Source organism: Lacerta agilis, chromosome 4 (assembly GCF_009819535.1).
Source record: "Lacerta agilis isolate rLacAgi1 chromosome 4, rLacAgi1.pri, whole genome shotgun sequence".
In the NCBI taxonomy this organism is placed as follows: Eukaryota; Metazoa; Chordata; class Lepidosauria; order Squamata; family Lacertidae; genus Lacerta; species Lacerta agilis.
This window is the reverse complement of record NC_046315.1, coordinates 31,564,409-31,636,497: the sequence shown is the minus strand read 5'-3', so window position 1 is coordinate 31,636,497 and position 72,089 is coordinate 31,564,409. Positions and strand designations below refer to the sequence as shown.

The following is a 72,089-nucleotide window of genomic DNA, read 5'->3' as shown; positions in this document are numbered from 1 at the left end:
CTTTTTCTCCTACAGGACTCAAAAGTGGCTTACAAATAAAAACAAGAATTACAGAAAACATAGGAAAAATCATTTAAAAACAACCAAACATCAATAGAATTAACTCTCTCTCTCTCTCTCTCTCTCTCTCTCTCTCTCTCTCTCTCTCTCTCTCTCTCATCTGTTTACAATATACAAATAATTACAATAAACCTTTTAAAAACAACATTATGAAATATAAAGCAGTAAAAACAAACTGTTCAAAAGCAATCATCAAAATGCGCCAGAATGCATTTAGAACGAGCAGTTAAAATACAGTTCACCCTGACAGCAGCTCACTGATCAGCACTGCCTGTGCCTTCGTCGCCAAAGGCCTGCCTGAACAGGATGCTCTTAGCCTGTCAGCAGAAGAATAAAGCAGGAGACATTCTGCCTTGGGAACACTTCCCACAACAACTTGTGTGCCCAGCAAACCCAACATGTCTGCCATGCGGCGGCAGAAGCAGTGGGGCGGGCGAAGCCTCTTGCTCTCCTGCCACCGACCCACTCCTTGTATGACCCACCTCCTGGGTAGACCAGCCCCGTAGGCAGTGCAGGGGGCTACAGGGAGAAAAGGGAACAAGGGAATGTCGCTTTTGCCACCTACCCAACCACATCTCGCACTTCAGTTTGCAGAAGCACCGGAACTTGTGAGCTTCTGTGAAGAACTGCTTTTGCAAAGGGAAGGGCTACTTTGGATCCAACCACAGCATTACAGTATTTTGCTTCTTTCCCTCGTTAGATTTGACTTGTCAGTTCGAGGTATATAAGCAAATGATAAACACCAGCAGCCCAGATTTCAAAACGTAATGTTGGATCTTTCTGGATCCAGGCAAATGTATTTGCTTCCCGTTGCGTCTTGACAAGTAAAATCTCCACCCGCCCCTCCCTGCTTCTTCCCGATCCACCCAGCCACAGGGCAATTACATAGGCTCATGTCTTTGTCCAAGCCTCTCGTAGAAAATTCATTCTTTCATAACAAGAAGTAGTTAAGCTTTGAACTTTTCATTTTTTGGAAAAGAAAGAATGGAAAAAATGTTTTCATGGGAGAAGAGTGTGCATTTTGGATCTGTCAACTGCTTTTCGCTTATTTCGGGCGGGGGAGGGGGACCCAACTAGAATATTAGCTGCAGTCCAGTCTGGTGTCTGATAAACTGCACACACTAACTTTGAATTAAGCAGATGAAATACTACTACTTTCATTCATCTCCAACACTCATTCATATTGTGGAATAGTTTCTCAGAGTTTTGGTCCATTATAACAAGCATATACCGGTAACTGCTGCAGAAATGCAACAGGTAAATAATAATAATAATAATAATAATAATAATAATAATAATAATTAATATTTACACCCTACCCATATGACTGGGTTTCCCCAGCCACTCTGGGCAGCTTACAGCACATAAATAGGCATATCTGTTTTATGAACTTGCATTGATTGTATACAGTACTGGCTTGTCCATTTTGACTTCCCCCAAAGAATACTGGGAACTAGTTTGGGGAAGCTGCTGGTAACTCTGTTAAGGGTTGTTAATCTCCTCATAGACTTCAAAGTCCCCAGAATAGAGGGAATACTTATTCACCAGTTTGCCTCTGTGGTATATTTATGACACATGAAAGAATCCGGCATCCTTTGACAGAAGTTGCAGGATACAGGAAGCAAGAAAGTTGTCCAGGGAATATTGAACTGTGGAGACTTGAGGGGTTTGTATATAAATTTTATGAAATAAATAAAATTTAAAATGTCAACATAATGGTCACAACCACCATAAAAGCAAGTATTCATAACCCAAAAGAGCACATTCTGCTTTCCTGTGCTGGCTTCATATTAATTTTATTCCTGCATTGCAGGGGGTTGGAATAAATGACTCCTTGGGTCCCTTCCAACTCCACAATTCTGCGATTCTAATATCAAGACTTTACCCAAGCCTCCTGCCACCAACATATCCCAAATATCTGAATAATGTTTGGCTAAAAGGGAATGCTGGCAGTAGGATCAAAACTTCCATATACCCAGGATTCACATTTGTCTGAACATTATCCAGATTGAATAATCATTGGGACTGTCCTCTTATATGACCAATACATTAGAGCAGGAATGAGGAACTTCAGGCTCAAGGCCCAACCGTGGCCCTTCATTTCTCTATCTGGCTCTTAGGACTTCCCCAGGCCACACTCCACATTGGCCTTGCTCCACACCTTTCTGCACAAGTGCTCTTGACCAGCTGGAATGTGTCCTTAAACTGTACTAATGCTTCTTGCTTGGTTTGTTGGATAGGGTGGAAAGATGTGTGTGTAGAAACCTCAGACCTTTGCATGACTGGAGTGTGGTCTATTCTGCAAAGGTAAGAGCCACATCCATTCTTCCACACACTTTTGGCTCTGGCCCCAACCCACTTCTGGCATGTGACCCCAAGAATGTTTCCTACAAAGGAATGTGGCCCTCAGGAGCCCATACCAAAGCATTAAAGTTTCTTTTTCACTTAGTGCACAGAGGCATTTTTGCTGGCTTCTTTAGAATTGCAGAACTTCCTGTCCCAGGAGATCTGTTAAAGAACAGTAGGTGGCCATTTTTTGTTAGAGTTTCACAGACTCATAGATAAATGGTGATAGAATCAGAATTGTAGAATCATAGAGTTGGAAGTGACCCCAAGGCTCATCTAGTCCAACCCCCTGCAATGCAGGAATCCCATCTAAAGTATCCATGACAGGTGGTCATCCAATCTATGCTTAAAAACTTTCAATGAAGGAGAGTCCACCACCTCCCAAGGGAGTCAGCTCTACAGTCAAACAGCTCTTACTGTCAGAAAATTATTCCTGTTGTTAGTCGGAATATCCTTTCTTGAAACTTGAAGCCATTGGTTCAAGTCCTACCCTCCACAGCAGGAAAAAAACAAGCTTTCTCCATCTTACATGTGACAGCCTTTTAAATACTTGAAGATGGTTATCATACCTCCTCTCAGCCTCCTCTTTTCCAAGCTAAACATACCTAGCTCCTTCAACCGTTCCTCATAAGGCTTGGTTTCCTGATCCTTGATCATCTTGGTTTCCCTCCACTGCACACATTCCAGCTTGTTAATATCCTTCTTCAATTATCTTGATTAATAGCTTAGATGTATCTTGTCTGGAATAGCTGAGCTTTCAGTTCTTCATTTCTGACTCCCCTTGAAGCATACAAACACATACATTCAATATGGATGCACATGCGTGTAGTGATCATCAAACTGCAGCCTTGACGTGATTGCAGTTAAATCCACAAACAGATCTTTTCATGGTCGTGTGTGGCATTTTAGCACTGCGATGGAGAACATGGGCACCTCAGTAAAAATAAAGAATTTTGATGCAATCGTACGTTGGTCACATCAGAATTGCATTTTGCAGTCTTTGATTGATGGTGGAAACCTGCATTTGTGGCCAGACTGATGGTGGTGGTGAGATGTCAACAAGTGGTAGGAACTGAGAGCTGATGAAAACTCTGCATGCTCGAGTTCCAGCTTGAATTCCTTATTAAAAGCACAACCCACAAGGCGTGGAACGCAGGGCAGAGCAAACTCTCTGAGCAGTCACAGAATGGAATGGGGAAGCTGGCTCATCCTGAATCACTTGCCAGTTAAAGATTTGGCATAATCTCTGAGATGGTCTGAAAAACGGTTTTTAAGCAAACATGACTCGTAGGTTTCCCCCTCCTTTTTTATTCTCTTCCAGGGCTTAATATAATTTCCTTAATTTCTCAAACTTTTTCCTGTCTGCTTTACATACCATTCTTTCAACCATGAGGAGATGAATTGGTCCAAAGTCAGCCCTTGGCTCTTCTGTACTTTCCATTCAGAATGTGTCGTGTTACATTCTGTGTTCCTATCTGAATGTTACATTGGAGGGTTTTCTTTCTTCCTGAGCTCAAATGCATACTATGTTGTGTGGGCAGTAAAAATAAAAAAGTGTGGGGGGGGAGAGAGCACACTGTTCATCTTGACTTTCTCAAACTAGGTTGAATCAAAGGTTTTAAGAGTAATTGAAAACATATTTTTACAACCATAAAGAGACGGTTAGGCGTGGAAGCCATAGAAATATATTCAGAGGCACATTCTTTTCTCAACGTTTATTTCTTAACAAAGTGTAATCTTGCACCTAAGAAACCCTTTAAAATGTTCATTGTGCTGGATCAGCTGGAGAGCAAAGCCTTGAATGGCACATAATGAAGATTGGTGCAAATTAGATGAAGGGTTCCAATACAGTATGCTAAGCCTTTAATCAAGTGGGACTGGAAATGTTTAGAAACTCCTGACACACATTAGATGCCTTGTATGCCTCTACACAGGTGGTATCAATCTATAAAAAAAACCCAAAAAACCAGGGCTTCCAGTTTTAGGAGCAAGGGGGAAAAAATAAACACACATGCATGTATTTAGGTGCCTATACTGAATATGGCCAAAGCTCATTTTTTCCATTAGTCAAGGGGACACTCAAAACAGCTGGATTTTTCAAAACATGAATTAATTGCAAATTTCATTCAGTTAGACCAAAATAGAGCTGGTGAAGGGGTCAGTAACGACTCTGGGAGGGGTGTGCCCTGCAGTTGCACTGCAACCCTGTGGGTACCAACTGTATCCTTCAAGGAAGCAACTTCAGTGAAGAGAGCGGGGGAACTGATGGCTGGGTGCACCTGTGCTTGGCTGCAGGCTTAATGGCCCCGAGGAGGGGAAATTCAAGTGTGCCCATGTAACATGCAGTAAGAACTCATGCAGTTGAGCCAGTGGGGATGTAAAGGATGTACGGAGCAGGGTAAGAACAGGGCAACTTCTAAAATAGCATCCCAGCAGCCATACAGCATGTTCTGGGAGAATGTGGTTTCCCCATGGCAACAGCACTTCATTGAAGAGACTGTCTGAACTAGGGATGGCTGAGTCACACTGTTTTCTGTGCATGTCAATTTCAGACATATTACCGGTAATTGGCATGCCTGCTCTGTTCCTTTTCTGTGATTTTTTTTACTGGTAATTGAACAAAAATTTATATTTTATCACAAAATGCACATTAATTGCATAATTCATCTCCAATTATTTTATTCCAAAATAGGCAAAATAGACATTTTAAATGCATGTTTGTGTGTTTTTAGCCCAGACAGGCCTGTATTGCAAGACTTGGAGAAATGCAAAATCCGATTGAATGCTATGTTTTGATCTGCCCATTTTTCCTGGGATATGTAAACCAGGTCAGTTCATGTTGCAATTCACAAATCAAATTCCTTGGGTATCCCTACTCTGGGGGCTCCCCCCTTTCATTATAAATCCAGGGGGGTAGCACACACGTTAAATAAGGTAATCTATTATACCTGAAAAGAGTTGGGAGGAAGAACTCTGCAGGAAGAGTAACAGGATTGAAATGTGTTGGATGATTTTCTAAAACTAAAACCCATCTTCCACGGCACTGTTGTATGCCTTCTTTCCATTAATTGGTGCAGATCAATTAATTTAGAATAAACACAGAAACCAGGCTAATGTCAAGGTTTCAAAGCCTGTCAAAACCCACACCCCAACAGGGGTCTGACTGCCAACCCACAGAGCCCGGGCCAGCTACAGGCTTTGATAGGGGCTTTGGTGTATAGCCTTAATAATCTCACTTCTTGCTGCAGTGCTTGTGTTCTTCCAGCCAGTGGTACTGGGTGGTCACCATTTACATTTCCCACAATGCCCTTGAGTAACAACACTAAGGAATTTAAATGGTGGCTACTTGGCCACCCGACACTGAACACCATGAGAAATTTAGAGGGAGGGAGCTGCCTAGTGATTCTGCAAGGCGATGTTGGGTTTGGCCAGAGCCCTTTGGCGTTTCTCTTCCTCCTTGCCCTTGCTGCCTAATCACCTGCTATCACTGAATATAAGCGGCAAACCATGCCTACCCAAAATACATAATAAAAACATAAACGAGAACAACCCAATAATCTCCCCCTCCTCAACATGTTTTAAAGGAACATTGGATGTCAATCAGCCCAAGGCTTGGTTAAAGAGGAACGTTTTTGCCTGGTGCCTAAAGGTGTATAATGAAGGCACTAGCTGAACCTTCGTAGGGAGAGCATTCCACAAATGGGGAGCCACTGCAGAGAAGGCCCATTCTTGTGTTGCTACTCTCCAGACCTCTCGTGGAGGAGGCACACGAAGAAGGGCCTTAGAAGATTATCTCAGGGTCCAGGTAGGTTCATATGGAGAGAGGCGGACATTGAGGTATTGCGGTCCTGAACGCTTGACATCATATGGCTGCAAAGGAACAATCACAATCTCAGAGTGAGTCCACAGTTGTTCCTTGGCTGTACACTGGCTGTGAGTGGCTGTCTGTGGTTTCAGATGAGGTTTTCCCCTTGGTCCTACCTAGGGATGCTGAGAACTGAAGCTGGGACCATTTTCATGCAAAGCATGCACTCCACATCAGTAGCAACCAGTGTGGTGATACGTGTTTTTATATTGAGCTACTGCAACTATGTGGTGGCTGATGGGAAGGCAGGCCCAGTCAACTTGGCACAGGTGCTACATGAAGTACCTTTGGGCCTCTGCAAAGCAGTACATATACTGGGTGAACCAGGCCCAACCCCATATTGTTACATGCCTGGGTCCTTCTCTCTCGGCCACTGATCTGAGTACTGCTGCCTGCAGCTTGGGAGCCTTTGTATATCGTGCAGGGAGGTAGTTTCTATCCTGAAAATAGGAAGTTCATTCAAAGCCAGGCTCACGCTTTCCTCAGTCAGTTTAACTCCGCACAGGGTTCACAGAAATTTAATCCAGGAGGAATATACAATCAGAAGACGGGATGTTTCTTTTCAAAAGAAACAGAGTGTATCCACAGAGCCGGCACTTGTGCTGCGACTCTCCTGGCTAGTCCTCTGGCATTATAGAACATTATAATTAACACCAGGTGACTTGGCAGAGTTTGATGAACAGCAAGACATTGGGGGCGGGGCTCCTGTACAGCCACCTGTAAATCATCAGAACCTTTCCCTTAATAAACTTAGTTAAGGCTGTGATAGAGAAATTCTATCTCTTTTCATTCTCATCAGTGGTGCTGGAAAGTCTGTGTGTGTGTGTGTGTGTGTGTGTGTGTGTTGGTAAAAAAAAAATGAGGAGCTAGTACTCATATCTTTATAAAAGTGCCATATGTGCCAGAACAAATTAGCTGTCATGTGTGTGCGCAAGGGGGAGAGATGAGGATTCTCCATACGTACCATCACAGAAAAGCCACAGACGTATATGAAAATGAGATATCGGCACACACCAGAGGAGTTTCCTGTCTCCAGTTATTCAGAGTTACAAACTGGCAGCTCGGACATCATGAGATGGCCTTGGAAATTTCTAAAAGATTGCTTTTGTCTTCTGGGGCTTGAGAATAAATACACAACCCTCTTGTTTTCCTTTGAAACCATAGGGACTGGAAACAAAAACAAGCCACATGAAAAGAATGGAGCTAATATGCTGGGGATTCTGAGGCATAGCTGTCAACCTTTCCCTTTTTTGCAGGAAATTCCCTTATTATAGCATTGGGAAACATCAGGGAGGGTTGACAGCTATGTTCTGAGGAGAGGCTTCAGGAAGGTTCTTGAGAAGCTGTTTGAGCTCATTCTCCTCATTCTTACTCCAAAGAGCTCAGGGTACCATGTTCCCCTTCCCCTGTTTTATTCTTACAACAACCTGTGAAGTAGATTAGACTGAGAGGGACAGCGACTGCTCCACGGTCCTCCAAGGAGCTTCATGGCTGGTTAGTTATTTGAATCTGGATCTTCCTTGTCCTTATTCAACTCACTCACACTTTCCCCTGCCTCTTCTCTGCCCTAAAAAGTGATGTAATGGCTTTGCTCCTATCCAGCTCTTAATATAATCAACTTGCAGAACTATTGAGACATGACATTTGCTAACTGTCTTGTTCCTACTTTTAAGGATGAGAGCAGAAGTCCAGCAGACTAAACTATGAAATTATTGTGATGAGGCAGTCTAATTTCTTGAATAAGACATAGTAGAAATAAGTAACGACAACAACAATTTGCTATTATTAATTGAAGCTTTCCAAAGAACTTGGGTTTCTTTATACTTCAATTGAAACTATATGCCAAGTAGGCTTTGCTTTTTGGATATAAGAAAATTACTGTCACTATTCCATTTCTCATGACAAATGATCTTTATAAAAGAGACCAAGAGGGCTGTGTTTATTTTATTATATTCTATTTATATCCCATCTTTCTTCCATTATGGAATCCAAGATGGCATGTGTGTAGTTCCCAGGAATAGGAACATGGGAAGCTGCCTTATATTAGGCCAGAACATTGATCCATCCAGCTTAGTATTGTCTACACTGACTAGCAGTGGCACTCCAGGGTTTCAGGCAGCCCTACCAGGAGGTGCTGGAGATTGGATCTGGGACCTTCTGCATTCAAAACAGATGTCCTACTAATCAGTTATGACCTTTCTTACTTTGCAATAACATATTGATAATGTGTGGTCTGAGACAACTCCTATTCAAATTGTTGGAGATTTAGTCAGAAGAATCCTTCTTTAAAACGCATGTTTTTACAATGCCCTACACTTACTAAGTTTTGGGAGAAAATAGTGGATTACATAAATATGACTGTGCAGAAAAATATTAAGTTTTCATAGGAAAATATTATTTTGAGCTACATACCTACTATGTGGAATGTGACATCTGGACAACGTAAATGGGTATTTCGTTCCCCCTTTGTGACCAAAATACTGATACTGATGCATTGGAAAGATGAGTGCACAGGTCCATTTAATCAGTGGATTAAAGATATGACTACACTTGCAAATTATGAATGGACTGCTTATAGATGTAGACTTTGCATGGACAAATATACAGTAGTGTTATCTGGAACGAATTTATAAAAAATATAGTAGGTTTCTTATATATGGATAATGATACTACTTGTACATTAGATAAATATATAGGGAATTGTAATAGTTAACTTTTATAATGATGTACCTTTTTAATTATGTTCAATTAAAGTGTTCCTTAATTTTAAAAATAATAATATGTTAGTCCTCCCAACTTTAGATTGGAGAACTGTGTGTGCTAGGAATGAAATGAAAGATCAATAAAAGATTTTTGTGGAGATAGTGGGGGAGTGAAATTGGACCCCTGAAGAATGTTCTGAAGGCAGTGACTTCAGGGAACATGGTTAGTTTTAGCAGTGGTGGGCTACCTTAAGACTGTGGCAGCAGCAAAGCTTTCAGATTTTTACCTCTCAGAATGGCCCCAAACAGCATTGTTCCAGGGGAAATGGTAGATAGGCTGCAGAGCCTACCACAGATACCCCCCACCCCAAATTTCTCCACCCCACACACAAAAAATACCCCCTCTTTAATGTATGGGCTGCAGAATTTAGGCCATTTGTAGTATGTGTGCACACACACATTCCCAACCCTTGCACCCCTTGCTTAGTAGAACACTTGTTAGTTTGTCAAACCAAAGTTTCCTGTGAGGTTCAGACCAGGAAACTGTGGTTAGAGTGATCCACTCAAATACAGGTTGCATACCAGGATCAACCTGTGGTTTGTAATCCTGGTTCAGAGGGTTTACTCAAACGACAATTTGACAAGCTAGGATGCGTTCTTTTACACCAGGTGCACGAAGAGAGGAAGGAGCATGCATTCATAGGATTTGTTTGGTTTTCCAAACCATAGCTTGGAGGATTAGAGAACACAATGTCAGAATGGAGCCACTAAACTTTACCAAATAGATAAGTTTCATTTCTTTCTGTCAACAAATCCATTTGTGAGATTGATTTCTTTTCTTCACCTTTTCAGGGTTTACCTGTCATGCATTTACCTTCCTTTTAAAAAAGAAAAAGAAATCACAAATAAAAATGATGTGCCTATACAATAAAGCCTAGAAGTCCAAGAAGGGTTCTAATCTTACTATAATTAGTTTTTATTGAAAAGGCCTGCTTCTTTTTGTAGCTGAAAGCTTCCAGCTCCTGCTTTAAAAATCCACCCTTGGTATAGAATATCAATTTTTTGGTCTCATTGTTCATGTTCTTGGTTTGGCATGGAAGCATACAGTGAGAGGATTTGGAGATGTCCCTGGAAAAAAGTTACCTTCCCCCTTTCAGCCAGAACCAAAGAGCCAGCTCTACTGCTTTCTGAGTCTCAAAATTCCTACAGTTGACCTTGTAACTGAGTAGAAAGGCCACAACCTCCTGTGCCTACTTTCCTCCCAGACAGGTGATTTCCCTCTGATAGTGCTTATCATCTGCTCAGGTGGAGTCACCCTTGAGTGCAGAAGTGGATTGCTGTGCTTCAACAGTGCTGAATGGGGCGTCACCGAGGCCATGGGCTTCTCTCCTAAAATGAGATTGGAACTCAAGACACCCTGCATGTCACAGCTCACCAAACCACTGAGTCATTGCATCAGCAAAAAAAAAAAAAAAAAATGCAGACTCCCATTTTTTTGGAACTGCCCACAGATCATTTCAGCAATCTCACTTACTCAGAGGTTTATAACACAGCATGTGCACACATAAAAATAATTTCCCTACTTTCCCTCTTCCTTCCATCTTCAAAGAGCAAGCACTGCATGACCAGATTTTTTTTTAAAAGGACATCCAGAACCTCAACACTTGACCCTCATTTGTCTAGTTAAAAGAGATAATTGCTCTGAAAAAATAATGATGATGTGTTCTTGAAATCGGGCTCTAAAACAGACAGTGAGACTCTAGTCATAGATTTCCACTCCAGAGTTGAAATTTAAGTTAGCTTGCCATTGACGTGTGACATGTCTAAGCTTAGTTGTGTTATTCGACCTGTCACACAGCTTATAGCACCACTGTGCATATTTAGTCAGAAGTCTGCTCTATGGAGTTCAATAGGACTTACTCCTACATCAGTTTGTATGACCGTGGTTTCCTGCAGGTGGTGGCTTGGAGAATCCCAGTGCGCCACTATGAAATTGACATTTGAAAATTTAGCAGCTATATTGGATGCCTCCACCACTCTATGCTCTATGGAACCAGAAGTCTTCAAGCAAAACTAACCTGTCCCCACTTCTCAGTAAGGACCCAATCCATGCCAGAGCCAATGTGAGCAACTTTGGCAAGCTTCTGGAGGACTTTCAGCTAAGTAATCTAGGAGGCTCTCCCAACTATTTCTGGGGAAAAAACTGCAGATGAAGTTTTCATCCATCCCTAGAATTGAAATATATATCTAGCATATGATTTATATATATTTTTTCAAATTTAAACAGTTCCAAAACACATTAGTACATGCTGGACATCCAAAATTACGTCATATGTTGAAAAACCCCATTGTTTTATTTAAGACACAATAACAGCATACTGGTCAAAATCTCTAAAGAGGTTCCTTTTATTCAACCAAAAATAAACACAAGGCATGTTAAGGCTCATTATACTGATCTTAAGGGTTTTTGTTTTTGTTGTGGTCAGACTAATCCATTTTATTTTCAGTATATGATTCTATTCTCTTTCTTTCATGTGTAAAGTGATGTGGAGAACCCTCCCACCACTACTGCTTTATTGTTTATTTCTAATCGTAATGTATTAATCTTGTACTTTAGTTTGTTTTTCCATAGCTGCAACCTGTCATTGATTATTCTTAAGTTTTTGTCAGCACTGCCACCATGTATCATTATTTCTTCCTCCATCTACCCACCAGCACCTATGTTTAAGTGTGGGACAAAACAGCAGAGATTCAAATATGAAGTAAAAACAAAAAACATAACATTTTATTTAAAACACTTATTCATATGAAGACACGTGGCGAGATTTGTGTGCAAATCTCTATATGTTTCCTGTCACTTTAAACGATATAGAAAACACAATACAGAGTTTCTGTCGCTATAAGAGCTTAGTTATTTAAGCCTTTGTCCCCTTCCCCCATTAGGAACTGCAACCAACAATGCTATATCACTCCTCCCCAGTTAACAGTGTGAGTGCCTGGAGGCGGTTGGAGGATGGATGGTGGCTAACAGATTGAGGTTGAATCCTGACAAGACAGAAGTACTGTTCTTGGGGGACAGGAGGCAGGCAGGTGTGGAGGACTCCCTGGTCCTGAATGGGGTAACACAGTGCCCCTAAAGGAGCAGGTGCGCAGCCTGGGAGTCATTCTGGACGCACAGCTGTCCATGGAGGCGCAGGTTAATTCTGTGTCCAGGGCGGCTGTCTACCAGCTCCATCTGGTACGCAGGCTGAGACCCTACCTGCCCGCAGACTGTCTCACCAGAGTGGTGCATGCTCTAGTTATCTCTTGCTTGGATTACTGCAATGCACTCTATGTGGGGCTACCTTTGAAGGTGACCTGGAAACTACAACTAATCCAGAATGCGGCAGCTAGACTGGTGACTGGGAGTGGCCGCCGAGACCACATAACACTGGTCTTGAAAGACCTACATTGGCTCCCAGTACGTTTCCGAGCACAATTCAAAGTGTTGGTGCTGACCTTTAAAGCCCTAAACAGCCTCGGTCCAGTATTCCTGAAGGAGCATCTCCACCCCCATCGTTCTGCCTGGACACTGAGGTCCAGTGCCGAGGGCCTTCTGGTGGTTCACTCGCTGCGAGAAGCCAAGTTACAGGGAACCAGGCAGAGGGCCTTCTCGGTAGTGGCACCCGCCCTGTGGAACACCCACCAGATGTCAAAGAGAAAAACAACTACCGGTACCAGACTTTTAGGAGACACCTGAAAGCAGCCCTGTTTAGGGAAGCTTTTAATGTTTAATAGATTATTGTATTTTAACATTCTGTTGGAAGCCGCCCAGAGTGGCTGGGGAAACTCAGCCAGATGGGCAGGGTATAAATAATTTATTATTATTATTATTATTATTATTATTATTATTATTATTATTATTATTATTATTATTACAGTCATCAACCAGGCACTGAGGACGGCACTTGCAGTCTTCCATCAGGTCCATAACCACTTCCCATTGGAGTCTGTTCCCCTCTGCCTCCCAACATTTAGCCCTAAATGTTGCCCAGGCTCTGATAAAGCAGAATGACATCATCATCATCATATCATCATTATCATTTTAATTTGTATACCGTCTTTCTACCTTACAATACTCAAGGTGGTTTACAAGCTGAAGAAACAAAAAATGTAAAATGTACATCTTACAACAATCCAATGCAATACAAAAATGTGATAATAAAACATAACTTTAAAATAGGTAACCTATATCAAAAAAGTAACATTCAACAATGATTAGAATAGTATTAAATAATAATAACATATAAAAGTTAAACAGAAATCCACTCAGCAGTTACAATAAATAATTTCTAAACTATAATCAATAAAACAATGGCAAGCCACAGTACATAAAATAATACAATACAAACTGAGAAGCAGAGACTAGAGGGTGGAGCAAGGCAGGTAGAAGGAGGCCTTGCCTGATGGAGTCTCTCCCCTCACAGTTCTTCCTCCAGGACCAGCTCCCTTATGAGGACTCCTAGGGCCGAAGGGTGGGGCAAGGCAGGTGGAAAGAGGCCTTGCCTGACGGAGTCTCTCCCCTCACCAATGGTTTCCCCATCCCGTTCCTGCTCTCTTCCCCCTCTCAGTTCCTTGGCAACATACAGCAGCGGAAGCCCTCCCCACCCACATAGCAGGACCCTTAGAAAAAGGTCATAATAATTCTCTCCAAGCGTTCTCATGGAAATCTGCTTTCAGACATAGTTTTGACAAATTCCTGTTTTTATCTTTGAAATCTTGTCTACGAGGAGCTGCTAGTAGGGTCAGATTGTTCATGGCCTGTGCAGTTCTAAGGATGGAAAAGGCATATTAGATCATCCTGCCTCCCTGCCAGAACGGCATTGTTCCTCACAGTACGTTTTCAAGTGCTTATTTTTATGGGTCCCCAGGGAAAGGAGAGATTCTCTCACTTCCTTTGGAAGACTATTCCACAGCCTAACCTAGCCAGGGACTTTCCCTGGTATTTGCTCTTCGTTATCTCTGCTGGTCCCCCTCTAGTGGTGTCCGTTAATGAACGACACTCCCTTTCAACCAGTCAAACATCCATATTTTCATCTCTCACTCAACGTTAGGGATCGAGGAGGAAATTCAATCCAGTTTGAATTTAAACCATCCTAATATGCAGTTTACAAAACAAGAGCAATCCTTTGAAACTTTCATGTTTATGAATTTTCACGGTATACATATACTAGGGTAAATTGGGTATTAAAATGTACATATTAGGAAAAATACATTATTTTAGGGAAAATTGCACTGCAAAAATCATGAAGACTGTTTCTACATGTGCTGTAGAGGGAAATGAGGGGCAGATGGGGTTTGTCAACTTGGGATGGTATCCCATCTAAGAGAAGGAAAACTCTGATCCTGAACTTTCACTGCCTGGCAGCTATACTCATTCATGAGGTTTTGGGAGTAAACCCCGAAGAAAAATCTGTACCCACTGCCTTGCCTGACATCACTGGGAGAAGAAAAGGTTATTGAGTAAAGGTAAAGGGACCCCTGACCATTAGGTCCAGTCACGGACGACTCTAGGGTTGCAGCGCTCATCTTGCTTTACTGGCCGAGGGAGCTGGCGTACAGCTTCTGGGTCATGTGGCCAGCTCTGGCCAGCTCTGGCAAACCAGAGCAGTGCACGGAAACGCCATTTACCTTCCCACCAGAGCGGTACCTATTTATCTACTTGCACTTTGATGTGCTTTCGAACTGCTAGGTTGGCAGGAGCTGGGACTGAACAACGGGAGCTCACCCCATCACGGGGATTCGAACCTCCGACCTTCTGATCGGCAAGCCCTAGGCTCTGTGGTTTAACCCACAGTGCCACCCACGTCCCACTAATGAGTAAACCCTACACAAATCCGGAGTGGAGTCCTTAGGACGGTTGGATGGCATCTTGTACTCCTCCTTCCAGCAACTCCTGCTGCCAAGTTGGTGCCAAATGTATCTCTCTGATTTCCTTTGGACCACATCAGCGAAGGCAAGAGGAGGCCCAGTCTGCCTATTGACCATTCTATCATGGATGTGATGTGCTGAAATCAGCATTTTAACCAGTGCAGGGAAAGGTATGAGCTGATGAGCTGGTTCTGGGAAATACACGCTTGAGAAGTTGGAACACAGCATTAGTTGAATGATAGCCAGGAGGAAATGTTTTGTGCGGCAACAGCTGCTCCTGGCAAGGTTGTGGAATGCACAGAAAGATTTGGTTGGTTTGTCTAATGCGAGCCTCCTCACCCTCAAGGTGCAATGCATCCCCTAGAACATGCTACCATGTGGTTCCTGGCATTAGTATTGACTGACATACATGTATTGGAAGCAATCAGGCCATCACATGTTACTTTTCCACTAATTAGAATGAGGGACCATTCTGCAATCTGATTATGGTAAAGCCCTCTAAAAAATCAGCATAATCAGTGCTTTTTTATGGCAGAACATGCCAGAACACAATTCCAGTATCTTTTTTTTTTTTTCTGTCAAATCCGCTCACCTTCTCTGGTGGGTGCATCTATCTCCTCAAGCAAAACCCTCTTCTCAGGGTAAGAGCAAATGGTTTGCATGCAAAAAGTCCCATGTTAATTCCCTGACATTTCCCCATACATAGGGCCAATAATCCTGTGTATGTCCCCTGTCTAGAATCCTGGACTGCTGTTGTCTGTCAGTTTAGACAAAACTGACTTAGATGGACCAAGATTACTCAATATAAGGCAGCTTCTTATGTTCGTAGATCTCCCCCCTGCCATTCACTTTGGCAAACCACTCAATCTCAGCCCGTCATCTTCAGTGTGTAGATTAGAATGCAACCTTATGGGTTTGTTGTAAGGCTCGCAGGAGATAATGTATGAGGTGCTCATTTTTGAATGCTAAAAAACGCTATACAAAGTGCTCTGCTTCTCTGGATTTGATAGGGTGTTGTTTCTTATTAGGAATGTGTACAGTGACACGTTTCCATTGTCTGAGCTCCAAGGGAAGCCTTGCAACGAATTTGTCCCTCGAGTACTTTGGGCCCAGGATGCAGGAAACCTGGCAACAAATGGCAATTGCAGAAAAGATGTTGGCAAGTGGATTTTGCAACCTACTGTTTGTGTAAAAACCCAGTTTATTAAAAACAATAAACACACAGCCCAGTGTTATGCCAATTTAATTATACAATTTTAGAGATTTAGTGCTCCCACTGATTTTTTTTTAAATGGTTTAAGCATTATGAGTAAGATCCAGACAGATTCTGTTTCTAGTTTGGACTTGATGATAAAAATGAAGTAATAAAAGGAATTCAAATGAATCACATCTTGGAGAAAGAGAAAATAAGTTACTGAATTCTACAGAAGTTAGATAGGAAGGGGTAGTGTTTCTTTAAACACTTTAATTAACAAGCATCCTGATTCCTTCCGAATAGTGTAGGTCAGTGATGGCCAAACTTGGCCCTCCAGCTGTTTTGGGACTACAACTCCCATCAACTCTAGCTAACAGGACCAGTGGTAAGGGATGGTGGGAATTGCAGTCCCAAAACAGCTGGAGGGCCAAGTTTGGCCATCACTGATGTAGGTCTTTCCACATCATAATATAAGGGAAAATATTCCATATATTAATAGCAAACTCATTATCTGAGTGTGGATGCTTACGTATGTAACCAGAATGGCACCAGCCAGGCTCAAGAGGGAGGGATCAGCAAATTTGGAGAAGCTTAAAGGTTTGCAGAAGAACAAAAGATTTGTAGGGGGGAAAGCCCCAGGGGTGGTCCTTACTCCTCCCCAAAACAGTACAGTGAAGACAATTTTGGTGTGTATATATGAATTTAAAACAGACTTTTATTTAAAGCAGCCCTTTCATTGTAGATAACTAAGGTGAAAAACATTCATAGCAAGAGTCAGTGTTATGATGGTGGTCAAATAGCCAAAAAGAAAGGAACCTGCTCGGCAGTCCATTTTCAATGAATTCCTCCCAGACACTTAAGCCCAGGTAAATTTAAGCATCATAGAAATCCCTTTCACAGGTGGGACCTGGTTGTATGGAAGCCTACATGATAGCAACTGCATACTCACAAGCTTCTTCCGTGTAATGTCCAGAAATGTGGCCATGTGTCCTCTCCTGTTATACAGAGCATAGTCCTCTTTATGAAGGGCTGTCCAAATCTGGTTTCAAAATAAAAGAGAGAAGAGGTATTGATGTTGCCATCAACAATTAGCACTAGGATAGCAGACAGATCATGCACTAACAGGTCACCTAGTTAGTTTTCTCTGCAGTGGTGAGATTATATTTCTATTTAAATTATAGTAATGATTTCAAAAATTACACACACACACACACACACACACACATGCAAATCTTATGGTGATTATTTTATGCATCCTTTATGAAATTCATGCATGCAACTTAGTTGGTCTCTAAGGTGCTACTGGAAGGATTTTTTATTTTTTATTTTGTTTTGACTATGGCAGACCAACACGGATACCTACCTGTAACTTATTCTAACATGCATGCAATTTTGCCTAATATACACATTTTTTCAAAGAAAAAAAAAATTTAAATGCATTTTTTTGTACTTTATGTCCACTGGTATATGCATGTTTATGAACCCTTTACTCCATTATATACATTTTGGTACCCATTACTCAGCCAGAGACCTGCCCTGCAAAATTCAGAGAAGTGTGACTTCTCAAAGCATGGCTGTGTTTCGTTGCTCCTATGGTTTCAGAATGTGTGGATTAGGTCGGTTCACATTTGATGGCAATCTGAATGGAATGTCTTCATCATCCTTGCTGCCAAGTAAATGATCCTAGGGCTGCAGTCCGAGTGCGCTTAAGCCCCTTCCAACTTTGAGTCACTGTAGCCATTTGAGGCATGTGAATGGGTGTGGGGCCCCTACTGCCCCAGAATGGATTCAGGTGTTGAAACAAGTATGTGTGGTTTGGGAGTGGGCATTGCCACTGTGATACTTGCCCACTCCCAGATGTGTTTCATTCTACTTGGATCGAACTTTTGAAATGGGCCTATGAGTTGGGCACCCTGCCTTGTGAATGTTCCCACACACTTCAGGGCTTATTGCCTCTTTCAGATATGTTGGGGGCATTTGCAAGGCAGTCAATCGCAGCAAAAGGGGTGGGGGTGAGGGGAAAGAAAACCAACTTGTAACAGCTTGACATCTGAAACCGCTGGGATCAGGATCATTTTGGATGCACTCCCTTTGCGACCAAACCTTACAGTGAAAACAGTAGCAGAAGCTCCCGTGTTATGAGCCTCAGCAACAGATCCCTGAAGTATCAGCAAAAGAGGTGCTATTATTAAAACTAATCCACGGCATGGTGAGGGGGAGGGGAGAGTCATTTTAGGACATCCTGTTTGCACCGTTCCATCTGGAATTCTTTCCTACACTGTAGGAAATGAACAAGAAATGTTAGTAGTAGGGGTGTGTCCTCTGCTAAAGCAGCACATTCTTTGAAATACTGCCGCCGCAATCCAAGAATCTGGAAGCAGTCAAATAATCACCATCCTCTTCCAGCCAGAACCTGGAAGAAGAAGGAGAAGGAGAAGGAGAAGGAGGAGGAGGAGAAGAAGAAGACCTTCAGGATGCTGTGCATAGCATGGCTTCTTGTCACACATACACAGTTCCCCTCAGACTTGTGTTAAATTCTCTGCTGACTTACAGTCAGCATTCATAACTCCCTGAAAACCAAGGATTTCTGAAAAGGTTCAGGATGTAGCCTTTTCACAGCTATGCATTAACCAGTTTAGAGAGGGAGGGAGGGAGTCACAGGACATCCCAGTGATAACTATGTTCTCAAAGGCAAATCAACACTTTAAATGGAATCTTTGTGTTAGAGTTTAGTAGAAATTAATGCACTCCTACTCTCGGTGTCACTCCTGTGTTGGGTCACATCCATACCATCCATTTAAAGCACTCTTATACCACTTTAAGAGTCATGGTTCCCCCTCACATACACACAGAGAGAGAATCCTGGGAACTGAAGTTTGTTAAGTATGCTGAGAGTTGGTAGGAGACTCCTTAATAAACTACAATTCCCAGGATTCCGTGAGGGAGAGCCATGACTCTTAAGGTGGTATAAGTTTGTTTTATATGTGTGGTGAGGTTGAGTGCTTGGTCTTCAGCACATTATGCATAGACACATGCGAAACTGACATGGACCAGATACTGTAGCAACAGTGTATTGTGTTGTGTAGGCTCCTATGATGTAAGTGATGGGCTCCACCTGCTAGCCTGCTCCCTAAAATATCACTTGTTTGCTCATTTCTATATCAATTACTTTGCTAAAATATATATTTTGTTATGTGCAAATGGCTTTAGATACCTATTAGGTCCATAAATTACCATATAGCATATATTCAACACAAAAAACAGTGACAATTTGTTATTGAGAAAGGACAGCTGGACATATAAAGGGCCCCATTACCTCCAGTAGCTTAGGACCTCATCAAACCTAAATCCGGCCCTGGGTGGGGTGAGGGTCTCTTCCTCTCTGCACAACTTGTTCTCTGGCAATCTGATGAAAGAGACACTGTCTGCTTCACAGGAACATATTTATTTCTTCTCCTTGCATATTTGCAAATAAAGCAAATATCACCAGTGTTCTCTCATCCAAAGAACATGAAACCCTGTAGCCCTGGGCCTGGAACTTCTCACAGTTTGGAGAAGTGAGGTGAGGGTAAAACGGTATGTTCTGTAGACAGTTCTGGGTCATTGCAGCCTGGAGTACAAGGGCATCATACTGTGCAAGTTCATTGGTCTGGGCACTCAACGGAAAGGTGAGTAAGATTTATAGTTACAAGAGCCTCAGAGACTAGCAGAAATATTAAGGAGAGTTTCTGAGCCATGTTCAAGGCAGACTCATACACAATGTGTTGAAATAGATCAAATGGATGGGGGCAAATAGTTCCTCATGCAATGGGCTGAGTTGTGTGAGCAATATAGAACATTAAAGAAGTATATTCTGGGCCAGGTGGTTCATTTGGAAGGGTGAGCCTGTCTGGTGTAGCGGTTAAAGTGCTGAGACAGCAGGGTTCAAACCCCCCACTCAGCCATGAAGCTTACTGGTTGACCTTGGGCCAGTCTCCCTCTCTCCCATCCTAACTTACCTCATACGACTGTTGTGATGTTAAAATGGGGAGATGGGACCCATGAACACCACCTTGAGGTCCTTGAAGGAAAGATGGAATATACATGGAAGAATTAAATAATAGATTAGATTAGATTAGATTAGATTAGATAAGATAGAGTTATCCACTTGGAGAACAGATCAACCAATGACTTTGAGAAGAGAGCAGATATCCATAAGGATAAAACAAAATAAGAGGGGCATAATAATTTAATAACAATTTTATTATCTGTACCCTGCCTCTGTACCTCTGACTAGTTTGCCTCAGGCACTCTGGGCGGCTTACAACATATATAAAAACAAAAACATAGGATGACTGACCATCACAAGGGTGTTTGGCTTGCAAGTAACCACCAGACGACCACCAGTAACAACCAGCCACTCGCCCACCCAACACTGGCATCACTGTGTCTTAACTGGATGGGGATGGGGCAGGCCATAATAACAGCAAGAGCAGGGATGAGCAGACACACTGGTGGGAATGCCCCATCTCATCCAGGTAATCTGCATCAATGCCACTGCTGAGAGGGCAGCACCCCACCACCACACTGGCTGCTACTGGGGACCCCATCCATCCCTGGAAGTTACTCTGTTAGGAAAAATGAGGCATGGCCCCACCACTTTCAGCCTGCCCTCAGGCAGCCACCACCTTGCCTGTCTTCTTTTTAGCAACAAGCCCAGGGGGTTGGCACTGCTTGTCAGTTTCCTCCTCCTTAGTCTCAGTGTTGCCCTCAGCAGCAGGGAGGAGGATGGGGGCAAAACTAGAATTAGCCGGCTCCACCTGCCATTGGCTACTGTTTGTCTGCCTGCCTACCAGTCCCAATGGGCACCAGCCACCACTGGCATCTATGCCCCCAAATGTTAACTAGTGTTGAAAATGAATCAAGGCTAAGACATTAGTATCAAGTTATGGAGATTTGGCCGGGGGGGGGGGTAACTGAGCACATTTGTTTATCTCTTACTGTCATTTGCATTGGATAATGACAGTTTTAAACTGAGCCTATAAGGTGATGTGTTTATGAAAAACACATATTTCTCCCATAAAGTTTTGCACTTGACAAAGAAAACGTAAGTATCCTTATTTATACTGCATGAACAAAAGGATCGTGATATGGCAATGAGCAAATGTAAATGAGGCAGATCCATGACCCTGCCAGAGAATTTTTAAAAGATTAACTTGAAATGATACATTTCCCAACAGTTTAGAAAGCACAGTGGTAGATTTTTATTTTTATTATTTGCTGTTGTCACACAATATTCCCTTCCAAGTATTTAACATTTGCGGGATTTCACATTTCAATGTGCACAGACCATAAATAAGTTGCAAAATGTCATGTCCGCCAAAGAGACTAGCTGTGGGGCTATTCTGTGATGTGGGAAAATAAGCCACTCTGAGACCCATAAAAGGGTTGTCCCTACATTACACTGAGCACAGGTCCAAGCTCTTGTGCAAGTGCTTGTGTGAAGGAATGTACACTTTTTCATTTGTATAGCTCAGCTGTTGCGTACACAGCTTTCAGATAGTACACTTGTTGAATGTAACACATGAACACATGTGCCTTAAAGCGGGGGGAGACGGTGGGTAGCAAAGTTGTCAAAAATGAAAGACTGGCTAAAACAGGGTAAAGTGTGGCAACAAATACAGGTGCCACACTTTATGGATGGTCTCTCGCATAAGCTAAAAGGTCTTCTGAAGGTATGTGATGCAGCAACCTTGCTGAAGCTATCCAGCTTTGAGTCTGGTCAGTGCCTGAATGAGGCCTGCCTTGGAGCCTACATCCTCTGCCCAATGGCCCATCTAGTCCAGCATCCTGTTCTCACAGTGGCCAACCAGCTGCCTGTGGGAAGCCCTTTAGCCCCATGATGGAAGACAGGTGGTATATAAATATTGTTGTAGATTTGGGGGAGACCCCCCTAAACCCTAGAGATTAATAAATGGTAGGGTTTTGATTAATTGGGGTATGGATCAAAGTACAAGCTGGAGAACTGTGCCAGGCAAGGAAGCCCTGGGCTGGCTTATGCAAACCAGACTGGCTGGCCTAGTGAAGAACAAATCTGTTAGCATGACAAAAGGTGTTGATGGCCCATCTGAGAGGAATCCTTTGGCCTGGGGAGATAGAGGTTGCCAAGGTGATGTGTGTGTGTGTGTGTGTGTGTGTGTGTGTGTGTGTGTTTGAGGTAACAGGAAAAGGGAGTCTTGAGCAAGGGATGCTGGGAAGAACAACGATGGAGAGAAAAGAGTGGGATCCATCTTGAGAAAGCTGGCTGGCAGAGATGCTTTGCACTGTTGTGAGGAACAAGCCCCTCTTGAAATGACCACGCTGTAAGAACTGGACTCCCTTCATTCTGACTGAAAGTGTAAATAGGTGACAAAATCATATTTCTTAAAGCTATGACAGTCTCCGCCATGTCTCAATTCTCCAAGGGAACACAGGTGAGTGCCTGGAACTTCATGGGCTCTTGCCGCCACTCAGCAGAGAAAGGGGGAGGGACCTAACTTTTCTAAAAATATAATAAATAAAAGATTCATGTCTAAGACCTGACATTAGAAATAGATTCTGGATCAAAGCCTTGATGATCTCTGGCATGGGTTTATTTTTGTAGTTGAAGCTGTTAAATGTTTGGGTTTGAAAAAATAATAATAAATAGATATAGCCCTGTCCATGGCACATTGCAATCAGGTAAAGCGGGGAAAGGCATATGTCCCTGTCCCAAGGAGCTTACAGTCTGACATTTGAGGATAGGTTGGGGTGGAAAAGACAAAGATAATGAACTTAGATTACCTTTGTGGCTGGGCAAGTAGACTGAAGGGCTAAGTCAAGCCCTGCTTCCAGCAAAGCAGTTCAGGATGGCAGCTTAAGTAGATAGATGCCGAAGATCAGATCTTGCTAAGAGCTTTTTCATTAGCTAGGGTGTTTTCAAAGTTTTCCACAAGGCAGCAGTGGGTGGGTCTCCAAATGGGAGCCAAGCATGAAAATGGCATGTGTTTTATTTTATGTAAAGCTCTTCCAAGTACAGAGAGGTAAAGGGAGCCAGCTAAGTAAGTCTGTGTTGACATGTAAAAAAAAAGGTCAGACAGGAATAAGTGGCCTCAGAGATGTTATGCGATTGAAACAAACTTCACATTCTGAAGTCCGAAGGACAGGGAAATGAAAGGGAGCCCAAACAAGCTCCCCACATCATCCGTGTAATGGAGCGGCTGTAGTCACCGTCCCTTTGGCTCAGGATTTCTGCTGCGTTCCAGTAGACAGAAAGCACCTGGGAACACTCTGCCGAAAGGGCTTGATTCCTTGACAGCTCTGGATGATGGCCTACATAAGCGAGGAGGGAAGAAAGGGGGGCATTGTCTTCCTCTCTGCTACGGTGCTGCTTAATAGATCACCTCCAGAAGCTAACATTTATTACACTTGTAGAACTCTCCGCCCCCCCCCCCACTTTTCTCTAGACAGTCAATGTAAGAAACTTGTTTTAAAAAACATGTTTTGGGATTCTGAGCGCTTGCTGCTCCAGGATAAACTCACTGCACATGTTGAGGGGTTTGCATCAGTTAATTTTGGGAAAGCTTGGTGCAGGCATTAGTTTCAGAACATGTGCGTGGGAAGCCACGTCCACAGGTACATTCCTATGTCTTGCAGCCCCATCTGTTAATCCCCTGATGGACACGACTTTCTTCTGCTTTTTGGAAATCTTTCAGGCTGATGAATGTTAGATGGCTTGGAGGGGGGGTTCTTTCTTGATTGACATTCAGGGCCTTTTTGAATCAAGAAAGAACCCTGGATTTTGATTTCCCCTCCATAGTGCAATACTTAAACCCAGTGCTTTTTCGGGGAGGGGGCGCAGGGGTACGCATATCCCTAAACATTTTGTGAATCTAATGGGAGAAGAAACTTTTAAAAAATTAAAAATTAAGTTTCTTTTCTGGCACGATGAATTGTCAGCTCTGTTGCTACCCCCTATGGTGATCTCATTTCTTGCCACGGTGTTTCCTGAGTCTCAGACGGAAGCAAGCGTTTAATGTGTGAAGTAGGAGTTGGAATCTAGCACAGTGATTGGTCAGTTTCATTGTTACCACCTCCAATGGCGGCTTCCTTTCCTTTCCTGGTGATTTTCTTGAGTCAAAATGAGAGTACCCCTAAACATTTTTTTTAAAGAAAAAAGCACTGCTTACACTACTCTTGATACATCTGCCTCCTTAGTAACAGAGGAAAGATGTGTTGACTAGCACTGAAAGCAGAGGGTCCATATACTTCGCAAAAACATCATAGGCTGCTGCATACATACTATACATTCAAAGCACATTTAAAAACCCTCTCTGCTAGCCCACTGCCCTTGAGTGCAGTGAAGGATGCTAGCCTGTTACTACTGTTGAAGTAAGATTGAATTACCAGTCCGGTTGGCGTCTCTAAGGCTACATACACACCATAACTTTATAGCACATTCAAATAACATCAGGGATTGAGGTGGATTGAGGCAGCCGCCTTGGGTGGTGGAATCCCAAGGGGTGGCACTCCTGTGGGGCCCCTGCCCACCCCTCCTGCCACTCCTGGAGAAGTGGCTTCTGGTGAGATCTTGCAGAGCTGTCACAAGATCTCACTGCAGCTGCCATTTTCCCTTGCTTATCTTGTGGTGTTGGGGTGCCCACCCCACATGGCTGCAGCTTCTGGGTTCCAATGAGATCTAATGGAACTCTTGCAAGATCTCATCAGAAGCCGCATAGCCCCAGTAAGCAAGGCAGGGCAGGGCAGGGGGCCTGTGGTTCCCTGGATTCTTTGGAGGTGGGTAGAAATGTGTTTTAAAGGTATGGTGTGTATGGAATGAGGGGGTATTTTGTCCTTTACCAGGGAACATAGAAGCTGCCTTACAGCAAGTCAGAGACCATTGGTCCTTTTAGCTCAGTATTGTTTGCACTGACCAGCTGTGGCTCTCCAGGATTTCAGGCAGGAGCCTTTCTTACCCAACCTGAGATGCTAGGGATTGAGCCTAAAACAGACTACATGTAAAGTGGATGTTTTATCAATGAGCTTCATTCTTTCCCAGAATGTCTTTGACGCGCCTTCAGTGCTGTACCTGGAGCATTGTGGGAAGTTAAAGTGACATCTAGATTTAAAGAGGTGTGTGGCACGTATCCATAGTGAGTCCTGCCATCATCCTGGGTCTCTGGCTCTGAGGGTTCCGGGTGCTGACACCAACCCTGGTGTGAATGCCACAAAAGCCAAGCCAGTAAGAAGCCTGAAATCCTACATGAAGGAGGAAGAATTTTAACAAGGCAAAGTCCAGTAGGCAATGCTACAAGAAGGAATGCTAAAATGCCCCCATTTTCTGTTTCCGAAAGTAAATATACTATTTTAAAAAACTCCCAGGATGCTTGTTATGCACATCTGTGAAGCTATTGTCAGTTCCAGGTTCCCAATCTGGTCATGAACAAAACTGGCCTGAACTTTCCTAGCAAGGGGCTTAGCCTTGCCAAACCAACTGTGGTGACCTCATATTCATGAGATTTCATAAAAAGCAGAAATGACACATTTATTCACTTTCAGCACAGTATTTAAACTCTGAGGGTGTGTGTGCTATTTTAGGCCTTTAGAGGTCCCCAATAGGTCTTACAGTGTGAGGCTGTCTAGATTACTGCCTTCAGAGTTCTGGAGCCCTATGGATGATGTTGGGTATGTTTGTTAAAGCAGAGCAATGTAGTGTTGTTGTTGTTTAAACTTAAATGAAGCTTTTTTCTTTAAAAATCCTCCGCTGGTGTGCTTTAATAATAATAATAATCCAGAGCTTTTCAATGTTCCAGAGGCAACATTTTGGACTGCATTTTGAAATACTGTGCAGAAACAGAGCAACAAAATGACATGAGTACTAGAGAGTCCCAGGTCTGATTTGGGGGCGGGGTGGTGGTGGGTGGGTGGGTATTGACAATGAGTTTTGACCCAGGAAGGGGGAAAACCCCTGATTCACTCCAATTCACTTCACTGTTTGGTATATACAGAGAGCCAATGTACACACCTGGCAATGGTGTCATCACACAGAAATATAATTGCTTGTGAGCTGTTTTATGCAATGAACACAATTTTTAAAAAGCACATTGGAGCAACCATTTTCATTCTTGTGTCCCCAGTATGCAGAGTTAAGGGTCTACTTTCAACTGTTCATAATTTTATAAGTAAGCAAATGTTACAGAGATAGCTAGAAACTTTGTCAACCTGAGGGCTGTATTGCCTTCTGGGCAATCTTCTGCATACGCACAGATGAATATATAGAAATGTTTACTTTCCCCGCCACTTAGTTTTAATGTATCTATGAAGGTTTTTTGTTTGGTTAGTTGTTAAGTTGCTCTGGGTTGCCTTGGGCAAGATAAAGCAACTAACAGAGTCAAGAAACAAAATAATAACAATAATAACAATGTAAATAGAGTGATCTTTCCCATCGTGGGGAAAAGCTGTGACCGAATCAATTGCATGCCTTTTCAACTTGCTGTCCTGCTGCTGATGGGCAACTTCCTGCTCTCCCTTCTTAAGGTTCTTTTCTTTAGAGCTGAACTGGCCACTCCTTCAAATAGAGGACACCTTGAAATAGAGAACTGTCCTCTGTTAACAAAATAGAGGACACCTTGAAATAGAGAACTGTCCTCTGTTAACCTACTATATGTGTAGGTACTATGTATACATGTAGGCACCATAGCTGTCAACTTTTCCCCTTTTTTAAGGGAAATTCCCTTATTCCGAATAGGATTCCTTGCAAGAAAAGGGAAAAGTTGACAGCTATGGAGGTACTATAATGTACTGTAAGCAACAGCTCAGTTGTTAAAGCGGACCAGTAGCAAGGCACAGGCAATATGCTGCAGTTTTAGACCTCATTAACTGTCATGGCTTCCTGCAAGAATCCTGGGAATTGTAGTTTGGAGAGGTGTTGAGCGCAACCCTACATCTCCACCTCCAGTGAACTTCAGTTTCCCTATTTTCTTGAGAAAAGGGAATGGCTGTTAAACCAGTTTACATTTGTATTCTGGAACCAGCCTTGCAGTTCTGTTTCCCCGGCTTCTAACTGACAAAATCCCTTTATTATGTCTCCTTGTAAGCCTTATATGACCTTTATATACCCAGCACACATTCAGATATTTGAGTAGGTTGTCCAGTACTTTCCTAACTCATAATGAAATTCCTTGGAGTTCTAACAAATGACTTCAGTGGAAAAGAGAGGTTGGCCAATCAGACAGGCAGACTCTTTGTAAATCCAGCAATTAATATTTCAGCAACTTCATTTATTTTTATTTCTCTTTTCTCGTATCCAGGTTTGCTTCAACAGTACATGCGTAACATTTGTCTCACAAGAATATCCAAGGGAAGATTGTTGACAGGCAAATGGTGGCTAATACATTATATACGTTATGAATTAAGCAACTTTTAGTTGGCCCATAGAAATTTCTCACTGAATGCCATTACAAATTGCATTCATTGTACGTTTCCATTTCCACTGGTTCTAAGGGATTTTATTTCTTACTAGTGGTTTAAGCCCATTAAAATAATGGGCGCTAGAACATATGTGGTAAACATGCATGCTTACTCAGGACTTAATGGGACTTAACTGCAGGTAAGCATACATGGGATTTTGGGAAGCCTGCATAGGAGCAGACTGCAGCGCTATGAAATTTTGTATTTAATTACCAGCTGAGCAATATGCCTCCCTTGAGGGCGCAGCGACCCACCCAACCACCTTTGAGTGCATATGCCTTTCAGTTCGAGAACTACAGCCCCCACAACCCCTTGCGCCAGTTTTTCCCCCCCAGGCTTTTCAGGGTGGGGAGAACGGAAAGAGGCTGCTGTCTCTATGCTGCTTCCTTAAGAGTTTTAGCAGTCTGCCTTTTAGAGGAAGAGAAAGAGGGGAGGGGGCTGTGGATTGCTGCCGAGGCTGAGTTCCATACTCGCTCGGCGATTGGCCAAGGAGGCACGTGAGGGAAGCAGCTCGGAGTGGTGAGCGTGTCCTCTGCCACCCCCCCCAAGACAGCGTTTTTTTTGTTCCATTTGTTTTTATTTTTTTAAAAAAAACTCGGGCTGCCTAACGACTGGGCGCGCGCCCTGCAGCCTCTCCTCTCCGTTGCTAACAAACTCCGCGGCCCTAGCAACAGAAGGCCGCTCTCTCCACCGGCCCCGGCTTTTCAGTTTTTTTTTCAGGCTTTTCAGGGTAGGAAGAAGGGAAAGAGGCTGCTGTCTCTATGCTGCTTCCTTAAGAGTTTTAGCAGTCTGCCTTTTAGAGGAAGAGAAAGACTAACTCCGTGGCCCTAGCAACAGAAGGCCGCTCCCCCCACTGGCCCCGGCTTTTCAGCTTTTTCCCCCAGGCTTTTCAGCCTGCCTTTCGGAGGAGGCGGCGCGGGGGGGGGGCTGGGGATTGCGGCGGCCTCGGCCTCGGCCTCGGCCTCCTAACATTCCTCTCACCTTTGTAGTGAGTTGTTCTGTGAGAGGCTAAAGTAAATGAAGTTGTACTTCAGGCTCCAGGAGCGTGGCAGTGGCGTCTCCTGCTCTTCCACGTCGGTGCTCCACGGACGGGCTGCTCTGTGCTGTTCCTGGGCCGCTAGCCTTCGAGGCTCGGCTTTCAGTGGCGACAGCAGCAGCGTGGCCTCCCTCTTCAGCCTCCCCTCGTCCTCTGCAGCCCCAACGTTCCGATTCAACCGCCCCGCTTAAACTGCCGACGCTGCTCGTGACCCGATCTCTCTCCATCCAATCCCTGTGTCCCTGGGGCACATGCTCAGTTGCGCAAACCCAGAGACACACGGACTGGACGCAGAGACACTTGCATTTTATATATATAGATTGAAATGTCAGCTCTGTGATGACTTCTGGTCAGACATTTGCTTGCAATCCTGTACAATCATTGAGCTCAGTGGGGGTTACTTCTCAGCAAGGGGTCCACTGCAACTTGTTTACTACTGAGAAGTAGCCCGAGTTTAGAATGCAAAACCACTATAATTGGTGAATGGTACATGCCAGTAGAGACAAAAGTGGGCAGAATATTGAATATGACTCTTACCCTCAATCCAGCCATGCAGAAGTCAAAGATCTCTCTCTCTCTCTCTCTATCTCTATCTATCTCTCCCTCCCTCCCTCCCTCCACACACACACACACACACACACACACTCCATCCTTCATTCATCCAAGCAAGCAAGACACACTTGCACAGTTCAAAGACACATTCCAGCCAGCAGAATTTTTCTAGTATCACTTCCAAGCAGGGATAGGTGAATTGTTTGGGGTCCTCGTTCACTTTACTACATTTTCACATCGGTTTGAAAATACTTTCTTCTTTTTTAAAAGGTTCTCATGGACATTCATCAGCATTTTCATGTGAATTCCTAATAGACACATTTTTTGCAAGCCATTTGACACTATATAATGTATATTTAATGTTATTTTTGCTCATATTACATTGTGTATGTGCACTTTACTTAGGATATACATTTTTCCATACAATAATTGGCCGGAGAATTTTTTTTGGGGGGGGGGGGTTGAAGGATTTCTGTGTTTCTGTTCTCATATTGTGTTAATAATAATAATAATAATAATAATAATAATAATAATAATAATAATAATAATAAATTGTTGTTGTTGTTGTTGTTGTTGTTGTTTGTTGTTGTTGTTTGTTGTTGTTATGCCACCCATCTGAATGGGTTCCCCTGGCCACTCTGGGCGGCTTCCAATAAATTAAAACACAGTATACAACATTAATTCACTTTTAAATGTGAAGCGGCCTGAATTTCCTTCTCCATCCCCACTTTCCAATCCAGTTGCTGTTGTGCTGTTTTCTTCGAATTGCTCACATATATCAGGTGTCGCAGAAGGAAATGCTTTCTGCTTGCATGTTCCAAACATTCTTTTGGTCATTGATCCTAAGTTCCATACAACCCTTTCAGAGTTAAGCACCCTGGCAGACTGCTCCTGCTAGGAATGGCTTAATTCCCCCACCAAAGAGGAGGTGTTGTTGTTTAAATAAAGTAGCTACTGTAACAGATTTGCTGATGTGTTAAGAGCATTACAGGATCTAGAGTTGGCTTTGGGAAGCAAATCTCATGAAACACCGACAGAAATTAAACAGTGAATTACTGGAAATGCAGAAGACATTGTAAAACAAGGTGACCTGACTTGTACCAGATAAGAATGGGAACAAAATGGCTGGCAGAAGAAGATGCACTAGAAGACGGTATGAAAATATTCTATCACTTGTTTATTGAGCCTTCATATGTTCATGCAGTGGTTACACGACATTGCCAACTAGTGATTGTTATCCCATATTCTTCTCTTCACTTTTTGGACTTTTTGCATTAGACAGTGGACAACCTAATTGTGCTATAAAGTGCCGACTAGCAACTATCCTTTAAGCCAGGCATGTCCAAAATCCGTTTTGGGGTCCTAATCTGGCCCACCGGTTGATTTAATCTGGCCCCTATGGCAGTATATGTCCTAGGGGGAAATCCTGAAAAAAGTTGCAACAAGTTTGGGGTAAAATTGTAAATTTGGTCGTCCCTCACGCATGTTCACTTCATCAAATCTGGCCCTCTTTGAAAAAAGTTTGGGCACCCCTGTTTTAAGTGAAGAAAACAATTCGTCTGGAAGCACGCAGAGACTGCATTCAGATGGTCACTCACAGGGCCGGATTTAGGTTTGATGAGGCCCTAAGCTACTGAAGGTAATGGGGCGCTTTATATGTCCAGCTGTCCTTTGACAACAACAAATTGTCGCTGTTTTTGTGTTGAATATATGGTATATGGTAATTTATGGTACCTAAAGCCATTTGCGCATGTTGCCATGCAACCGGTCCATGCAGAATGTAGGCACCCTATATATAGAAATGAGCAAACCAGTGATATTTTAGGGAGCAGGCTAGCAGGCGGTGCCCATTACTTACATCATAGGAGCCTACACAACACAAAACACTTGCTGTATGTAGGTTTTATTTAATTTATTTTTTATCTTATATTTTGGAAATGTACATCCAGTTTTTTTCCTTTAATTTTTTTGGAGGGTCCCCCAAGAGAGTGGGGCCCTAAGCTATAGCTTGTTTAGCTTAGATGTAAATCCAGCACTGGTCACTCACTACACAGTCAATAAGAGTAGCAAAATGTACACAATCCATTGGGTGCAGTATCATAAAACACCCACATGTAATTTGAACTAGCCTTCAGGAGGCAGCTGCTTCTCTGCTTCTTAGCTTCCATATGTAAACAGACCACCGCATTTCTTGGCTGCAGTCATTTGTGTAACCAATATGCTGTTAAGGGTGGGATCTATCCAGAGGCCCTCATAGGTCAGTGATGTGAAATTAAGAGCACTTCAGTTTCCCATTCCTTACCTGTAGGCAAGTTGACGGATGCATTCTTGGCATGGACCTCATAACATCTATCCTTGAAGGCTAGCACTCATAAAAGCAAGGCATCGGTTTTACGGATATGTTTCACTCTCTCCAAAGAATCAAATTCAAAGGAATTCCACCCCCATCGTTAAGCTCAAAGGGCCTTCTGGCGGTTCCCTCACTGCGAGAAGTGAGATTACAGGGAACCAGGCAGAGGGCCTTCTCGGTGGTGGCACCTGCCGTGTGGAATGCCCTCCCATGGAAATAAAAAACTATCTGACTTTTAGAAGACACCTGAAGGCAGCCCTGTTTAGGGAAGTTTTTAATGTTTGATGTTTTGTTGTGTTTTTAATATTCTGTTTGGAACTGCCCAGAGTGGCTGAGGAAACCCAGCCAGATGGGTGGGGTGTTATTATTATTTTTAATAATAATAATAATATGATGATTATGATGCTGCTGCTGCACATCCATAGATCATAGAGGACGCCATTGCGGACGGTCGAGGGTCGTTTCGGCGACCCTGGCCTTCCCGGGGGTAGGAGCTCCGCTACCGCACTGCGGGTTCCGCCAAACCGCAGGTTGAGCATCCCACGGCACGGGCTCTCCAGCTGGCCCCATATTGCACTGAACCCTTCTCCCGTGCCCCTTGTAAAAGGGGCGCAGGAGTGAAGGGACAACGGTGCGGGGCTGTGGAGGCTATGCCCCAGCCGGGTAGGCGAAGTGGCGGCTGCCGTCTGCAATGAGCGTGTCTTTCTTACCTAATTTGAAGAAAAAGAAGAAGAACCCCGTAAGCCGTAAGTACGGAGGTTAATTGGACTTAAAATTCTTAATTGGCTTTCCGGGAGGAACGTTAAAAGGGAGCCCGTTCCTCTCCCTGCTAAATGGAAGAAAATAACAATGTTTCTAGCTGCTGCTGCATTAGCGGATACATTGTCTCTACGGAGCTTTTTGACAAGTACGATCGGTTGAATCCCCGTCAGGGGAACTAAGATGTTGGAAGTATTTCTTCTTTAAAGTTGTTGGATTACAATCTTTTCACCCTGATTTGGGGGGAAATGGCGGCTGAAACTTGTGGTTAAAGATGGAAAAGTACTGAAACTTGATATCCCCTGCCTACTTCTACCATGCTCGGTTTCGTTTTTAAACTGGCTCTAGATCCGGGTATGACCCATGGACAAAGGACAATACTTTTGAAGTTAGAATTGTTAAACCAGAAATTAGAATCGTTGAAGCAGAATGTTGATGGAAATTTTTTTGTAACGGGAAAGACTCTAGAGAACTTTGCTAAACTGGAAGAAAACCTTGCTAGGGAACTTGAGGGAATATTTGAGGAACAATATACAGAGACTACGCAACTCCAAGAAGAGGGAAAATCCTGTTGGTGTGAAGCCTAGGGTTGAAAGACAGATTATATCCGATTTCTGGGGTGAGAGCCCAGAAATGAAGGGAAAACAACTTTGGAAACTACAATTAGAAGATGACTGGAAGTCTGAAATGGAGATGCTGGAAGGTGATGTTTTGTGCCACCTGGAGTTCTCTGCAAGGATGTTTGTGGACTGTGTTTTGACCTTTGGTTATAAAGAAAAAGAGGACATTCTGGACAATGACGTTGGAAGGAGGTGGAGAGAAGTCTGGTGGGTGATCCCGAGATGGCGAAGGAAAATGGTTAGAAGAGGGATAGGGTGAAATTTTTTAAAATGTAATTAGGACGGCTCATCATGGCACCCCGAAGTCAGTGTGTTAAGAATTTTTGATTTGAATTAGTGAAGAGATACATGAATTGATTATTAGCAGTAGTTTAAGTAAAACAAGATGTTAAGATTTGATTTAAGAAGTAATTTCTGTATTATGAAGTTAAAGTATATATAAAGAAGTTATATTTGGATATTTCGATGGTAATGGATTTAAATTTCAGAGATGAGAAGTTATTAAAGTAAATTAGAATTGGAAGCAAAGGAGAGAAAACGGGGGAAGTCCCCCAAGTAATTTCGAAACAAGATTTTTAATTAGTGAAAGGAATGTTGGTATTCCAGCGTAGGTTTGTATCTTTGTTATTTCTGTTTTGTTTGTAGTATTTGTTGTTGTTGTATTTGTTTTATTGTATTTGCATTTATTTTTGTGGAAAACCAATAAAATCTTTCTAGTAGCACCTTAGAGACCAACTGAGTTTGTTCCTGGTATGAGCTTTCGTGTGCATGCACACGAAAGCTCATACCAGGAACAAACTCAGTTGGTCTCTAAGGTGCTACTAGAAAGAATTTTCGATTTTGTTTCAATAAAATCTTTGTAAAAAAAGAAAAAAGGAATGCCCTCCCATCAGATGTCATGGAAATAAAAAACTATCTGACTTTTAGAAGACACCTGAAGGCAGCCCTGTTTAGGGAAGTTTTTAATGTTTGATGTTTTGTTGTGTTTTTAATATTCTGTTTGGAACTGCCCAATAATAATATGATGATGATGATGATGATGATGCACATCCATAGATCAGGTCCTCTCCTTAATTCTATGTCTCAGGACAATGCAGCATTAAGAAAGGATGGTTCAAAACAGTGGCAGTCATACTAAATTAGATATAATTAAAATAAGGAACTATTTTTGCTTGGTGGAATTCCCCTCTGAACAACATATATTGTTTTATTGTAGAATGACAGCTTGTGGCTGTAGATGCAAAGTTCAGGCCAAATAATTTATGTGCCAAATACACTTAGAGCTCTTAAGCCAGTCATGCCATCAGATTGTCTGCTACTTCAAAAGCTGTACAACTGGAAACACAAGACTCAGCTGTGCTCTTACAACTTGTGAAATATCCTATGTGAGGTCAGCATCTTGAATTAAAACCTAGGGGATTTTCTGGGAAATGTTCCCTGCCCCGCTTCCCCTCACCTCCTGCAGCTTCAATACAGACAGAGATTGCTACAAATTTTTCAAAACTTCATTGTCTCCCTGTGAACATTAAGAACATTTCTCAACAATCTTGGCTGCTGTTCATATATTTAAAGGGTTTTTTTGTTTTTGTTTTTAAAAGCTGATTTTCTTAAAGCTACCAGATTTTCAGCTCATGTGGAATTAAATTATGGAGGTGAACACAATTCAATAAGCTAGTTGGCTTTATTTTTTAAAACTTATATCTGATTTACAGTTTTAATGGAAAGATGTGACAGATTTTTTAATTCATGATAAACTCCCTGTGTGTGTGTGTGTGTGTGTGTGTGTATGACTCATGAGTCATGAAATAAAACTTTCTGTTTTTATTCTGAAATTATCTTTTCTGCATTTCTGAAATCACACCATTAATGTGAAACCTATATATAAACAGGAATGTGTTCTGACAGCTGATATCAATTTGGTATTGCATGTATATGTAACCAAGTACTGTATTAGAAGTTTTAATTCATTGATGTATTTTGTATTTGTTTTATAAATGCAATTTTACTGTTGATCTTATGCTTTTCACTACCAGGATAATTTTTCTTAATATTGGCGGTATTGTTGTTGTTGTTATTGGTGGTGTGTATGTGTGTGTCCTTTGCAAATTAGTAAAGGAATCTTACATAGAAATGCCTTCTCTGGGTAATTTTTTATATATCATAAAGGTAAAGGTAAAGGGACCCCTGACCATCAGGTCCAGTCGTGTCCGACTCTGGGGTTGCGGCGCTCATCTCGCTTTATAGGCCGAGGGAGCCGGCGTTAGTCTGCAGACAGCTTCCAGGTCATGTGGCCAGCATGACAAAGCCGCTTCTGGCGAACCAGAGCAGCGCACGGAAACGCCGTTCACCTTCCCGCTGGAGCGGTCCCTATTTATCTACTTGCACTTTGACGTGCTTTTGAACTGCTAGGTGGGCAGGAGCTGGGACCGAGCAACGGGAGCTCACCCCGTGGCAGGGATTCGAACTGCCGACCTTCTGATCAGCAAGCCCTAGACTCTGTGGTTTAACCCACAGCGCCACCTGGGTCCCTTTATATATCATAATTGACTTTAAATGCTACCTGAATAAATTATATTATATGATTTTTTCTAAGCTGTTAACCAAGAGGAGATAGAAGCTGTTAATATACACTTGCTATATCTGTAGATCTTAAGACAAGGGTGAACCTTCAGATGTTGCTGGACTCCAACTCCAGCCACAACCAACATGGTCAGGCATTACCGTAATTGTCAAGAGTAGTAGGAGCTGGAGTCAAAAGCATCTGGAAGACCACAGGTTCCTCATCCCTGTCTGAAGGATTGTTTAAAAACACTTTTAAGATTGATGTTCAAAATCTTCTTGTTTACAACATATTCGGTCATTTCTCTTGAGAGCTAGTGGTAGCAGGTCTTTTTTAGAATGATCTGTCAAGCCCGGCTGCTAACTCTTTATTGCCTGAATGCCTTCCAAACCTGACAGTTCGTTGTGATCCCATCCCATGCAAACATACTTTCTGTCTGTGCAAGTTCAAGTGAGACAAAGAACGTATTGTCCTCTGCCGTGTAAGAGCTGAGACTCTCTGGATAAATATTTGGGAAATCCTTCAATGCTTCACTTGTAGACGTTTGCTAACATCCTCTGCTTTGCCAGACCATTTTATTAATTGTTTATTTGACCAATGGAATCTGTATAGTTTGTTACTAAGCTACAATGAATATCACTGTCTACAATACATGTAATTGCAAAAAGACCTTTGTTGTCCCCCACTGTGTTAAATGGGTCTTAGTCCTTAACTTGATCCCACTGAAATTATAGAAGGAAAACTGGTTAGGTCATATGTCTTCAGAACAAATGCAATTTTGAAAGAATTGGGAATTTAGTGCAATGATATTGTTGCGGGTGGCGCTGTAGGTTAATCCACTGAGCCTAGGGCTTGCTGATCAGAAGGTCGGCGGTTCGAATCTCCACGATGGGGTGAGCTCCTGTTGCTCGGTTCCAGCTCCTGCCCACCTAGCAGTTCGAAAGCACGTCAAAGTGCAAGTAGATAAATAGGTATCGCTCCAGCAGGAAGGTACTATTGTGCTCAGTGATGCAGGTGGCGCTGTGGGTTAAACCACAGAGCCTAGGGCTTTCCGATCAGAAGGTCGGCAGTTCAAATCCCCACAACGGGGTGAACTCCCATTGCTCACTCCCTGCTCCTGCCAACCTAGCAGTTCAAAAACACACAGTGCAAGTAGATAAATAGGTATTGCTCCTGCAGGAAGGTAAATGGCATTTCCGTGTGCTGCTCTGGTTCACCAGAAGTGGCTTAGTCATGCTGGCCACATGGCCCAGAAGCTGTACGCCGGCTTCCTCGGCCAATAACACAAGATGTGCACCGCAACCCCAGAGTCAGACACGACTGGACCTAATGGTCAGGGGTCCCTTTACTTTACCTATTTTTTATAATCTTCATAATCTTCATCATTGTATTTTACAACTGCAGTCATAACTAATAGGCAAAGTAATAATAAAAAAACATTTTGCAGGTTAAGTTTTGCTGGTAAAGCCAATGGGCAGACTGGCAAAAAGTGCCACCAGTGGGATTCCCACTGGGAGCACTAGCAGAAGATCCAAGAAAGGGGTGTTCCAGGGCAATGCTATTTTTCTAGAAAAACAGGAGCCTGAACTCACCATGAACGCCTCCCTTGTTCTCTTATAATGGCAATGGCACCTACCTGAGAGGTGCTAGAACTGAGTTCCGGTGAGTTCCAGCTAGAAAAGGCCCCATTCTGGGGGCATGGAATAGAAGGGGCTAAGGCAGCCTGAGGGCCATGTCATCACAAGCCAGTTTCAGTGCCACTATGCAGCAAAATCGCCCCTGACCTGGCCCTAATCACTGAACCAGCTGCAGACTAAAGCAATCTTCCTACCCCCTGCCACATTTGGTCCTGGCCATGTGCTGCAGCAGTGTTGGTGTGGTAGTGCCCTCACCTCTCCATGCACCCCTGCTGATCAGCATCCGAGAGCCAGTGTAGTGTAGTGGTTAAAAGTGGTAGACTCATAATCTGGTGAACCAGGTTCGCGTCCCCACTCCTCCACATGCAGCTGCTGGGTGACCTTGGGCTAGTCACACTTCTTTGAAGTCTCTCAGCCCCACTCAACTCACAGAGTGTTTGTTGTGGGAAAGGAAGGGAAAGGAGAATGTTAGCTGCTTTGAGACTCCTTCGGGTAGTGATAAAGCGGGATATCAAATCCTGAAGGTCTTCTTCTTCTTCTTCTTCTTCTTCTTCTTCTTCTTCTTCTTCTTCTTCTTCTTCTTCTTCTTCTTGGATTTAGAGTGCACTCTCTGTATGGAACCAGCTCAATATGACTTCTGAAACTGTACTGCGCATATACCTGTTCTTCTTTAAAATCCCAAAGCCATAGTAAGTGATTGTTGACAGCGGTTGGGAATTAACTGGAACATATACTGTATTAACAGCATTACTGAGGCTCTTATAAATACTTTTGTGTTACACACACACACACACACACACACACACACTAAAGGTAATTATTTTTCTTTTAAAATAGCAATAAAAACAGAGGGTTAAAAAACAAAGAATGTCTTCAGATGCTGCTGTGGTACATGCTTACTATTGACTGACATATTTCTTCAGTCAAATATTTGGGAAGGCAGCCAGAGGCCATTGTTATGAAAGAATAGCTTGTGATACCTCTGCTTATTTCACAAACTTTGTGAAATCTCTTAAAATCAGTCTAGGTGACTTGCTAGCCTTAGGACTGGTATGTATTTATGACTTATTTGCTCCTGCCTGCCACAGAGAGGGAGACCTGCCAAGTCCTGTGGCTCCTGGGACACCTTCCCATTGACCATAGAATTGCGCTCTTAGTCTTTGAGGAGCATTCTATAGTCACTGGTTTACATTTACTGATTTTCTTTATTGTACTTTCATGCTGCTTGCATTTTGTACATTACCTTGAATGTTGTTATTTTTCAGAAATGTAATTAAAACATTTATATATAATAAGCAGTACTGTTTTTTCCAGAAAAAGAGGGGCCAGAACTCACCACATATACCTCCCTTGTTCTCTTATAATGGCAATGGCGCCCACCTAAGAGGTGCCGGAATTGAGCTCTGGTGAGTTCCTACTGGAAATAAAGCCCTGATAATAAGCGACACTGATAATATTGAATACAAGTATTCTAGAACCTGAACTGGAACCTAGTTTCATTCTGAAATGCTGAGACATTGCCTGGTTTTCAGTGGATACTTAACTCAGTAGTTACTGATGTTGCACACTTTGTACAGACAGAGCTGTCCTGGGGGTTTTGCTGTTTAAAATTAAAATGTTACTGTCCCCACACCAACCCTGTGCCTTAGCAAGCACCAAGCTGCAAAACGATAAGCGCATTAAACTTGACCATAATACTATTTCCCCTTCCTATCAATTTTCTTTTCTTTTTTACTTTCTTCCCATTACAACCACATTTGTGCTCTTTGCAGCTGGAGGAGATCAGGAGACTCTCATCACATCCTATGAAATGCGTCCAAAATATCATACCAATCCTATGAGCTTCGAAGCTGTCTCTGTGCATCACCTCCAAAGAGCTCTCCCTTTCCGAGACATTTGCATAGCTGAGTGTTTGAAACCCAAACAGTTTTACCTAGTTTGCCTCTATAGTGGAGTGTTGCCTTTCTGCCATGATTAATCGAATGGGAAATTCAAGACCCATAGTCAATAATAATAATAATAATAATAATAATAATAATAATAATAATACACTATGATAAATAATGCCCTGGTAACTCAGGCTGCATACACACCATACATTAAAGTATGTGGCTTCCTCAAAGAATCCTGGGAACTGTAGTTTACCCTTCACAGAGCTACAATTCCCATCACCCTTAACAAAGGACAGTGCCCAGGATTCTTGGGGGAAAGCCATGTGCTTTAAATGTATAGTGAAAATGCACCCTCAGTTTCCACAAAAGACGTCTCTCAGTGAGCTAACTTCAGACTCATGGATAACTACTGCTTCAAGCATATGAGGTCACATGTGCAGTCTAGTATCTTGCTGGACCTGGGTGTTGACTTGTGAATATAGTGATGTCGTAATGTCTCATAAATCTGTCTGTGTGGATCTTCCTCCTCCTAAGACTGGAGAGACAAGAGTGTGTGGGAAAGCTGAGAGAGAAAGGAAAAGGCTGGATTTGAGGAACTGACAACACCTCATCTAGAAGATAGCTCCCCGAATAAGGCTGTGAACACATTGCCATCTTAAAACACAGCAAAGTGGGGTTATTTTTCACTGTGCTTCAATTCAAATGTGCACAGTATTTTCCACATCACTTTCACTTTGCTTGGATGTGTCACCATGCTGCCCGCTGTCTGTCCACAGGGTGGAGGCAGAGTTGGGATGTCTTTGCCTGATGTGAATTGCCAAGTTGGTTTCTCTGCCCCTCCACCCACCCCCAGTTCCATCCCTCCAGTTGAGCACCCCTGGAAATTGCCTTCGTGCAGCTACATAACCCTACAGGTTGCTAGATTCCTAACAGCCGTTATTTCGTATAAGAGACAAAAGGGGATGTTAGCTGATTAATGAAATTATAAATATGTTTTCCAAAACGAAATTAGTCACTGATTTTAGTTTTATGCTTAAATTTTAACTTTAAAATTTCTCTGAGATATGCTTTTATGGAAATGTTAATATTGGTCCTTGTGAGTTGTGTTTTTATTTGTGGCTTGTACGGTGCCGTTGTTTTATTTGATTCTCTTTTGTTTGTTCTGTTTTGTATTGTAAGATGGGCGCAAATGCCGAATAAACATCTATCTATCTATCTTCGTGCAGCTGTCAGCTTCAGCCATGATCCCATACATCTCCCAGATACAATGGGGTTTATTCACAAGTAAGAGAAGAAAAGTCCAGGGAGCACATCAAAGTTTAAACCCATTCTTAGAATTTCTAGTCCCTCCTTGGCACCTACAAACATCCAAGAGAGAGAGAGAGAGAGTGGGTGGTGAAAAGAAGAATTTAAAAAATCCACAAAAATGCATTAAATGTGGTGCTTGTTTACATATCGCATTTACACTAGGCTCCTGTTAATGATCAAATAAATAAAAACGCACTCTGTTCCTTGGAGAGGACCATCTTGTCATTAGCAATAGTGGCAGAGGTATAAAGTACTTAGCCCCGATCATCTGTCTTCACCAATTACCCGTGACATTTTTATTGCAATGTGATTTATAAAGATGCTAATCCAGTTTTAACTTTTGAGGATCTTGAATGGTTACTAGTGTAGGCTGCCTATTCCTGAATATGAACCATATTGTACTGAATGAAAAACCACTGTACTTTGAATAGTACACTTACATCCAGTGGGTGCTGGAGGAGACTCGTCAGCAATAGCTATGGTGGCAAGAACATCCTGGGATCCTTAGTAGGTCCTCTGTAGATGCATGGAGAACTTGCTTGTGGCTGTGCATCTTCTGGGAGCTGTGCTCACCTGCAGAAGAGCAGCCCTCCATTGTACTAGGGGCAGCGGGGGGGGGGGGACATTACTGAATCCCTTAATGCCAGCATTTGATCCGAGGAAGAAATATCCCCAGGCTAAGAGAGCTTAGGCCATGTGCCTGGTAGAAGTCTAATCGCTTGATGATATAACATGACTCAGTGAATGCTTCCACTCAGCTCAGTGGCGCATGCTTGCAAGTCTCAATGCACAGGAAGCCATCATCATCTGCCCTGTTTAGTTCTCCTCCAGTGAACTGAAGGCAAGGTTATTTTCTTCCTTTCTTCCTCTTAAGCAAGCTACCGGTACTTGCACAGTACAGTATTAGCAGAGATATGGTTTATGTGCTGCTTTGCCATGAACAGAATGTGGCTGGGGGAAGGAAGAGATTTCTGTTTGTGTGTTTTTTTCACTGCAAAACAGGAACAGCCTCGGAACTGAAGGTGATCCTTCCAATAAAGAAGTTAGAGCAAGTGTTGTGATTCCAGACTTCCCTATTAATAGATTGTAGCTAGTAGAGTGCAAACTTTGTCCTAAATTCAGGTGCGTTTGGGGCAAAACGTAATCAAATAGCTTTTTCATCCTGCTGCTTCTGTGCCTAGCACCACTCTATGCATGTCTACTCAGAAGCAAACCCCACTGAGCTAAACTAGTTATAAATATGGCCTACAGGCATCAGAAAGAGTGGAAGGAATTACTAGTATCTGTGGTATGTCACAAAGGTGAGGTATAAAAGGTGGGGTGTAAATACAATAAATACAATAAACAAATAATAAACAAGACTTACCAGTACTCTCAGTAAGAGAGCATAGGATTACAGCCAAACTGGGCAATCCTACACATGTTGACTCAGAAATGGTCTTGTTCAATTCAATGGGATCTACTTATAGGATTGCAGCCTTAGTAACCGAATTCTTGGCAATCATGCTAATGTTTCATATGTAATTAAGTTATATTTTGGGATTCTGCCGTGCTAAAGGTCTTGCTCTACCCTGATTTTCTGTCCTGCTTGCCTGATTTTTCTGATTGCTTAATATATAAGAAAATGCAATGTGACTCATCTGTCAAAAGCTGTTTTAGGCTTTTTCCTAGAATCTGCTTAATGACAACAGGGAAACATTGCTATTATATAAGAAAGACAGCATTTATGCCCAATAGTCTACAGACCTTCAAATTTCAAAAACAAATATTTGGATCTACAAGACGGGAGGAAAGATACATAAACATACTGAAAAGCCCACTTGTTGTTAAAACTGAAACAATCTTGGTTAGTTGCAAAGTTGTCACCTCCCTTTTCCAGCATTTGTCAGAATAACAGAGATACAGTACATCACTTGATGTAGCTTTCATCTTCAATACTGCATCAGAAGGAAACACTCAATCTAGTACATGTCAGTAATAAATCACAGTTATCGTACCCCACTGTGGACATCACCTCATTTCATCATGGCTCTGGACTTGTTTGATTTACCTTTTCCCCTAGTTTTTAAGTGTAGGTGGAGATTGCAGTTTCCTGTTCTGCCCATCAGATGCACCTATAATGTCAACTGGACCATTGGTCCTCTATGTATAGCCAGTGGTATAATGAATAAACTTTTCATAGAAGTATGAGGTCCAATGCATGGTTGATGGCCAGATCATGCTCGCCATATATATGTTGGACGTCAACCATGCAGTAGATTTTATGCATCTAAATAAAGTATGGAACACGTATGGAACTGATTATTTAATAGAATTCAATGGATTTTATGCATGTCGACCCTAAATAAATGTTAAATCCATGGATAGATGCCTGGTGAACCTCAAGTTGAAGCAGACACTCCTGGTGGGCGTGATAAAATGATACGGTCCTTTCCTAACTTCTGTTTGAGAGAGTGTGTGAACTACTCCAGTGTCTTTGGTGGAACTGCAACTCATAGCTAGGCCTTAAATCAGGATAATTTATCAACCTGCCTGTATCATACTGAGGTCATCTTTGGAAGATGGGCTTCTACCATCTAGAGTTAGAAGGTGACAACCAGAAAGAGGGCCTTCTGAGTTGTGTGCACCAGGTTTATGGAACTCATTCCACAGAGAACTTCTTTGCAATGCCATGTAAAGATATTTTGATGTTCTTAAGCCCTTTGATATATTGTTTATTCTAATATGTTATTATCTCTTCATTTACACACACCTTCTGCACTGACTGCTGCAGACCAGTAGGGCTTCAGAAATGGCAGTTTCTCCACCACAAAATCCTCCACCACTTCAGGATTACTTTGGCAAATCTCAAATTTCACTGTAAAATCTTAAATTGAAATCAAACTATTTATGGTTGAAAATTCTAATCTAATATTTGTATGTTTTTAAAATATATATATACAGGATTTTGGTTTGGTTTGTTTGTTTGCTTGTTTGTTTGTTTACAAAGGGGTGATTTATAGTTCACAATGTAACCTTTCAACTTATTTTTTTCTAGGTGATGGTGAGAAAAATATATTTCTTTCCTTACCAAAGTCTGATGAAGAACCAAGGCTTCTGAACACCCTCGTGCACTAACTCACAGCTCCATCCTTTCCCCAAAATCTTAATGTAAGTACCACCATCTTTTGAAATTCAAATTTTTATGTTACATGTACTTAGCCTGAACATAAATGGTTTAAAACTCCGGGCCCTCTTATCATGATTTGGACTTGAGAACTTGGATCAGCTACTCAACTGGTTGTCTTATGTCTTAGTGCTTAAATTTTAAGAGAGAGGAAATTTTAAGAGAGAAGAATTATTCATAGACATTGTCCATATGTTTATGCAGAGAATTTAAAAAATCAAACATTTTTGTTGAAAGAGAGAAAGGATGGCAATTTGATGGAATTATTAGAAATCCCTTCATTATTTCAAAGTTTTTTCTTGAAGTTCTCTCAGCTGTGGAATTGAGGTGGAAATATTCACTCGTAATAATGGATGCTTACCTCTTCTTCAGGGGACTTTTGGAATTTAAAGGATTCTTATTGATTTATATTACCATCAACGTGTCAACTGTATCCAGAGTAAAAAGGAAAAAAAACAGTATCACGTTGCATTCTCAGTTTTTAATGGTAATGCTTAGGACAAGTAGGCATTTGTTCCTAGTATCCACAATTATCTTATGTATATGACCATTCTCAAGCATGACTTTGGGAAGAAACATTCTTTTGCTTAGCTTCCTTTATTCTAGCTTTGCGAGTGGGAAAGAAAGAAAGAAAGAGAAAGAAAATGCTCCTTATGTCGGGAGAGAATTGCAATCCTTTAGATTCTTTTCATGCAGTTATAACAAAAGCAGCAACCAATATGAGAAATGGAGGGTTGATTTCAAAAAATTCCACTGGAAAAACGCTTATGTCCATGTGGAGATGGCCAGTCAGTCAGTCAACTTTATTGCTTATAGCCAAAGGCTGCTGCAATGTATACATTGTCATTCAATAAAATATACACTAGTTTGATACAAAAACTTAAAACATTTACATTGTCAAAACATGACCTAATCTGTTAGAAACGGGAAATGTAATCGGACTCAATGAGAATATAATTAACCGAATGCGGCCACTGATGACCACAACTAGTGTGATGAAAAATAAAAAGTTCAAAAGACAGACATGGTTTGATAAGGAATGTCAGAATAGTAAAAAAATGTCTACCTAGAGAACTTCGAAAATTGAAGTTCAAATACGATAAGCACAATCTTGCTCTACAAGCTGAGGTAGCTCAAGTACGATGTGGAGTTGGCAGTATTGAATCAGTAGCTCACGTGCTGATAGCTTGTACAGTGGTACCTCGGGTCAAGAACTTAATTCATTCAGGAGGTCCGTTCTTAACCTGAAACTGTTCTTAACCTGAGGTACCACTTTAGCTAATGGGACCTCCCGCTGCCGCCACGCCGCCAAAGCACGATTTCTGTTCTCATCCTGAAGCAAAGTTCTTAACCCGAGGTACTATTTCTGGGTTAGCAGAGTCTGTAACCTGAAGCGTCTGTAACCTGAAGCATCTGTAACCCAAGGTACCACTGTACTCATTTGAGGAGTGAGGTTATTACCCCTCTACTACTGTCCATGCTGGGTCGCTCAACCATTGCTAGGTTACTGTGTCTTACTAAAAATATATCTATGAATCACAGCATTAAAGAGTTGGAAGGGGCCCTGCAATGCAGGAATCACAGCTAATCATCTGCTTTTCTGCTGCTCTAGCGATAGTAACTATGGTGATCTCTCTGCCAATGCTGGGTTCTGGAAAGGAGCCAAAGCAAGAATCCTTCAGAACCAGGCATTCTGGGTGAGGTGTCCAGGAGAATGCTTGAGGTGTCACACAGTTTGCTGCTGTAGTAGTGTAGGGGTTTTCCAGGCCACCTTGCCCAGAATGGCTGGATCTAGGAAGGACACCCTTCACCCTTTCTCAGAGCCCAGGTGGCAGCTGGTGGTAGGTAGCCCACATGCCATTGTGGATGGGGTCAGATGGGACCAGCCTGCACTCTACTATCTGGGCCTGGCACACATGGTCAGCAGGTTGGACTGGTTCAGAACACTGGGGCCTTCTGGTTGACTAGGCAGAAGGAGAGGACAAGTGAGTGGGCAGCAGAGCCATGGAGAGGAGGAGTGGTGTCATGAAGACACCTTGCCAAAGGTCCCCACAATACCTAGAGCTGGCACTGCTGGGAATCGTGTGGGATATAGTGTAGGGGGCTGCAAGTAGAAAGAGGAGTTGATGGACATGCCTTGCATAAACAGAAGAGCAACTCAAGCCAACATACTCCTTCTTTTGGACATAGGGACTAATACTTGGAGAAGTTATACAAGTCCGCAAGCTAATCGAAGAAACAGAACCTTGAATACTGACTCCAGCGCTGTCCCTTTTAGCAAACTGGTGCCTTCTCCTTCCTGAGTCGGCTGCAGTCGCTGAAAAGAATCGGAATGTAATGAAGGTTTAGACAAACCTTGGCACAAATATTCCACCACAATGAGTGTTTATCTATCGAGATCAGCCAGCTTTACGAAATTGAAAACACACTCTTGATGCGAACTTGCCCCCAACGCAAAGCTGCTAACACTATATGCAAACTTCAGTGGCAGGTCCCATCTCCCAAATTTACAGAGATCTGTAAGCTTTTAGGCTTCATGTCTGTTGCCAAGGACATTTGTATCCAATAGAGATTCTGGGCTCCAACCAAAAGCAACACAATAATTGTCTCCACCAAAAACAGGAGGTCCTCTCTGGGATTTCCTGTCTCTAAATCCCACCCACTCCCCACTTCCCTCACAAATGGCCTTCCAATGTTGCGTTTTCTGAAACCCAAAAGGAAAATATGTTCAATTTATGCAGGTGAAAAGAAGATGCTCAGCTTTCATCAGGATTCTCTCTGAAAGCATTAGGCAAAGCAGAAATATACCCGTTGGCGGTTTAAAAAATCATGTGAAAATAATAGTCAGATGTAAGGATTTAGATTAAAGTAACAAAATATTTTAAGAATGCGCTTGCCTGAGTCTCTTCAGTCTGTCTGGGATTCCTTTGCTGTAATCCAATGTAGGATTGGCCCAACTTAATCATCGCCAAGTGGATATATATAAAGGACTTAAGAAAAATAATGTGTGCTTTTTTGAACATACAAATGAGAGAAATAGAAATACATCCAAATAGAGAACTCTGTGCAGTTCATTCTCTCATTGCAGCTACAACACAGAGGGGGACTATATTGAGGCAACCTCAAAGGGATTCACGAGCTTAGTATCAGTTACGCAATGGTCAAACTGGAATTTTTGATTTTAAATGAAAGGCACAAGCTAGCACAGGTTTGTCATGATTTATGCATTTTGGTCTGCATGCAGAAGGTCACAGGAACTGTCTTACACCAAGTCAGACCACAGGCCCATTTAGCTCAGTGTTATCCAAACTATCTGACAGACACTGTCAAACCTGAAGATATCCCAAGCCAATAATAGTCAAAGCACAGTCAATGTTGGGTGGTGGTTTGAGTGTTGGATTAGGACCTGGGAGACCAGATTCAAATCCCAACTCAGCCAAGGAGTCCCCGGGGTGGTGACCTGTGCTTGGTTCCAGTCACTGTATTGTAGCCTAGCCCTCCTCAAGGGTTTGTTTTGAGAATTAAGTTGAGAGGGGGAGAACTATGTACACCATCTTGACCTCCTTGGAATATGAAAGGTGGAAAATAAATGTAATAATGAAATATATAATAAAATAAGAAGATGAGGAACTGAAGGTGGGCACCTCATAATGAGCTTTGGGTCACCACAAATTGTTTGTCCACACCCCAAGGAAATGTCTTCTGTGTGATGGTGTTAAAGCTTATCTGCTTTAATGCTTTGTTTGAGCACAAGACCAGGGCTTTTTTTCAGCCAGAACTTACTAGAACTCAGTTCCGGCACCTGTCAGGTGGGCCCCAAGGGAGAACAAAGGAGGCATTCATGGTGAAAAATAGAACTGCGCAATACATTGTTAAGCTCAGAACCCCCATGCCAATAATAGCCAAAATCCAAACATAAGGATTTCTGTTACCAATGAAACATTAAAATGTATTTGTTTTTAAATGTTCAATAGCTTTAAATCATTACAGTGGTACTTCGGTTCTCGAACGTAATCCATTCCGGAAGACCGTTCGAGTTCCGAAACATTCAAAAACCGAGGCACAAAGGGGCTTTCTGCAAATTCAGTTGAGAAAATTGGAACACGCAGTGGAAGCCATTCAACTTCCGGGGCGCATTCGAAAATGGAAGCATATACTTCTGGGTTTCAGCTTTCGGGTTCCGAAATGTTTGTCAACAAAGACGTTCAAGAACCAAGGTACCACTGTATATAAAAATGACATGGCACAATCCAGCCAAATATAGCATAGCCAACTATGACTCCCTTGATTTCCATAAAAAATATGTAAGAGCACTTGCACTTGATAATTTCTCCTATTTGAAATTGGTAGGGTGCCAGTGCTTAACTTTGGCTGGATCGCACCCCCAATGAGTTAGAAAATGTTAAGATTAATTGGACCACATCTTGTGTCCACAGCAATTAATTATCTAAAGTGTAGCATAAACTTCATATTATTCCAGGAATAATCAAATTTGTTCCAGATATATTTGCAATAAATGGCAAGCTTACAACACTTTATTTTACTTTATAGCAATTATTAAATATTTGTGTAAATTTGTACTTCAGTATACATTGTGTCCAATAGTCATTCCATGACATATTTACCTAAACCAAAAGGGTTGCACAACATTCACGTGCAATATCATTTGTTATGAATTCATATAACCATCCAATGGGTTTGTGGGGGGGATGGGGAGGTGGAAGTGTGTGAGTGAATGAATTCTTCCTTCATTTTTTCTGGGATAAATCATACCTAGAATCATGTTCCATACATTATAATGTCCATAAAAGCAAGCTCTACATGTTAGTATACCTAAAATCATTCTATAATAAAATATCAGTGCTCAAATGTTGTTGTTTTTTAAGTTACAGAATAATTCAACTTATTTTTGGCACAGTACATCTTGAATTGCAGATTCAAAGCATTATATATAAATTTTAAGCTTGAGGTGTGCCCTTTCAGATGGTGGGAGACACCAAAAAAGGGGCATGCAGACTTTTCCCAGAGCGTGAGAGTCTGGGAGACTTTTTGTATGCAATAAAAGCTCATGTTTCAGAGCATGCCGATGTATGACACGCCTCTGTTGCAATAAATTTGAGGTTCAACCATAGACTGACTGGACTAATCTGGAGAAATTATCAGTGAACCATGTTCACTGGGTGATATTGCCAGGGTCTTTGTGCTAGTGGCTGCTGCTGCTGCATTCAGTTATGAATGAAGCTGGATTGGGATTTCTTTTCCGGGGTGTGTGTGGGTGTGTCATGTAAAGGCACTGAATCTGGCAAGTTTGTACTGAACTTTGAGCCTGAACAAAATTTAAGATTTAGGTAATGTCATGGGATGTCAAGGGAAACTTAACTGTTAAGCTGCTATTCCAACTGTAGGAAGCACTGTGTCTGAACGGGGGCAGTTAGCTATGCTGCTGTTCTAGGCTGTCCTTAGCAAAAAAATTGTTCTGTTGGGCATCTGTCTGAGTCCAAGGGCACCAGATAGGGAGCCTGGCCCCTTGGCCCTCACAATTTTTTTTCAAGAGAGCGGCCAGGCTCCCTCAATATCCCACGGCAACGTATGGGTGCCGTGTGTGCATGCTGCTTGATGTGCTCACATAACTCATGCATGCTGTGTGGTGTGCTTGCGTCGTGTGTGCAAGCCACATGGCATGTGCACAACATGTCAGCATGGTGTGCTCATGCGGCAGGAGCACGGCATGTGGCGCTAGTCAGTGCGCCTGTTTGGGCCTGTTCCCTTCTCTGGAATAACCTGACATTGAAATTACACATTGTCATATACATCACTTCCTGTGAGTGGGATTTCCACCCCGACTGAATAAAGGCGCCATGGATTGAGAATGCACGCATGTACACCCACAAGTCAAACTGGGAAGGCAAACACGGTTCCTCAAAATTCATACTCAAAAAGAAAATTTGGAACCTTCTGAAATACAGTTATTTGGATTCAAATTGTTGGTGAACTTTAAATTTGTATCACATGTCATTTCAGGTTTAGTTCCTATTCCATAAGCCTAGGGTTGTTGTGGGGGTGAGACAGGTCACGAGGAAAGCAGCCTTTGGACCAAGCCTTGTAGTCTGTTGCAATGTGAAGCGAGTAGCCTTTGGCTGAAAAGTAGCTGTAAACGTGCAGCGACTGTCTAGACGGGTGACGGTAGCAAGTTCTGCCACCTCTCTTCCATGTGAATAGCATCCCTCTTCTTGGGCCTTCCATATTTTGGGAAGGAGCCACAGACTTAGAAGCGACCGTCTCAAGAACAGGTTTCAGCATTTACTTAGACAAATGCTCCCATTCCTCACTTTGTTTGGCGAACTGTCACTAAGTAAGTAATGGCAGAGGAAAGGAAAGGATCTGGCTTAGGGCCTGAGTAATGACGCCTAAGTATGCATTACGCTTAGTGAACAAAGTTCACAGTTTGCAGCTAAAGGTCACTAGGAATTCATGCATTCTTGGCACTCTCACTCAGTCCAAAGGAATGTATCAGACTTTGGTGCTTGGTATTTCAAGGTTGTTCCTTTTCCAAAGTTATATGAAAGCACAAACCAGGGGGGATGAGAAAAGGTGGATGTGTCAGGGATTCTTTTTTCACCATGGTCCTCATTATTGCTATCTGTCAAACAGATGAAGTGTTAACAAGAGAGAGAGATGTGAAAATATCTATTGTGGTTTTTCATTTATATGTCACATTTAGTGGGTGGGATGCTCTGTAGTCGTCTTATATGTTCTTCTTACTAACCCTAAAAAGACATGGGGCCAGCATGTTTCTGACATCACAGGATTCATGGTTGATCTATGTAGGGGGTGCTGGATCTTGCAAAAGACGACTCCATGCAAACCCAGTGACCCTGTGTGTGCCCTGGATTATGTTCCCACAAAGGCCACTTTGAACTGTCTCTGTGTGGGACGTCTGCTCAACAGAAATTCTTGTAAGAAGCACGTGTTTTACAAATATGGAGGTCATAAAAATGACTCAGATATTTCTAACACACTGTATTGTGATACGATGAGCTGTAAGCTTGAAGTGCGCTTGGAGCAATGGAGCATTATCCAAGCTGATAGTTGTGCCAAAAAAATGAGTGCATGGTGGCTTAAACAAATAGCCCTCAATTTTTTTAAAAAAAGAAAATGGTTCTGCAAATAGGCCATTTGGGGTGTTTCCCACCTTGTAAAATGCCTTTAAAAAAGGAATTACATTAAGAACATAAAAGACCCCTGCTGAATCAGACCAAAGGTTCATATAGTCCAGAATTTTGCTCTCAGAGTGACCAACCAGGTGCCTATGGGAAGCCTGCAAGCAGGACACGAGTATAAAAACACTCTCCCCACTTTTGATTCCCAGATGCTGGTAGGAAATTATGCTTATTTTGTGTATGTTGGTCCTATGTGATGATTGCGCACCTGGAGTTTATGGCTCTGTGTATAATTTCTGAGAAGCTGCACTTGATCACAGCTTCTCAGCAGGTTTGGCTGCATGTGCACAGAATGGGTGAGAGAACCCAGAAAATATTCTTACAGAAATTAAATGCAGCTGTGCTGAACCACAAGGGAAAATAAAATGCAGGCTGATGAAAGTTTCTGGGAGACTCAAAAAGTTTGCGGACCATTTTGTAACATTTTGGTTGGCCTAATACAGGCTTTGCACTAGTGTGGGTTCAGCAAATGTCTGTGATAATTATTCCACACAATACCCTATGTGCACAATTCAAGTTATGCCTTTGGTGTAGGGATTTCGTGATGTGTAAAGTAGCCTAAATAGTTCTTTTATTGGCTTGCTCTGCATAATGCACCTGTCATGCCACTGAGGGATTTATGAGTTTCCAGATCATCCTCTTCAAAGCATGACTCTGTTGAAACTGAGTGGATCAGTAGTGCCACCTAGTGATCAGTATTAAGATCAGAATTTTCCCAAGTAGAAAAGCACAAACACACCCTTTCTCTCTCCCCCCCCCCCCCCGCACACTTGTATTTGCCAGTAGTGTTCTATAATAGCAGCCAGGGTTTATTTCACCAGCTACATCCAGCTATTGCCATGTTTTTGGTTACATTTATAGAATTTAGGAGGTTTGTAATTGGGACATCTGGTTCCGCCCCCTCTGCCCCCACTGGCATACATTCTGAAATTGCATTCTTTTCTTTATGCATGCAAGTATCTGTGTTTAGAAAGATTTCTGTTTCTCTTCTGGCACAAGAGGTCAGAACAGATGGATGACTTGTAGGCTACAAGATCATATTACGCATACCTGAACACTGGTCTAAATATTAAGGTAACCAGCTTCTGCCAATGAGCAGTACTCAGCACCGTTTCTGGACAGTGTTGAGATATTATGGTGGAGTCATGGGAGCACAAGAAACTCCCTTCGACCAAGTCAGACCATTGACACATCTAGCTCAGTATTGTCTACACTGAAAGGCAGCAAGTCTCCAGCATTTCAGATCGGGGTATTTCCCATCACTACCTGAAGATGCTGAGGAATGAACCTGGCAACTTCTGCATGCAAACCAACTGTTTTACCATAGAGCTACAGCTCCACACACCCCAGGTTTCCCTCAAGCCAGACCCTTGACTTTATTTTCCTAACCTATGCAGCTAGACTTTAAAACTTTTAGCCTCCTGGCCCAATAAACAGCCCGAAGCGCAATATATTTTGCAAGAGATTTTATTCTCTTCAGCTTTCTTATTGCTGAATAAAACTTGTATACTTGCAGACTGAAAGGAGTTTCTCCCCATGCTTGGTTTGTGGTTTCGTTTGAACGTTCTGGGGTTTCTTATTTATCTGAAAGTTTCTTAACAACAGTAAAAACAAGATCAGAGAAAGGAAAGGAAAGACCATGGGCAGCGTGAGTTCACTATAAGTTGGTTCAAGTCAGGCTAATCTATTGCCCTGTTTTTTTCAACAAGGGAAAACAACAGATCCATTCTATTTAGATTTTAAGAACACATGAGCAGCCCTGCTGGGTCAGACCAAAGGCCCAGCCTGCTCTCACGGTGGTCAACCATGTGCAAATGAAACCCTCAAGACCTGAGCTCTCTCCCCACCACAACACTCTTCCTGCTTGTGATTCCTAGCAAGGCCAAAAAAAAAAAAGCCATTGATAGTCTAACCCTCTTTTAATAAGAGAAAATAAATAGAAGGAAGTTTAGGTAAATATTTGATAACATTACTGCACAAGAAATTATTATTCAAACTGGAAATTATGGCTTTCAGCAATATATAAACCTGCGCCAGACTGGTGTTATGTGAGGAATGGCAGATAGATCCAACTGCTTAGAAAATCAAGCCAGAAAAATGGGTTTTTGCCAGGGTGTGGGTCTCAGGTGTCCAAGGGTGAGGTGTTAACGTTGAGCCTATGGTGAGTAACATGAATAGTTCAGGATAGAGTTGGTCACTACCCCTTTACTGACTATATTAATCCACATAATCAGCATGGGAAGTGGCTGTGACTCAGTAATAGAGCATAAAGTAAAGGTAAAGGACCCCTGGACAATTAAGTCCAGTCAAAAGTGACTGTGGGGTTGCAGCGCTCATCTCGCTTTCAGGCCGAGGGAGCGGTGTTTGTCCACAGACAGCTTTCCGGGTCATGTGGCCAGCATGACTAAACCGTTTCTAGCGCAACGGAACATCGTGATGGAAACCGAAGCGCATGGAAACGCCGTTTACCTTCCCACTACAGCAGTACCTATTTATCTACTTGCACTGGTGTGCTTTCGAACTGCTAGGTTGGCAGGAGCTGGGACAGAGCAACGGAAGCTCACTCAGTCATGGGCTGCAAGGTTCAATCCATGGTTTCTCCAGGTAAGGTTGGGGGAAACCCCTGCATAAAAGTCTCGGCCGCTGCTGCCAGTCTGTGTCAACAATACTGAGCTGGAAGGGCCAATGGTCTGACTTGGCATTAGCTTCCTATGTTCTTAGGATTCAGATGTGCATTTAGCTTTGTGCCCTAGAGACACTTGATGCAGGAATTCATCAGTTCTCTCTTACGTTACGAACTCTACGAATTAGCCTCTCGTGGTAACATTTCATGGTAAGTGGCAGCTGGACACCAGCTTATCGGTCCTTGATCTCTAGAGTAACAGTTTTTCCACTACGGACAGTCGGGCCCCCAGAGTGCTTTCTGTCTGGAGCCAGAGACATCAAAGTAAATCCGTTATTTTTATTTGCCATTACTAAAACATTCACAGAACATGCTGGAAGAATTGTCTCCCTGTCTGTTCTTCAAAGAGCTTACTGTGCGAGAGAAACCTTAGAGACCCTGTGGCAATGTAAACAGATGTGCTGACTCCTTGCTGAGATACACAAGGTTCAAAACGAACCAAGATGATCAGCTTGCTTAGGTATAAATCACTGTTTGTGTACATAGCCTTTTACAGAGTAGCATGAGCAAAAAGGCCAGGCCCCTGACCCAAGGCGCTTACAATCTAAATTAGATAGTGTTCAAGTGATGGGTTGTTATACCGTAGTAGAGTCTTCTTTGAACATCTGGGGAAATGATGAAACTCAGTGGTACAGTAAATGCATAAATTCCCTGGTTCAATTCCCAGCATCTCCTGAAGTCAAGCAATTGTAAATGCTCAGCACACAGTTTTTAATGTGGTATGCTTTTGCAGTTTTCTAGTTTTGTGCAGATCTGATGGTTGAAAAGAAAAGAAAAGAAAAGAAAAGAAAAGAAAAGAAAAGAAAAGAAAAGAAAAGATATATAATGCTACACTCTGTTCAGGAGCATACCAGAAATAGCTACGAGCATAACCAAAACGAAACCAGAGATTCAAGGAAGCAGTGGGCATGGAAAGGGGAGTAGCAGAAAATGATGATTGATCCACTCACGCCAGAACACCTGTGACCCTGAGTGGAGCTATATGGAGCCAAATTTTCCCCAATATATTTGATTATTGGGTAGATATGAATTTACAGAGGAAAACCATTAAAACTGATGTTGGTTAATGGTAGAATTATAAAATTGTAGAGTTGGAAGGGACCTTGAGGGTCATCTAGTCTAACCCCCTCCAATGCAGGAATCTTAGTTAAAGCATCCATGACAGATGGCCATCCAGCCTCTGCTTAAAGACCTCCAGGGAAGGAGAGTCCACCAACTCTTGAGGTAGATGGTTCCACTGTTGAACAGCTCTTACTGTCAGAACGTTCTTCCTGATGTTTAGTCAGAATCTCCTTTCTTGTGACCTGAAGCCATTGGCTTCCCTGCTTTCTCTGGAGCAGGAGAAAACCAGCTAGCTCCATCTTCCATATGATAGCCCTTCAGACTGAAGATAGCTATCATGTCTCCTCCCAGTCTCCTCTTTTTCAGGCTAAACATATGCAACTCTCTCAACCGTTCTTCATAAGGCTTGGTTTCCAGATCCTTGATAACTTTGGTCGCCCTCCTCTGCACACGTTCCAGATTGTAAATATCCTTCTTAAATTGTGGTGTCCAGAACTAGACACCGTACTCTAGGTGTGGTCTGACCAAAGCAGAATAGAGTGGTACTATTACTGCCCTTAATCGAGACACTACAGGTGAAACTCGAAAAATTAGAATATCGTGGAAAAGTTCATTTATGTAAGCAATTGCTTTCATTAGCTACTGGAGTTCAATATATGAGATAGACTCATGACATGCAAAGTGAGATATGTCAAGCCTTTATTTGTTACAATTGTGATGATTTTGGCGTTCAGCTGATGAAAACCCCAAAGTTGAGATTGTTAATTTGGGGTTCTCATCAGCTGTACACCATAATCACCACAATTATAACAAATAAAGGCTTGACATATCTCGCTTTGCATGTCATGAGTCTATCTCATATATTAGTTTCACCTTTTGTTGAATTACTGAAAGAAATGAACCTTTCCACGATATTGTAATTTTTCGAGTTTAACCTGTATACTTCTGTTGATGCAGTTTGAATAGCTTTAGCTTTTTTTTGCTGCTGCATCACACCGTTGACTCATGTTAAGCTTGCAGTCCCCTAGATCCTTTTCACATGTACTATTGGCAAGTGAGGGGTCCCCCATCTTATATTTGCACAGCTGGTTATTCTGCCTAAATGCAGAACCTTACATTTGTCCCTGTTGAAACTCATTAGGTTAGTTTTGGCCCAGTTCTCCAATCTGTTAAGGAAGGCAAACAGCGGCAAACACACAGTAAACTTGGATGTGGCAAATCCTGAGCTAGATGAACCAATGGTCTGACTCAGGATAAGGCAACTTCTTCTGTTTTTTTTTTATCAGAAGCAAAATTGACTTTGCATGGATTTACCATTTTAGTTAACGATTCAAACATGAGTTCATGGATAGGCAGCTTAGCTGAAGACATTTCATATTTTTAAGGCAAATATTCAATTTCCTCTGTATGCTGCCACCTCTAAAATAACAAACTTACAGGCCTGCTTAGTTTTCACTGATGTTAACTGCTTGGTGTCTGCAAGAAACAAGCACCATTCTAACAGGCTTTTCAGGGAAACCCAACCCTTGGTTTTTCGGTCCATCAAGGTTATTAAAATATCAGCCTTCCTTTGAAAATCTATATAAATAAAAATGTAAATGTTCGTTTGTCCCTAATCAATAATCTCCCAAAGTTCTGCACCGATTGCTTTGAAATTTTGACACAACGTTGCGTTCCAATCCTGGCGTCTTTTTATGTAAAAATATTATATAGATGTCACACTTGTGACAGGTAAAAACATGGTTTTCAGCAAAAACAGCTCCATCTGTTGGACACACGCTATAGAGCAACACACGGTATAGAAGATCACACTTCAGCAGAGAGAGGGAGGGGGAGCGGGAGGGGAGGGCGGCTCCGCCGACACACACAATACAAGGTCCTCAGAGGGAAGGCGGGAAAATGAAAGGAGCCGTTTCTGAGGGAGGAAGAAAGGGGGGATTGGGAGAGGGATGGTCTGAGGGGGGACTTTGGAGGGAAAAGTGGGGAAGGAGCCTCTCCGCTGGGAGAGGAGGCAGGCGGGAGTTCAACGGGAGAAGCTGTGGGGAGGCAGGCAAAAACGGGGTCTCCTTCCATTACGGGGGGGGGGATATTCGAGGGAAATATCTGAGAGAGGGGGGAGGGGAGGGAAAGGGCCCCTCTCTCAGGAACCCCCCAACTCTGAATCTGGCAAGGAAGCGGGCCTGCATCCACTTAACCACTCTGAGCCACAGCAACACGTGGCCGGGTACAGCTAATAATAATAATAATAATAATAATAATAATAATAATAATATTAATAATAATAATAATAATACAGAGGGCATTTGGGGCTGTTGTATTTTCTTGCATCCGGTCTCTGTACCTGGGTAAAACAAAACAATCACAATGTTTCTTTGGGCCAGCAAAGCAACATGTTTGATCGTCTCTGTTAAAAGCAGAATATGGATTAAGATCTGACTTATCCCAGTCGTGTTATTTGGCAAACTAATGACACAGTGATTAAACCACTCAGAAATATATATCAAAACCATCTGTGCCTGATTACATTTCAACTTTATTTTCAATTTAGCTTTGTATGTACCAGAGGAATTCGGCAGTTCCATTATTTCCTCATCAGGATAGCAGGAGAAGTTCCAAACAAAAGTAATCTCCAAGATTTATAGGCTTGACAGTAGTGTTGACACTTGGCAGAGAAAGCCTCTTACAGGGGAGGAGGAGGAGGCGGAGGCGGAGGAGGAGGAGGAGGAGGAGGAGGAGGAGGAGGAGGAGAAATGTTCACTTCTCCAGGTATGGAGCAGACTGGCTGCTGAGGCAGCTGTGCATCCCAGTGAATGATGTGAACAGAATTTTGCCTTGACAAACCCACTTCCAAATACATTCAGACCTGTGAATGGCCATCAGCTGCTTTTTAGAATGTATTAAAATTGTGCAGGAAACAATACATGTGTGCCTGCTCTCTCAGCTTTCTTTGGAAAGCAAGGATCATACAGGTATGTCACTTTCAGAGCTATTCCATGGCCTCCTTCTCTCCCCACCCCAATGGGACACAAGGGTTAGTGTTACAGAAGTCGCTTCTTTTTGTTGATTTTAGCAGGAAAAATAATTCATTCAAATGGTTGCAGATAAAGAACAAGTAAAAAGTATAGTGGGAGGGAGTTAGCTGGGGTAGAGGTAAAAAGGTAAAGGTAAGGTAAAGGACCCCTGGATGAGGTTGCAGAGCTCATCTCACTTTCAGGCCAGCGTTTGTCCACAGACAGCTTTCCAGGTCATGACTAAACTGCTTCTGGTGCAACGGGACACCGTGACATAAGCCAGAGTGCACGGAAATGCCATTTACCTTCCTATCGTGGCGGTACCTATTTATCTACTCGCGCTGGTATGCTTTCAAACTGCTAGGTCGGCAGGAGCTGGGACAGAGCAATGGGGGCTCACTCCGTCACGGGGATTCAAACTGCCGACCTTCTGATTGGCAAGCCCAAGAAGCTCAGTGGTTTAGACCACAGTGCCACCCGCTCTCTATGGTAGGGTAGAAGTGTCCCTCTATCCAGTGCTCCTAACTAAACTGATCTCTTGCTATCTGTCAGGTGGGTGGGAGTTCCACTGGTGGGAACTAGTGGAAGGCCCCAAAATGTAGCATTCCAGGAGCAAGGAGACAATGAGTCTGCCTGGGATCCATCGGATCCCACATCGGTCTCACTACCATTGTGAAGTAGCATCAGGCCCAATCATGGCACCACCTGCAGGCTGGCAAAGCAATCTTACTGCCCATACCTTCTGTCCCGACCACCACGGGTGAGCAGCCTATATAGTAGTTATAATAAATTTATGTCTAGGAATGGGCCAGTTAGGCCCACTAACTGCATGAAGCACCCTTGGGCAACTGTTGGGTCCCAGCTGCTGACACCTGCCCTAAGCCCCTTATCTGAAAAGAAAGGAAATTCTGGCACACCCATTAGAGTTGGGCAGCTGGGTTTAGGAGCTATCATTTGAGTTGCCTACGGCATCAGAGCAAGGCTACATCAAAACTATAGAACATTCTCAGTATCAAACGACAGGAGAGTCCTCTTCTAACAGCATTCAGCTGAAACATCTTCCAGACCTTTGCATCAAATGCACGGAGGGGGTGAAGAAGAGAGGGTGCACCCAGCATGCGGAGGATGTTAATGCAGAGGGTGCTTATTTATTTTAAATTGTATATCCTGCTTTTTGCCATCTAGGTCTCAAAGCAGAGTGCAGCATTGAAAAATACAAAAATTTAAAGCCTAAATTAAACTTCCAAATTTTAAAACTTCCAGAATTTAAAATCTCAACCATTAAAAAATAAATAAAAATCTGTGAAGCATTCATGGTGCAAAGTATTCCTGAAATTTTATTTTATTTTATTTTATATTTTCATAAAATTTATACACTGTTTGATTTGTCACACACACACACACACACACACACAACATGGTTTACAAAAAGAGAAAACAATAAATAAATAAGACAATCTTGACCAAGAATCTGACGTTTAGTAAGGACAATGCCTTTCTAACTTCTTGTGGGAGGGAGTTATAGCGAGAGAGGTCCATAATACTGAAGGCATGACTTCTCATTGGGGTATACATGAAAATGTGCACATGCTTGTTTACCTGCACACATTTATCCCTCCTGTGATCGAGGTGAACACCTGAAAAGGGCGACAACGGTAAAGCAAAAGAGATGGGAGGGGGAGAGACATATGTGGACAGTGGTTTTCTGCTTTGTTTTCCTTTGGGGTGGATTGTAGCACTTCATTTTGCTTTTTTGGATAGACATAGCTTCTCTTCCAGAATTGGAGGGAACATATGCACAAGACAAGATTTCTCTTTTGCAATTGGGTGGGGGAAATGCTGCCTTCCAATAAAAACGGTCTGAAGGGCCAGAGACCTTTTCAAGAAAAATATTGTATAGACATTTTTCGTGGTTTGAATATCTCCCTTGGACTGGGATTTGGAGTTTCTAAGGAGCTATAAAATTAATACAAAGAAAAGAAAATAAGAGAGGCGGTTGTCTTTCTCTCCCCACCCCTTCTTGGACAGGATAATCAAAGTACAGTGGGCTGAATTACTGTACATGGCAAAGACTCAGGCCCAAGACACAAACTTCAATTTTGCTGTACTTTTCTGAAAGACAGATAAGCCATAAAGCAGCATGGAGGCAAGAACTAAGAAAACACAGTGAGCACAGCATCAAAGTGAACAAATGAAAGGCCAATGCTGTGTTTTGCTAGTTTGTAGAAAGAAGTGGGTAAGAAAGTATTTTATGGCAAGGAATCAAGCCGTAAAACCATGGGATTGCAACAGAGAATCATATTCAAGAATAATATTAAGCGAATTTAACCTAGCATCATACTTAAGCATTTCAAGGCTGCTTCATTTGCAGTAGTGGCTGATGGCCATTGGGTTAGGTGGGGTGGAAGGAAGAGAGGGAGGGAGGCCAACAGTAGGGGGAGCCAGAGTCAATGACACAGGTAACCACAGACGACAATGGGCAGAGCGAACTAATTCTTGTTCTACTAATTCTTGTTTTGCCCCCTCTTGGTCCCTGTTGAGTTATTCAAGGGCAACACTGAGACAAAGGAGGAAGAAGCTGACACGGGGGGGGGCAGCTTGCGGGGGGGGAGTTGTAAGGAAGAGAGTAGGCATGTGGGGACTAGCTGGGGGCAGACTGAGGCCGGTGGGGTAGGGCCCCATTTGCCCTGATGAGCCAATCACCATTGTTCACATGATACTTTTTGGGAATTAATAATAAGTTGTTGTTGTTGTTTGGTTGTTGTTGTTGTTGTTGTTTCTATACCACCCTTCATCCATGGATCACAGGTTTACATTATAAAAATATAAAAATTCATACCACACTCACAAACAAAAATAATACCAACACTGCCACAGTTTAAAAGGCTTTAAATTGTTTAATCAACCCAAAGCCTGGTTGAAGAGGAATGTTTTTGCCTGGCACTTAAAGCTATGTAACTGAGGCACCAGGTGAGCCCCCTGAGGAAGGCATTCCACAAACTGGGAGCCACCATAGAAAAGGCCTGTTCTCATGTTGCCGCACTCCATTCCTCTCATGGAGGAGGCACACGAAGAAGGGCCTCAGATTATGAACAGGCAGGGAGGGTTGCCATATGTCTGGTTTTTCCCCGGACATGTCCAGGAATCAGACTGTCAAAATGGCGTCCGGGTGGATTATCGCTGAATCTGCAAAATGTCTGGGGAAACCCAGGTGTATGGCAACTAGGGCGATTTTTCCAAGAAAAATGCTTTTAAAATAAAATAAAAAGCCCAAAGACTTATTCATTTCAGGGGTATGTTCACCTAAAAAGCTTGACAACATTGCATCACCCTCCTCCAAAAACACCCCCCACCTTTGTCCAGATTTTCACTTTGGGGAATATGGCAACCCTAATCATTCAGGGTCTGGGTCAGTTCGTGTGGGGAGACTCAGTCCTTGAGATATGGGGTCCTGAGCCATTTAAGGCTTTATAGGTCAAAACTAGCACTTTGACTTGAACCCAGAAACTATGGCAGCCAGTGCAGTCAGGCCAGGATCAGTGTGATATGCCAGTTTCTTCTGCCAATAGCAGCTTCTAGTTATATGTCTTTGGTGGTGGCAGCGGTGGTTGCTTCTCCAGGGTCTATAGCCATACATCCAACAGATGAAATGTTTACAATGAGCTATAGCTGGAAGACTTGAGACATCCTCTCTCAACCTCTCTCTCTCTGTGTATTTATATTTATTATATTTACTCTACCTGATGCTTTCATTGAGGTAATATTTTTAATTGAATTTTTAAAATTTAGAACAATAATAAATGCTTTTTCTTTTACAAATGCTACACTCTCTATCATGGCAATGTTGTAGAGCCTGTTTGGGGGTCTTTTTCCTATTTCAAGGTAGCCTGCTTTCACCTTTGCAGGTCTGCTGTGCCTTTCCTCATGCTTCCTAAAAATGAATAAAAGAGCTTTGTTGCCAATGTCACTTCCCTGCTTGTGAAAGCACAGCGAAATTGATAAAATCCCCTTAAGGAAATCAAAATAGCAAGAAGAAAATACATCCCTTGGGGATGATGGTTATAAGAGGTTCGTGCAAAAGGGGAAATGAAGTGTAAGCTTTTAGGACCATCTCACAAAAGCTAAAGGTATTAGGGGCATGCTTTGAAGCTGAAAATGCTCCCATTTCAACAGTCAATTATCCTTTCAAATGTCAAGATACTTTAACGGGATTGTTTAGATACTTGAAACATTGGTGGAACCATTAATTTGCATCCTGCTTTTGCAAGTCGGCTTTGTCAGTACTTTGCAATATATTAAACTGAACAGCCTGATTCAAACCAGATTAACAAGAGCAAAAAAAAACAGACAAAAACCACACGTTTGAATGTAGAGCAGAATGGATAATTTTGCATATCTGCATTTAAATGAATATATGAGCAATAATAATTCAGGTAATTGTACACATTCTTGTTCCCAGCTCTTTAGGCAATATGCTATTCAGTTTAAAAACTAGTGCTGCAGTGTGTGGACTAGAACCTGCATTTACTAGCTTTTGGATTTGCTGGGTCATCAAACAAGGGAAATGCCACCCTGGGCTCCTCTGGGATGAAGGGCAGGGTATCAATTTAAATAAATAAAACTGGGCAAGAATTGTTCTCAGATAAGCCTTTTTGTTTGAAGTGCATCTTCTGTTTTAAAATGTTGAAAAGGTGTGCTTACTTTTGAACTCGTTTATTTAAGGATTTCATTGCTGTTTAGTGAAATGATCAAGGGAATTTTAGGGTCCTTAAATATGCTACTAATTTGCTTTGACTTATTCAATCAAATGTAAATATAAAGCTATACTGAATCATGTAGAGTAGAACTTCTCCATACTTTTAAGCATTGTCCTTTTTAGGCCACAAAGAATCCATTAAACCCAAGCTTTTCATTATTCCTCCTCTGTTCTCTGCTAGTGAGATGCTAAGCCTAGAAATAAAACATGCAAGTTCATTCCAATTGTCTTCAGTGTGGAGCTATTTGTCTATTGATTTGGGGACAAAAGGAGCTTCTTGGATAATGCTGAGAAATTTCCCCAAAACCATATTTTTGTCAGTTCATCTCCTTAATGATGAGATATGCTTTCCTAGATTTGTGTAGAACAAGGAGGAGACTCACGATTCTGACTTAACCCTTGTATCAGGGGCACAGCCACTTGCAGGGGAAAATTGGTGGGCCTGACTTGGGTTGGGAAGGACAAGACAGAGCTTACACCTGTGTTGCAATATTCTAAATACAGCTTTAACTCTTTTTGTAATGTAAATGGCATACACAGGCTCAAACTGAGGAAGATTATAACTGAATTGTGTATCACATTACAGATTTTCTTTCATGACGATAAGCTGTTTTAAAAATCAGGACCCACACGTTCAGCACTAAAATATTTAAACCACACATATAATCCTCTTCCCTGGCCCTGTTTGTGAGGGTTAATTATGAAAATTATATATATATATATATATCAGACAATTCTTTCTGAAGTGTAAAAATTCGGTGAATCTGCAAATGTGATAAAACTAACTACTAACTTTTCTGCTTGATAGCAGAATAAATATTTTTTATAAAAAAAACAAGAAAAATAGTTTTGTTTATCAAATGGTTGCACTGGAATTATATCTACATATGCAAATAATGTGTCATACTGAGGGCTTCATTGAGTGTGATATTCCATGAATTCCTGGTCGTCTTTGTCTGATAAGTCAGGTCTTAAATTAGCTGACTTTTAATCCACATTGACTGAATATAGAAAGCAAAGAATGGAAGCTGTGTGCAATTATGAACTGGCACATTATGCATTACTCAAATATGTTAATACTGTGCATGGCCCCCTATCCCGAGTATTGAGACACTTGTTCTTAACTTTCACTACTTAGTTAAAAAAAGAATGTTTGTAAATGCCTAAGGGTTTAACTGTCTACCCATTTTGTGGGCATTTCCCCAAAAGAATAGTCATTGTTTAAGGTGAAACTTATCTGTTTTGAGTCTGTGTCACTGCACAACTATGCCCTGCACCACAGCCACAGCTGTGCAGTTCTGCACCAGTGAGTGCTTCCAAACCAGGCCCAAGGGCAGCCCTACATAGAGCACATTACGGTAATCCAGCCTCGAGGTTACCAATTCAGTGGTCAAGCGATCCCTGTCCAGGAACTGTCATAGCTAACAAACCAGATACAGCTGGTAGAAGGCATTCCTAGCCACAGAGGACACTTGGGCCTCTAGTGACAAAGAAGTATCCTTGAGGTAAGAGCCCTTGATCCAAGCATTTGTCCTCATAAACTATTCTAAGTTGGATCGCTTTCATAGCAAATCTAGCCATGCTGAACATAGCAGACTTAGCCGTACTTGACTGCAAATGTTTAGTTTTTATCCATTATTACTGTGGAGCGCTACTGACTCACAACCTCTCTTCAAATAATTTCCCCCCTTGGAATTTCATATAAATGCAATGTGAAACGACTTTCGAATTTAATTATTATGCAAACAAAAAATCTGAATTTTCAGAAGAGTGGGGATTGTATAGAATTGTACAGCAAACACCCCCTCTAGTGTGCACTTACAAATACTGCTTCGTGGTTTCCACCCTCTTTTCTTTTTTCTTTTTTCTTTTTTGTCTGTTTGGTTCTATTAGGGCAAATCTCGGCTTCTTCTAGCTCTTGCTCTCAGGGAACTTGTGAACAGCATGTGCGCTACCACAGGAAGAGCCTTGCTGCATTCAACCAAAAGTGCATCAAACCCAGCATCCTGTTTTCCATAAGTAGCCAACTAGATGCTTCTGGGAAGCCTACAAGCAGCGCATGAGGGAAATTGACCCCTTGCTGCTGCTGTTCTCCATCAAGATGTATTCAGAGGCAGCATGCCTCTGATTCTGGATATAGCCATCTTGACTAGCAGTTGACAGCCTTATCCTGCATGAACTCATCTCTTTTAAATCTGCCTATATTGGTAGCCATCACTGCACCACGGTACAATGTTATGTATCAGAAGAGCAGGAAGGTTGCATGATTTGACAAAAGAAGGGCAGCATTGATTGAAGGGTCAAAGAAACCCTTCTGAGATTGCTCACTTGAAAGAATTATATCTCAAGAAAAAGGATGGAGTTTGTCCCCTCCGCCATTAGTTCTGCGCGTGAGCAATAAAAAAACTAGCAACTGGATGCGTGAAAATGCACACATAAAAATAGCTAGGAACCAAGTAATTCAAAAAGATTGAAAGTTCAAGTCCTCCAAGTTGATCTTCCAGGCATCTTCTCCTGCTGACCGAATGATGGAGGAGAAGGTGTGGAACCAGCCTAGGCAGCCTTGGTGGCTGGGACCCATGGACTCTAGGCACGGCTGATTTCAGCTTCCTTTTTTCCTTCCTTTTAATAAAAAATGTTTGAAATGTTGTTACCATGCAGTGCCACAGGAAGAGCTGCTGGGTGAGCGAGCCACAGCAGCTTATTCTCAGTGCCACTGGGAATACGATGGTGGCTACAGCTATAGCTGCTTCACCCAGTACTATAAAGAAAGGCACTGAGGTTAAGATAACTGCAGCCTCCACAAACCTCCTTCTTCTCAATGCCTCTGGGTCCATCCCTGCAATACAATTGTCTTTGCCATTTCCCACTCCCTTGCAACTGCTGTTCTGTTCTGTTTTGTTGCAGGTTATGGCTTTGCTGCTAGCACCTATGTGGCTTTTGACAGCGGTTACATCCCTTTACCTTGGGCTACTGAGACCCACCCAAGCAGGTGCTTATTATGGGATCAAGCAGATGCCTCCCCAAGTGCCGCAGTACCAGCCCCTGGGGCAACAAGTACCTCACATGCCACTGGGCAAAGATGGTGTTCCAATGCAGCACATGGCCAAGGAGGGGCCACACTTGCCCTATGGGAAAGAATATGTGCCTCAGTACATCAAAGAAATCCCACAGATACCCATGCTTGGCAAGAAGGGGATTTCAAAGAAAGGAAAAGGTAACATTGCAAGACGTAAGCTGTCCTTCTTTCTGCTCCTTCCTACTTCTGTTCTTAACCATCCCTCTGTCATCTAATATAAAATATGTATATCTGTTGGTATAATAGTAAGGGAACATTAAGGAGGGAGCTCTGTGGGGTTTCAGCATGGCATGCCAAAAAGGTTTTTTAAATACTATGTCTATAAATATTTCCAAACAACCTAAGGCATGTATTTCTGCATTTTGATGACATTTCACATCTAATTCCCCAAATATTAAGAATTTCCAAATTCAGTACACACCCCTAGCTTAAGAGGTAGAACTCTTACTTGAAACATGGGAGAGGAAGGGAGCTAAGGCATGTACACCTGAAAGCAGGAGTCTTATATTTGGAATGCATTCAGAGAATATCACTGTGCCATTGAAAATGGTGGAGATAGCCATTTAAAATATACAACGTGATATTTAACTGTTAAAATGGCAATGCTGTTTGAAGACTGTGGTTATCCAGCCACCTCAGTTGTGGTATCAACTGCATTAGCAGCAAATATAGGCGAAAGCTTGTACTTCCCCTTGAAGTACTCAGATGATTGGTCAGTCAACTGACATAATGGTTAATTGTCGCTCCCTCATTCTCTCTTGTACAGCAGAACTTCCATTAGCCAGTTTGAGAGGTGAGCAGGGTCCTCCTGGGGAGCCTGGACCAAGAGGCCCACCCGGAGCACCAGGTATACCAGGACACGGAGTGCCAGGAGCCAAAGGAAAACCAGGTCCACAAGGATATCCAGGGATCGGCAAACCAGGCATGCCCGGAATGCCGGGAAAACCAGGAGCGATGGGGGTTCCAGGATCAAGAGGAGAGATGGGGCCAAAAGGAGAGATTGGACCTATGGGCATTCCAGGGCCCCAAGGACAACCAGGACCTCATGGACTCCCTGGAATAGGAAAGCCAGGTGACAGAGGATTGCCAGGACAGCCAGGAGGAAAGGGCGAGCCAGGGATGAAAGGGCAACCTGGAATGCAAGGCCCCCCAGGCCCAAAAGGAGATAAAGGTGTTGGGATTCCAGGATTGCCAGGGCTAAAAGGTCCACCTGGTTTACCTGGTCCTCCAGGTCCTGTTGGGCTTCCAGGGGTAGGCAAGCCAGGCATGGTTGGTTTCCCAGGTCCACAGGGACCTGCAGGCAAACCAGGGCTTCCCGGAGAGCCAGGGCCTCAAGGGTTAGGTGGGGCTCCTGGAATTCAAGGTCCTCCTGGCCTTCCAGGTGTGGGGAAACCAGGCCTAGATGGAATTCCAGGGCAGCCAGGGTTTCCAGGTGGGAAAGGTGAGCAAGGCTTGCCAGGTTTACCAGGACCTCCTGGCATGCCTGGGATTGGGAAGCCAGGTTTCCCTGGGCCTAAAGGTGAGCGTGGCATGGGCGGTATTCCAGGACCACTTGGGCCGAAGGGTGAAAAGGGGCACATGGGCCCACCTGGTATGGGTGGGCCACCAGGAGAACCAGGCCAACCAGGATTGCCAGGGTTAATGGGGCCCTCAGGTGCTATGGGGTTTCAAGGGCCTAAAGGAGAAGCTGGAGCTGTTGGCCCTCAAGGACCAATTGGTCCAAAAGGTGAAGTTGGTTTACAGGGTTTCCCAGGAAAGCCTGGTTTTCCAGGAGAAGTGGGGTCTCCAGGCCTAAGAGGCTTACCTGGCCCAATTGGACCAAAAGGGGAAGCTGGCCACAAAGGCTTGCCAGGTCTGCCTGGTACTCATGGCCCCATGGGTCCCAAAGGAGAGCCTGGGATCCCAGGGGCTCAAGGCCACCAAGGCCCTTCTGGAATCCCAGGCATCGCAGGACCCAGTGGCCCAATTGGACCTCCCGGGCTTCCTGGGGTGAAGGGTGAACGAGGCCTACCAGGCCAGCCAGGATTTCCAGGAGCAGGGAAACCTGGAATTGCGGGGATGCAAGGCCCACCTGGGAAGCCTGGCTCCATTGGTGCTCCTGGGCAGCCAGGCCTCCAGGGACCTCCAGGGCCTCCTGGCCCACCAGGCCCACCAGTCATAATACAACCCACACCACCAGCTATGGGACAATATTTGCCTGAGGTGGGTCCAGGCCTTGATGGAGCAAAGACGCCATACGGCTACAAGAAAATCAAAAACGGCGCCGCTTCCTACGAGATGCCAGCTTTCACAGCTGAGCTCACCACACCTTTCCCACGGGTTGGAGTTCCTGTGGTGTTTGACAAGCTCCTCTACAATGGCAGGCAGAACTATAACCCACAGACTGGCATCTTCACCTGCGAGATCCCAGGGATTTACTACTTTGCCTACCACGTTCACTGTAAAGGGGGGAATGTTTGGGTGGCTTTGTTCAAGAACAACGAGCCCCTGATGTACACATACGATGAGTACAAGAAAGGCTTCCTGGACCAAGCTTCTGGGAGTGCCGTCGTTCAGCTAACGGTAGGTGACAGAGTTTATATCCAGATGCCATCTGAACAAGCAGCAGGACTCTATGCCGGGCAATATGTCCATTCATCTTTTTCAGGATATTTATTGTATCCCATGTAAACCAAAACACTCGGACAGAACAAAAACTTCCCCTGCCCGTTCTCCAAATCTATACCATTGAAAGGTGCATTTAATGACTTTTATTTTATTTTATTTTTTGGACCAACATGTACAATCATTCAAATAAAATTACAACTTCAAACATTATTTACAGCTTGTTATAGAGAAAAGTGGTGGCAAACCCAGTGGGGACCTGTTTGCTGCTGTACACTGAACATGTTCAACATTTGCCTTGGATAATGCCAATGTCGGGGTTCACATCAGGTGCTCATGTGATGCGCTTTTACTGTTTGCTTACCTGAAACATTCAGCTAAAGGAAGATATGGGAAAGAAAAAGAAACAGTGGTGCTGATTTTAGAGTACTGTACAGCAACAGTAGTGCTGGTCACATCCACATCAAGGAAGGAATTCAGTGGAGCAAGTTGAAGTTCCTCAGCAATGTACAAGTTGCACTAGTATAAGAGTGTTTAAAATGTACGATGTGGAAGTGAACTAGAGTAAGGTGTAGAATCCTGCAATGTAAATTAAGCTTCTCCTACCCATAGTCTTTTCTTGCTGTGCGGGACTCTTCCAACTCATACCTGCAAAGAATGACAGAAAAGAATCGCTTTTGGTGTTAGCTAAGCAAGGAAATCATACCAAGTCCTCAGAAATCCAAGGAAAACTTTCCCAGTTCTTTTTTTCCAGTGAGCAGTGGGTCGTTTCACCAGCAACTGGGGTACTTTCAAAGGCATTTATCTAGATCTATAAGTACTGGAAAACAATGACTTTTTAGATAAAACTTTCAGTCCAAGTGATTGTACCTGTTACGTGAAGACAAGCGAAGGTGAGGACAGAACAGGTTTGTGGTTGCTAGATAATCCCTGCTGCCTCACAGATTGGCCAACAGACCCCTGGAAATAGGTATATGGAATACTAAACATGTAACAAAGGCAAGGTTGTGACACCTGAGTCATGGGTGCTGAAAGATATATCTCGAAAACAAGCACCAATGGATGGAGTGAGAGTTGAACACTTCTAGGTTGCTTTGATTTCATTCAGTGAAAGCTACATACTGTACATGCTTAGCACCAAAGTACATTTGACACAGAATCACATATTCCCACCCACCCACCCATCTGCAGTTTATACACACACACACACACACAGAGAGAGAGAGAGAGAGAGAGAGAGAGAGAGAGAGAGAGAGAGACTGCAGCCACAGAGGCTGCAAAAATAAAATACTCCTCTAGGAGGGAGGAGAGCAGCTTTTTAACTTTCTCCTCTGATGACAGTTTTCCAGCTAAAAGCAGCCCCCTTTCCCAACCACCTTTTCCGCATCGGAAAAGCTGCATGGGCTGCACCCAGTGAAATCAAAAGCAACATTAACTAACTTAAATTTGGCTGAATTCCCCCCCCCCCCGTCTGCCTCTTTATTTGGGACTCAATAGTTTTCTTTGGGATAAGCTGAGAACTGAAGTTGCCCCTTCATTGGTCCACTTCTATCTTCACTTAATAAATGGTGGATAAGCTAGCTAGCAATGGTTCAGGATAGCACAGCAGCTTCTGTTTTGTCAGTCGTCTCCTGAAAGGGCCCCCTTGCATGGAGGTCATGTCACGTGGCTAACGACCGCTTCCCAATCCTTTGAATGTATGCTTCGTTCCTCATTGCAAACGCTTGCCCCTGAGAACATGCAGGCTGCAGATTCTTAAGAATGTGAAAGCAGCAGTATGCTGTGGCCGCACTCCAGCACAGAGTTAGACCTGCTTAAATCCATTGGCTTTGAGCAAAATGTGTGCATGTGCAAAAGGTAGCTCAAACTAGTGACAACCATGAAGACTGACTTTCCGGTAGAGAAGAGGAAGGGGGGCCTGAATTCATCCCTGCTTCCTTCCTGATGAACATCTGATCAGTGCTATCACCAAACAGCTGAACAGGACAGTGTGGAGGCAGAGAAGGGGCAGGCAGTTCAGGGAAAGAACTTCATGTGCAAGGCTGGCCCTAACCCAACAACTGAGTTTCAATTGGGATTCAAGAGACCCTGGGCTACTCTGGAGACCTCTCAAAGGGCAACAGAGTTCACCCCTCCAGAACCTTGGGGTATGTCTACAGCAGGAGTGTGCACTCCCTAAGATTTTCCTAACTGCAACCTATTTTCCTTACTGCAGTATTTACAGAGGAGGAGGAGGAGGAGGAGGTTGGCTCTCTGCCACATCCAGTGAGATGTGGCAAATGTAAACTTTGCCAAGAGCAGCAATGCAGCTTGAGCTGGTCCTCCACGTGGGCAGCACTCACGTGGGCTCAAGGTTCCAGGTATACAATCCCCTAGCATGGAGTGGCATCAATGAGCTTTAAGCGCTCTAACCCTTTGATGGATTGTGTCCTCTCTTTTCAACAGCGGTGCTAACGTCACAGTGGAAAAGGATGCTTTTCGAAGCTGCACATCACTTTTGTTACATTAGTTTAAGCAAGGTTACGTCATTTCTTCATGTAAGCGGAAGCCTCTGGGTGAAATTCAATGCCGTGCCCTTCCAAGCGTTGCATCTGCCCAAGCGTTTCAACTTGCCAGATGGAACAATCCTCTCTCTTCTCCTGCTGTGTGCTGTTCTGGGGGTTCTCCTGACACCACCCCCCCCCAGCCAGTTTCCATGGTGGGGGTATGTGGGGGATGAGGGGAAAGAAGCCCTGTTGCACAAGCGCAAGTCCTTACACTTGACTTCCACTGAAGGGGCTCATTTGCTGAATCCTCCCAACCATGTTTAACTGAAAGAAGCCTCTTTCATGTGCAAAGAGTATGAACTCAAACTAGCACTTCTGTTGTTGTTATTATTATTTTTAAAATACTGTCATTAATTTTCAATTTTTATATCACACATACAACATAACTCAGCCATTCCATTATTTAAACACAGAGTTTCATGCAGCATATCTTTTAGCACAAAGCTGCAATAACGGAGACATGAAAATGAGAGGTTTTACAGAACGCTGAGATGATAGGAAGCTTCTAAACTGGGGTATCTTTGGGGTCCCTTGCTAGGCTATAGATAAGGAAGAGATGAAAACAGCAAATAAATTTGTATTTAATTTTTTTTGTACTGATTGTAAAAGATCTTATTAAATACCTTTTTGAAATGTTTCAGCATATTTATTTCTTGTCATTCCATGAAAAGCAAGAACAACGGCATTTGTTGAGAATTATAATGATTTTGGGAGAGAAAGTGTGGCGTTCCATGATGAGTTATGTGTAGCTCCCATTCTGTGATTTGTAAAAAGGACCCTAGGGTTGCACTTACCTGTACTTAGCCACTTACCTGGAAGTAGGCCACACTGAACTAAGTGGGACTAACTTCTCAGTAGGCATTTGTACAGGATTCAGCTTGAATTGTGGAGCTTCTCGGATTTGAAAGTGCTGTGGCGTGTATGATTTCTGCATCCCATCAGTCATATTTTTTGCATCATGTGTGCCTGTCTAAGCAATATTGATGCACAACTGGATGTACTTCATTTTCAAAAGAGGACAACAAATGCACGTATGGCATTTTAGTATGTTTATTATAACAAAAATAGGTCTCTATATTCACATTGATAGTTTCATTTTAAACAAATAGTAACAACAGACCACAAAATTTGGGTCAACAGACAACAAAGTTGAAAAGCCATGAATATTTTCATTTATCAAGATAAGAATTTACACACATACGCACACATACATACATACATACATACATACTTACAAGTATAAACAATGCCAACATTTTAAATGTTAAGAAAGCTAAGATGGCTTTGGGGGATAGAAAGGACAAGCATTTAAGGTCTACAGTGACGTAACATTATCTGATTTTCACTACAAAATAATTTCTGCTGCTTGATATTAAGAATTCTAACAATAGTATATCAGAATCAAAATACTGAAGAGTTCAAGAGTGCAAATCTGAGCCATCATTTTTTCCATTCTCATATTCCAGTACTCCCCTTAAATTATTAAACCAACTGAGAGAAATGGAACTGCTTTCAAGAAATGGAACCAATGACCTCGATATAGAACCTGGAAAAGTCAAAGTACTTAAAGTACTGGGATTACTTAACCAAAAACATGGTGTTTGGGATGTGGTAGTGTTAGACTGCACACTGATGCTACGTATTAATCACTTAAAGTATGTGTTGAAATACTACTCTAGAAGGGTGAGGCCAGGGTGGGGGGTG

At 42.7% G+C, this 72,089-nt stretch overlaps 1 protein-coding gene across 2 annotated transcripts; it reads left to right on the top strand.

Moving 5' to 3' along the window:
• Window positions 1-43,295: 43,295 nt before the first annotated feature.
• On the top strand, window positions 43,296-68,052 carry COL8A1 (collagen type VIII alpha 1 chain). 2 transcript variants are annotated; one of them, XM_033146602.1, is made up of 3 exons: window positions 43,296-43,408; window positions 65,064-65,373; window positions 66,005-68,052. In XM_033146602.1, exons 2-3 carry the CDS (start codon window positions 65,067-65,069, stop codon window positions 67,903-67,905), a joined length of 2,208 nt encoding a protein of 735 aa, XP_033002493.1. In that variant the 5' UTR covers window positions 43,296-43,408; window positions 65,064-65,066; the 3' UTR covers window positions 67,906-68,052. The 2 variants fall into 2 exon arrangements, with proteins under 2 accessions (XP_033002493.1, XP_033002492.1); XM_033146601.1 differs by having other exon boundaries at window positions 66,002-68,052.
• Window positions 68,053-72,089: the final 4,037 nt, after the last annotated feature.

Bases quoted from the DNA above. Each gene is read 5' to 3' on its own strand.
- COL8A1 (XM_033146601.1), top strand. From the start codon at position 65,067: ATGGCTTTGCTGCTAGCACCTATGTGGCTTTTGACAGCGGTTACATCC. The intron at 65,374-66,001 runs GTAACATTGCAA...TCTCTTGTACAG, and splicing joins GATTTCAAAGAAAGGAAAAG to CAGAACTTCCATTAGCCAGT.